Genomic DNA, 63445 nt, shown 5'->3' on the forward strand with positions numbered 1-63445 from the left:
TGCCTGTGCATGCATGTCCTTCTTCACTCCCTAAACACAGCACCTGTGAAAGGGTGCTTTAATTAAAACAAAACAAATTAAAAGGATTGTGAAAGTTTTGTCAATTTTCACATAAACCTGTTAAGGTAAAGTAAAACCTTAACAATTAAAGCAAATTGTTTGCTATACACAATGTCAGATGGTCAATATAAACGTTATAGAAATGTTTTTAAAGATACACTGCTTACAAGAGATGAATTGAAGATGAAGGAATGAATGAATAAATGAATGAATCATTTAATTTTTAAAAATCCCAATAATCCCTTAATAAGGAATATTATTTTTAAAGCTTTGGTGTTTAATACCCTCTTGATATTTATGGCTCTTGCCTAAACAACTTTTATTTATCCCTTATACCAATAACCAGATAAACTGCTTATTAATGGCAGTTAGGGCTGTAACCGACTTGCAGTTCATAGCAGAAACGAAGTCCATGCCTTTCGCCACATGGTGTCGCTGTTTCACTCCGCTTTTAAGGTGCCTCAATTTCCATGCACTCTTTGTTGTTATTTATTTATTGGACGTGCTTCTAATAAAAATTATGAATGTGTATTTTTGTAAAGATTAATTGCAAGAATAACTAGATTTATTATTATTATTATTATTATTATTATTATTATTATTATTATTAAAAGAGCTATACAAATACAATTGGAAAATGTGACAGATTTCAGAAAACAAAATAAAACAACAACAATCACAGCAGTTATTCTAGTCATGCCTTGCATACTATTAAACTAACAACAGAAAATGTTTTTACAGAATGTCCAGAATGTTTTTTTTTTTAGACTGGACTATTGCAATGCACTTGGAGACAATACACCGCCACTGAAGTAACCTGTGGTCAGCTGGTGCTGCTTTTTTTTTTTAGCAGTACCAAACTCATGTGATCCAGCTTGTATTCAGAATTAACCAGTAAATAACTTCTTCTAACCCACTATCACTTAGAGGGCTTTTTCCACTACCTCTTTGCTGCTGTTGATCTTTATAGTGCTGCACATACTGGAAGGCCCTTTCATTGTAATAATGATAACTACTCCTTTATAAACACAGCAGTGTTCACATGGGCCACAGAATCCCTAAGCAGCCATTTCAGTCCTCTGATTACGGCCTGTTTACAGTCTGCAAAATTATTTAATTACATTGAGACCATGGATACACAACACAGAGAAGCAGTATTTATGTCACAACATTGCTTCTCCCGAAGCAACATCTTTCATCTCATCAGTCTTTAATATGTCAGCTATACAGATATGAGTAATGGTATGTGGTTGTATTGTCACTAGTTTGGTCCTTTTTTTCGTCAACTCTGAAAACACTTTAGCCTCTATTCCTACTCTGTCTGTCTAGTGGGTTTACTGTAAACACAAAAACCTCAAGGATCAAAACACAACCATGCTTATTATACATAAGACACTTTAACCAGCCATTATCATCCTGTTTGATATGTTATATATGTACTTTTGATATATTGTAAACTGAAAGCTTGTAAGGAACTGTGTTATCATATTTGGTTTTCTTACATACCTCAAACAGTAAAATCTTTCACAGTCGAATTAACCTACCTAATACACAGAGATGAGTTTTATGAACTAAAAAGTCCTTTAAAGTATTATAGAAAAATTGTTAATATTAAGTCAACCTGCCTGTCTTCATTGCTTTGTCATGAAAGTTTGCAGTGCTTGTGTGTCATTGTGTACATGTAAACTTCAGGGTGCAGCATATTGGGGATCTTATATAGATTAATAAATTACAACTCATCACATCAAGTAGGATGCTTTAGTCATGGAGTGATGGAAGAATAAATATTTCTGTATTTATTGTTAAATAATAACAATTCATTATTATTATTATTATTATTATTATTATTATTATTATTACTATTATTAGATATATATTTTTTACTATTACTATTATTATTCCCGGTGGTTTTAATGTCTACTTTTTGTTATACCTGATACAGGTCTGATATCTAATATTTTAAGCTTTTCCAGACATTTCTGAACTTTAATACAAACTACTTTGATCATGTAAACTTTAATTATGTGTCTTCAATAATTTTAAATTATATAAAAAAATTAGATGGTATAATGTGTAATAGACATTATTATATAGACTATAAAACTGTTAATATTTTACAATGAAAATATTCATCAATTTGCAAACTTGGCAGCATGCTGGCTCAGCGGTTAGCACTGTTGCCTTGCACGTCCAGGGTCTGGGTTTGATTCTATTATTTTATTAAAATGTATAATAAAACTGTTGGAGTATGTAGCTGAATGTATGCCTACTAATATGGAAGAGAAAGCTTTGCAGAATATTAAAGCTATGTGACAAAAATATTCATCAAACAATTTTAAGAGTGCACTGAGATTACTATTAAGAGTGTGGTATTTGTATTGGTGTGGAAATTTAAAAATACCCTTCTACTCATTATTATTATAATTATTATTATTAGCTGTTTTTTTAAACCTCTTGTGAGTGACAGGCAAATCTTACCAACAACCCAATCAGTGTGAACCTTTTTTTCGCCTTCGCCACGCCCACATTTCTGTTTTATTCTCCACGTCACCACATGATGGCGCTGTCTGACCTGCAGTTCGGTTTATATTCTGAGAACAACATATAAAGACTATAATTTATGACGCATTCGCAGGTCATTCTGCTCTAAATGCTCCGTGGTAGTCAGTGTAATCTGTATTGATTGATCTGGTTTCTCGTGCTCATGAGGAGGCGTCTGGCTCTGCGCGCTCAGGTCCAGTGAATAAGAAGCTCCAGGAGAGAGAGAGAGAGAGAGGGGGAGAGGGAGGGGGCGGGGGTTGCAGGCTCTTCGCCGCGCTGCTCTTTTAAATCCCGGTGGCGCTTTAATCTACCGATCACCACGCTGACGTCAACTAAACCTGAGCCTTGGCTTCCTATTGGCTGAAAGTGACGTCAGCTACATTTTTCCCCCTCCTGAACCATGACCTCATCCTTAGTTAATTTCTAGTGCCAAAGTGTACCTTCTGTTTGTGTGTATGTGTATGCGTGTGTTTATTTTATTTATTTTTTTTACCCGAATGGCTAATACATTGTAATTTACAGATTGCTTTTACCTGATGAGTCACTAGTCATAGTCGCCGAGCTGAATACACGGGACGAGAATGAAATGCACTACAGGAGTCGGTCGTGTTGTGTGCGTGTGTATGTTGTTTTTTGTCCGCATGCCCAATGCTGCTCAGTGACACTAGTGTCCACGAGCTGTGTGGATTAGTTAACAAAAACTGCGTGTTAACGGAAAGGGGCTTCAGTGTGCTATGGAGACGAGCTGAAGAGAAAAACGCGCTTTTTGGGGAGACCGGGGACTGTATGGTACGTATAATCCAACGACTGCTCTAATGCGCATGCGGCATTTCGTACAATTAGCTGAGAATGGGCTCGCGCTGTTTCCACTGGGGCTGGTAATATAATGTGCTGTGTGTACTCTGAGAAATGAAAATGGACTGTGAGTCTGTGTGTGTGTGTCATCTTGGTGGTGAGAGCTTTTTCTCTACTGTTGTCGGGTATGTTTATTACCATTTATCAATAGCAGATGTCAAAATCCGCTCTGGCTGCAGTGGGATGCGCACAATCACTCTCTTTTCATCATGTGCTTGCATTTATGCAATGCAGTATAATGTAATATAATGCTATAAATAAATATAAAATTAAGTTTATAATTTATAATGCATTTATATCTAATAATAATAATGCAGTTTATTCACCAGCAATATGCTTCTAAGGTTGCTTTCACATCAGGGACCCGTATTCACTCGACCCCAAAGTCCATTTCATTTCATTAGTGTGAACTCTGTAACTTATCCAGGGACGGCGTACAGATTGGCGGCGCATCAGCTTAGTGGTTAGCATTGTCAACTTGCATCTCCAGAATCTGGGTTCTATTCTTGCCCATGTTCTCCCTGTGCTTGGTGGGTTTCCTCTGGGTACTCTGGATTCCTCCCACAGTCCAAAGACATGCTGATTATGCTAATTGGTATTTCCAAACTGCCCGTAGTGTGTGAACGAGCATGTGAATGTTGATCAGAGGTTCTACCACAGTCGTGCAATAGGGATTAATAATGGTGGTAGTTGCCGTTGGACTACAGAGTTGTTTTTAGATAGATGAATGGATGATGCACAGATCACTGTTCGTGTATACTTGCATACAGTTTACATCTGGTGTGAAAGCTCACTGTTCTGGAACATGGTAGTGGAGTGCTATTTAGAATGTGATTTTATAACCGTTTGATTGTCCTGTTTAAAAATAACCAAGAGAGGAGCTCTGTGGTTTAATAGGAAAATATAGATATGTTTTGTCAAATTGTCAACCATGTAGTTTTTAAGGCATGCGTATATGTCTACTTCTTTGTGTTTATTGGCAGATCAGGAATCAGTCAGGTGCATGCTACCATCTACTATATTGGAGTGTGTAGATATGGAAGGATGCTAGAGTGCAGAGCATCACCAATATAAAAGCTGACTGGAAGTCAAGTACTGTGCAAAGCAAAAGTACTTAATATGAAATGAGTCCTAAGTTGTTTTAGGTGATGTCAGTAGATGTTGAAAATGAGAGTTTGGATAATCTTTCTGATTGTACGAAGGTGCTTGACAAAAGGATCAACCAGTACCTGATTTCTTAGACAATATACAGTACTGTGATTATGCTTAAAGAGAGATCAGTGACAAAAAATATTTTCTAGTCTAGACTTGATGAATGGTGCATAATACAGTTATAGTATGTCAAAATACTATATATATATACGGTCTGCTGAGTGTATGCATACAAAGGGATAGCGTTCACCAGGATTCAGCTGACTACATTCTTAACTGCCTACTACTATTGCCTAATACCTTACTAAAAAAGTGTATCAATAATAAGCCTATGAAGTCTTTATCCAGTTCCTCACCTCAGTGCATGACTTTGAGAAAGCCTTGATCATAAACTCTGTGCCGTTTGCCAATATAGCAATTTTCCTGGGTCACCTGCTTCTATAATCCAATATAATGTTATATAATAGTCATTATGGTGTTTGTGTATCTGGCCTTTTAGACACGAGTGGTTAAATTTGTGGAATGCATAACCATGTTCATGTTCCCACTTGGCCTGTGGGAAGATATTGCCTTCACTGCTTCAGAGGGAAATGTTTTTACTTTAGCTTATATTTCGAAGTGAAAAAAAAAACAAGGTCAAACCTCTTTAGGTCTGTCTAAAGACATAAAAGGATAACCAACAGGGATATTGTCTCAGGTTATAGTGTGTTGTTGCATAGCTGGAATAAAATTGTGTGAACAAGGGATTAGCCTGATATCAGTTGTATGAAATGGCAGAATGTGTTCGTGTAACTGGTTACACAGCATGCAATGTAAAATCTTGCAGTTACAAATTTATGATTTTTTTAATTTGGTGTAATAGGCGTGATGTTTCTGTTTTTGCTTTAATTGACTTGGTTGCATGGTCGCTGTCTGTTTTGGTGCATAGTTTAGTTTCCAGGTTTAGTTTTGACATTCAGAAAGCATGGTGATGCAGTACTTGGAGTCAGCAGTAACAATGTAAGTAAGAAGTGTATAACATTCACATCCTAAGGGACTGGCAATCTGAGTAACTTTATAAGACTTTTATCCATAGGTTGACGACTGATTGATTATTATTTAATTGATGGTTCTCCCTCATGCTACTACAGGGATGATTATTCTGGTTTTCACAAAATGCTCTATCTGTCAGTCTGTCTTTCTGCTCGTATTTCCACTCTAACCTTAGGCTTTGACATACTCAAGTGACTTTAAGGCCGGTTGTTCTAAAAAAAAACATTCAAGTGCATTCATCTTAATATAAGTTTTATACCATGATTTATCACTGCTTTAAATATTAACAGAGACATACATTACTCACTTAGCTTAATGATCATTAAAAACATGTGTATCTAGCATAGGAATTACAAAGGCATAGTAAGTCTAAAAAATAATAGGAACGTTATCACAGTGTTTATATGAATATTTGCTCTTATTCGCAGATGTATGCAATAAGTCATTTCTGAACCAACTGCTAACGTCTTTAACGCAGACTATCTCCAAATGGATTTTTTTTATTGCAAACACTGCAAGCTTGTCTTTGTTTTGGTTTTTGTGTTCAGGGCTAAGGATATGATTAGTGTCTTCTACTATGATCCTTGGCAGAGGCAAAGTCTTCATAAATATTGCTAAATTCCAAATGATCAATAAAACAGCAGCTCAGGGCGCTTTGTTGCTTTTTGTGATGCCAGAGTAAGCTGCACCTTTGCTCCATGCCCAGTCACTGTTTTGAGTTCGCTCTGTTGCCATAGCAATGGGAAATTCTCAACCAATCAGTATCTCAGCATCTGCACCAGCTTTTACGCAAGTCTTTCAGCAGCAGCATTGATGCTATGAACATTAGAAGTTATTTCTTGGCCATCATTCGCAGCTTGCAGATGTGACTCCGATGATGCCAAATTATGAAGTTTGTCTGGTTAAAGATGCAGTCCAGTCCATGAGCTGTGTGTGTGCGAGAAGGCATCTCTCTTCCTGCTCTCTCTCACATCCTGAACTGCAGTGCACAGCCCTGCCTAGAGCCGAGCCCCCCCCTTCACTCTTTTCCCTCCTCACACCGGCTGTGTTGTCAAGCAGAGGCATCGCCATTTGACGCAAGCAACGGCAGCTCCTTCACATCCTGCCAGGCTCTAGCATGTATTAACAGACAGACAAATGCGCTGCAGGTGTGCTCATCTACGCATTGGTCCAATGAACGGAAAGCCAAGCTGTGCCAGAATGGACTATAGGCTGGAGCGAGGATGCGCATCATCCGTGTAATGACAAGAAGAAGACTGGTGCGATTTGCTCTCCTTATGGCTTGCCATTTATACGTAAATATCGCATTGTATCTGAAGAATTGATCTCTGTGTATGTGTATGTGGCTCATTTGTTTGAATCAGACGCAGCAGATGGCTGATCGATGTGAGTGGCGCAGCGTGTGCGTCCATATTGATGCTGTTTTTGTGAGTCTGGTTACTAGGCAGTTCTGTGTGCTGCTGCTGCAGATCGGGAAAGAGGAGACAGGCCTTATAGCATGGCACTTGTTTACAGTAATCTGAAGCAGAACTTACTATGCAGTGCTTTTATGATTAGGATCAAGAGAATAATCATTGAGAGCTATGCACATTTAGAGAAAGGTTTAAAGGTACTGGAACTGATATTAACAAGAAAAAAATTCTTACTCTTTATTTATGAGATTGTTCTATGTCTATCGGCATTTGCTGCTATTAATTAATGCATGTTTTATTTTTTGTTGTTGTTGTGTATGGGCATCTTGGTAGCGGCATAATCTTATATTTGTACATGCTGTCTCTATGCAGCATTGGATTATCAAAGCAATCCTTTCTCTTTTCCACTCTGTCACACTACAGATATTCTTGTTGCAACATCCCATCATACATTCTGCAGATAGAGAGTGAGAGAAAGAGAGCCAGTTTATATTTTGCACGGTCGACTGCAACGATGTTGTTGCTCTGGACATGACGTCCCTCATATTGTTCACAGCGTATTGCTTAGCCAGCAGCTCAGTTGCTTGCTCAAGTGTTTGTTTTTGTCAGACATGCCTGCCTTGTCCTGCTGCTCAACAAGACTCAAAAACACACATTGCTCTAAAGTGTGAAGAAATCAGCAGTAGTTGTTAGTAATTATTTTAGTCCCATTCAGGCTTTCCTGTCTTTGTGTGCGCGTGTGTGCACGCTAGTGTGAAATTTCCGCCTAATGCCAATGAAAGTTTACCTCTTTCCACTTTCTCTCTACCTGTGTTTAAGTCTCTGTTCGGAAGGGAGAGACAGGCAGAGCTAGCCAAAAGCATGTATTTTTCATGACTGGTATGCTAGAGGAGAAATGAGAGCAGCATGGCAGGCAAGTGCTTTTTCTGAGTGAAGGCCACATTGGGTGGCAGGCCGGGCTTCCACTGGGATTTGCAAGGTGGGAAAGTTTGACTTCCTTCAGCAGTACTAAAAATGTGAGATCAGTAAGGTTTAATTAGAAAAAAAAAAAAAAAATATATATATATATATATATATATATATATATATACGTACTTCTATTAAAAGTATCGTTTAACTCCATACAGTTGGGTGGCCTGGCCTTAAGTATTCCTTAAAACCCCAGGAAACATATTTTCTCAGTTATATGAGTTGCATGATGGGTTTACCATGACCTCCAAAAGATGTTTTAATTTTAAGTTGGGTGGGATTATATATTTGATATAGGTCTGCCCATGTGCCATTTACTAATTTACTTCAACCTCAGAAAATAAAACTCTTGTTATCTAGCTTAATGTCAAGTCCAATTACAGAAACTCAATCAATTTTGTAAGTCGCTCTGGATAAGAAGGTCTGCCAAATACCTAAATGTAAATGTAGTTCTTGGACACACATACCCCATCATAAAACTGACCCATATATCTTATATTTGTATTATACTCATAATGACTTTGAGGCAACTTTTTTTTACTGTGTATCTTGGGAATCAGACAGGATAGCTCATATTACACAGCAAGATGTAAGTGCACTTGTGTCCCCCTCTTTCTGGATGGCTCGGTGGAGTAAAGTGGCGTCATGAAGAGTGGGTTCGAGTGCTGGCAAATCCTCCAGGAGAGCCAAACATGATTATACTTGGTGAAGTGATCAGACAGCATGACCGCAGACAAGTGGTGGGTTTGCATACAGGCTACTGCAGCCATTGGGTTAGGACTAGAGAGTTGCTCATTTTACATAGAGCAAATCAACATACAAGTTTTGAGAGTGTGAGCTGTGAGACTCAAAAAGCAAGTAAGTGAATTACCTTAGCAATTTTTAGAAATTAGTCTGATCTGGTTGTGATCTATATAGGATTATTATTATTTTTTTTTTACAAATGAGGCTAATTTTTTAATTATTATTCTAGCGACAGGAAAATTATTTATTACCTAAAATAATCTTTAGAAAATTTTATTTTATTTTTATTTTTAAGAAGCTGCTTTGAGACAATGACCATTGTTAAAAGCGCTATATAAATAAAATTGAATTGAATTATTGTATAAAAAATTATAATTAAAAACCCTGATACACATTTCTGACTATTGTGGCTATCATAATTTTAATATTGTAACCCAGACATAACTAGCTCATAAGTGTCTGTGATGTCAGATGTTTACTGACAAACAATGAGGTCCAGTGGTAAACAAAGTGCTGTCATGTTACAGCTCAGTAAGTGATGGATAACTTAATCTCTGGTGGGTTGATAAATCGATAACATTTTATATTTATCCCAATAGTGTGTGTGTGTGTGTGTGTGTGTGGTTTCTATACAAGGACTGCTGTTGTATTGATGATAAGCATCAATATAGGAGATACGAAATAAGCAGATGCACTTGAAGAAGCTGGTGATCCTGTTAAAATAACAGCAGCCGCACAGCATGCTCATCATAGAGTGTGCCAGCTTTAAAATTCCCTGAGCTTAATTTAGACCACCTCGGCCTGGTTCCTGTTTCATGAGTGAACAAAAGCTATTCTAAATCTGACAGCGAACATCGCACTGACAGCACTACAGAGTAAAATCTCTCACTTGATAAGTACTCTTGTATGGCAGTGCACGCTGCATGATGACAGCATTGTCAACATGGTCTGATGACAAGCAAAATTGTTCCACTCATGCAACCAGTAACCAGCAGGGCACGTAGTGTTGCTTAAGTCTTGTTTCGTTTTACCAATTAAAATTTCGCTCCTCTCTCCTCAGGAAACATGGCAGTCATGAGGTCTGTCTTGAAGCTACTTGGCTGATCTGAGCCCTTCAGCCCATACCTAGTGTGCACCTGTGAAGTCCTTTGGGCAAGTGAGCCCTATTTGAAGTGGCTCCTTCATGGCAGGGGAGAAGAGCCGTCGCAGCGTCATGGACATTAAGCGCCTGGCGAGTCTTCTGCAGCGTGGGGCCGGCCGCCTGCTTGTCATCGACAGCCGCACCTTCTCTGAGTACAATGCTTCGCACGTGCATGGAGCTGTCAATGTCTGCTGTTCTAAACTTGTCAAGAGGAGACTGCAGCAGGACAAGGTTTCCATCACGGAGCTCCTACAACCCAACGGCAAGGTCAAGGTACACTGCAATGCTTCTAATTATGATTTCGGGAAGGGCAGGGTCAAAGGTTTTGTCGAATAGGTTTATTATAAGATTAATTTATTAATTTCTTTTGAAGACTACGCTGAGGGTTTTATTTGATGGGCCGCGCTTTATTTATTTTACATTATTACATTGATTTAGTATTCACATGTGAACAGCCATTAAAGAGCCACCATTGTGACACCCGCTTGCAATGCGGCATGGCCAAGTTCTTATGCACATACAGTATGTGACACTCCCTCTTGTGAGAAGTGTGGCGAATTAAGCTTAATACTCAACAAGCAATTTGCAATGTGAAAGGAGAGGTGATGAAAGGACCAGTCGCCTGCCCAAAAGCTTAATCCACCTAGTACACTATATTTGGAAGGTAGTTTACTGGAAGTTTATTGCTCATCGTTTTTTTGGATGCTTGCACTTTCCGTGACATCTTCATTGAATATATCAAACTAGCATGACTTATTCTTAGGCATGTGGTAAAACTGAAAGAAGTATGTAGGCAACCCCACATGAAGCACATCAAATAGACTGTCCAATATACAGTATAGTTGTGTATACAGTGTAATGAACTTTCTCCACCAAATACAGTATGTGTATGTGTATTGATTAATCATGCAGTTAGTAGTATGATAGAAAAACCTTTACCTCTAGAGATTATTGTGTGTAGTAATGTCCAGTGGTCTCACCCGTAACTATTAACCCTGTATGAGTTAGACCATATAAAGGTGAAGATATAAAATTTCGGTCATAAATTTCGTTTATTTATTTATTTATTTATTTATTTATTTTGCTTCCTCGTGCTGACTGATGTACACAGATACAATACCAAAGATTTCAGAGTCTACTCTCGACTGCATGTTGGATAGACTGCACCAAATTTATTCCTCCTTTATTATTCATTGCTAAATTTTATGAGGGGTGTTACTGTCAAACCAGGACTTTAGATTGTGCAGAATATCAAAAGACAGTTGAGAGGGTCAGGACTGTACAGGGTTGTGGCAATAACTCAAGTTGAGAAAAGTTATCCATAAATTTTTAAGCATCACACTTTCCAGTTGCTGAATGTTAATGGGAACAACTGCAATGAGCTTCGAGCCACCTCGGCTGGCATGGTCATTCATGGACATACAGCTTTCTTTAAAATGTTTGCAAATGTGCAGAAAGAGTCTCATCACTATACTGTTCTACTTTATGGTGATGAATAATGTGCTACTGTGCTGCTGTCTTCTGTAAATGTAAGTCAGCTTCATGACTTCATTCATGAGAAATTTCCCTCAACACAAGTACAGGTTTGACTTGAACAGACCTTGTATAATACCACCTTCTTTTTGTGAGCTGTCATATTTTGAACATAACATGATTTGGATCAGAAATCTGATTTGGTGCATGATTTTATTATGCTGCAATGGCATTTTGTTTGGCATTTGGTTCCCTAAATAGGAAAAACAGTCTTTAGACCAGATCTCATGATAGAACATATAGTACATTAATATGAAAAGTCAACAAAACTGTCAAGTCAAAAAAAAAAAAAGAAATGTCCTTCTTCTGAGTCTTTGGCTTTCTCTCTTGCTCTGAAAATGCACTGGAGTTGTATTATGTCATTCAGTAAAGAGGATAATGCCAGTGATTAAGGCATAGTCTGGATAAAGATGCAGCAAAGCGGGTGTAGCGGGAGAGGCAGGACCGGGTGGACACCAGAGACTCTTTGTTATTGGTTAAGCATGACCTCATCCTCTTTTGTGTAGCCACTGACAAAGCGCAGGCTAGGCACATGCAGTGTGTTTGTACAGTCAGCTCAGCCTCCTGATCAAGCCTTCCCTACACTTAAACACTGCTCAAGACCAGGCCTGGAGCAGTGGCCTTAATGTGAAAGCAAAGCAAGAGAAGGCCACCACTGTAGTTCATTATAAGTGTGCATAAAGGAAGAAGTTGAAAGAGCATTAATGGATGAGCTCTATTCATCTACACACAGATAAAAATGATGGCCCTCTATGTGCAATGCTGGGTCCACTTGGATTTTATCTGTGGCTAGTAGATATTCCTTCATTATTAGGTCATTTCTGGCCCTCTTAGTGATTTGCTACAGCAAAATGGTTCTCAAATTAGCACTAATGGATGTAGATAGCTTTAGTCATCAGTTTGTCCTTCAGACTAATTGAAGAACCACAAGGATGCGTGATAATGTAGACGCATTTTGTAAGAGTGCAAAAAACATCAGAACTATTGTTTTAAAAAAAAAAAAATCACTTTTAATACTATTTTGTGGTGTAACTTAAACTGTTCAGATAGCTAGTTTGTAACTTTTGGGACAATGCATGATTCCAGGACTAGGAAGAGATCACATGTGTTAAAGTTTCTTTAGAAAAGAGATTTTAAGAAACAAATTTCTTTCATACCACCAAGATAGCTTTTTACCCGCAGGGATGTTTCAGCAGAACAAGCCAAGCAGTGCTTCCTGAATACAACATTCCTCATGATTTGTTCCCACAACCTATAAATAAAATGACGAGTAAGAATTTCTGACCAACTGGACCAGGTATTTATGTTCTATATGCTTATTTGGTCTGTACTTTTCTTTTTGCAATTTGTTGCATTATGGTGTTTAAAAGATTACAGTGTGCAACAGGCCTAGCATATAATGATCAGGAGGCTGGTATAAAACACATTAAGCAAACTATTTTGCTATCGCTTGGTTTGGCTAGTTATCATTCATTATATAAGTAGACAATATGCCATGAACGTGTATGGGTTGTATACTGTTGGATAGTGGTAAATATTCTGACTCTCATTTAGCTGATTAGTATTGTCTATATGTTTATTAAATAAAAGTGTTTCTTATTTTGAACTGGGGTGAGTACAGTAGCTAGAACAGGCAAGTAGCTGAGGGCAATAATAAGACTTTATATGCAGTGACAAACGAGGCCATTTCTAGGCTTATGCTAATCCCTGCTGCCAAATGTTCCATTGAGTTGCTATTGACAGATGGTTCAGTTGTTGCCCGTGGTGAGGACAGACTGAAAGAATGGCCTGGAGGAGACAGTGACTACAGCGTATACGGGAAAGGCTTATGGCTAAGGAATGGATACCAGAGAGTAATGAGTAGGAACGTGCATCATTATTGCATGCAAATTAATAACTCTGGGACAAAGAGATATTAATTCTGGCTCTTTTTTAGAAAAAGGCAGTACGTACCTTGCTCTGTTTTCTTTGATACTGTGGTAATTATTATAACCTTCTCCGCCCTATGTCTAAAAGCAAATATGGTTCCAGCCATCAAAAGTGCAAAAAATTGGAATACCAAGACGATGTTGTTCAGCAGAGAATTAGAGAGAGCCGGTATAAGCAAAAATCACAAATTGGATGATTTCACCAATTAAGCGTTTACTGCGTTGGACGTGTGTTTTTTGGGGGCCTGGAGAGAACAACGCAACTGCGCTTGAGTGTGGATCAAAGTGACTGATCCAAGACTGTATACCTTTAAGCAGCATGGTCCTGGCCTGGTTCTAAATTCGATCTGAAAGCGATTCGGCTGAATCGACAGTCACAAACCTGCTAAACTGAACCACAGGGTGCAAACTGAGCCAAGGATCTGAGACATAGTGCTGCAGAAATACCATCTGCTCTGCATATTCGCACTGATAAAATAGATACGAAAAATATATTTAAAGCTTGTTATTTAAGCAAATTCTCTAAACATTATTCAAAAGATTCTGAAAGATTTTTTTATGAACTTGTACTTGAACCTGCCTTTTGAATTGCATGCCTTTCAAACAACTTTTTTTCTATTAGATTTTGGATCATTTATTTCTGTGCCGTGTGAACCAAACCTGATGGTAAATGGACCAAAAATATCCATTTTTACTTTTATTTGGACTCAGCAAATGGACTGTGAAAGCTCCCTTGAAAATAAAAATGAAAAATCTTCATTATACTATTGACAGTGTCTTCCGGACAAAACCCCATTAAATTCCTATTATTTAAAAAATGTACAAAAATCACACCATGACTTGTTTTTATCTGTCACATTGTTGCAGAACTGAAAACTGAAAGCAATGTGAAAATGAGCATAGATTTTATTTTATGTATTATTATTATTATTATTATTATATGTATTACTATTATTATTATTTTATTATTATTATTATTATTATTAACTGACTTAGGTCCTTCAAATTGCACATGTTGGTAGAGTAACTCTTTATCTATACAATTGTAGTACTAACATAGTACCCACCGCTCCAATTCTCTTTGGAAATCCCTTTAGTCACAGTTGATGGTCTCCCACTGCGTTACAGAATGTTTACAGAGATGGCACCATTGACAAGAGCAATGTGCACAGATGGATGGAGAAATTTAAAGAAGAATTAACAGCATTGAAGACAAACCAGTGGGAGACCATGGACATACAAAGAGGATACAAGAGTTGGGTTCAAGTAATGGCTTGTGACTATGTTGAGTAGTACTTTTGTATAAAGAAACACATGTTCTACCAACATGCATAATTTGAATGACCTATATCAGGTAACATCATGCCCACATTTGCATTACTTTCGGTATGGCCCTCATATACAGGATATATGTTTTTTCCTGATTTCTGCAAAAGAGTGACTGGTAAAGACAAGTAAAGTCCTGGTATGATTATTTAAACAATATTTTTGTATATCTTACATAATATGAATTTAATGCAATACTTTTTTTTTTTTTGCAATACTTTTGCCACAGATCATGTATGTATATGTAAATTCCGATATTCAAAATATTCCAAACTGTGCATTTTGTTGTGTGCTGCCCAACCGACAACATGCTGTCACCATCCTTTCACTTGCAGGTATCTTAGTAGTACTGTAGTACTTAAATAAAATGGATTGCATTGCTGTCCTTGTGGTTTTCACAAAGCAAAAACAACCAGCCAGTTGCCACTTTTGCTTACCAGCAGCTACTCATTTCATGTTTTACGTTGTTATCTGTACACGGGTTCTGGATGACTTAAAATCATATTTGTAGATACAACATTCATTGATGTGTTGATGCTCATGTTCTATTTATTTAATTTATCTCCAGTGTTACCAGTGAGCAGTGCGTGTCCCAATGAATGGTACCATTGAGAAGTTTGTTGTACTCCTGCGTCTTGCTGCACAGCTGATGGTCAGGGTTGATAGCAGTGGAATGCCAGAGGCCACAACCTGTGTGATGTGAGCTTGTTTTAGGGGAGACTCTCTGAATAATGCACATTTGGACCTAAGTGTTAAACGAGCAAAAGCCTCCAAATGGCTGAAGCCTCCTCACGTCATGCCGTTTTGACGGCGGTTGCCAGCTGTAATAATTTAAGGGATTAGCAGCGTGTGGAATAGGTAAGATTTATTATGAACAAACAGTGCTAATGTCAATAAGCTGCTCTTTGTAAGGACGCAGCATTAGAGGGTGTGTCATAAGGAAGAAGTGAGCTATTTAATTGCTGGGCATGCCAAATTAAATACAGAGACATCATTATTTGCAAAGCAGTAGTTCTCAGTATGTGAAACACTGGCATTATTCATATTTATTGTGGTTTGATGATAATTTAAGATAAGTTTTATACTTTTTAGATATGCATTTCAGTCAGGGTTTAATTACGACATTTTATATAATTACAAGGTTTACAAGCTTATGTAAACCAGGATCAGGCAGGACGCCAAGCCACACAGGCAGACTGTAATCCCCCAGGTGATGATGTCACACAGTTGATTTAGCTCTCATCCAATTATTATTCAGCCAAAGGGGTGTTGCGTGGAAGTGTGAAGAGACAACAAATAGGCATAGAGTACCGCCTTAAAGTCTTTTATTATCACACCATTATTATTGGAAAACCTGTTCCATTTAATCCACAGATTATATCTTTACTCATTTACATAGTACATAGTTCACAGTGATGAGGGATACGAAGGGTAAACCAGGTTATGTTAACCCAGTACAGTACTTTATTATGCTGGCTGTGTTGTTAAGCCAGGGAGAATTGGAAATCTGGCACCTGTATCTGACCTTGGGCTGATGATTTCACCTGGGGGCGCTCTGCCAGTCTGCAGCTAGTAAATGCTGCTGTGTAAGCACAAAAACACACTCCATTCTAATTTGCTATTCAGAATCACCCTCGCAGTGATCTGTTAGTGAATGTGATTGGCTGTAGGTTCATTGTTACGGCTATGCTGAAGCTGAGGAAACATGAACAGGGGAAACACTCATGCAAAGTGTTTGTTTTTTTTCCTGGCTTACTTATTTGTAATCTCTCTCTTTTCCACCCTGTTTTTTATCATTCATTTGCATTTTCTGTGTTATATAAATGTATTAATATATTGTTATTATTATTATTATTATTCCTCTACACGTCTCTCCTCTCCTCTCTTCTTCCCTGCGCTCTTCTCCTCTGCCTGTCTTATACTGAGTCACTGTACAGCAGCGCTGCTTGACGGTCACGTGATTAAAAACTGCCTGACAACATCGAAGCAGTCGGGTTAGCATGCAGCAACACACAGCCTAGTCCTAGCAATGCACCACACACGTACACACCAAACGCACAAGCGCATGCAGTGAGTATTTGTGCATGCGACAAATATTACGTACTTACCACAATTTCATCCCAGCAATCAGATTTAATAGTCACGCGCTACACCCAGGCTATTGCCTCCTAATTATCATTATGTTCAATATTTGCATTAAAACTTATAATTATATATCATTTTACAAAGTTGCACTGCAGGATGTGGCTATAAATAGGACAGTGAAACAGTACACCTTTGCAGTATAATAAATTAGAACCAACTGTAGAACATGTGACATCATTACGTCATAGTTAAATATTGACTTACATTAATTTGACCCTTTATTATTAATATTGTCAATATTTTATTAATTCACCCAGTCTTATTTGAAACCTCGGCATGCTCACAGAACGCAATCCTGTGGATTGTTAGAGCTGCCATTGGCGTCACTATTGCGACAGCAAATACCAATCAATATTGTACCACAGACGAAGGTTGCTTTACTTCTGTTTTTCTTTCTTCCTTTTTTAGAGTGTGGCACTTCTCTTTAATACCATTTGTATGTGTCCGTGTGTGCAGGTCGATCTGAGCAGGAGACATGAGGTGGTGGTGTACGACCAGAGCACTAAGGACGCTGGACAACTTTCCAAAGATGGCTTTGTCCACATTCTACTGAGCAAGCTGGATGGGACATTCCACAAAGTGTCCCTGCTTACAGGTTATAATGCAGCAATGCAAATTTTTATTTACCAATACATGTGCTGTTTGTATTTACCTGATTGAAAACCGTATAGGGCTACATTACCAACAGAGGGTGCTACTTTCAATGTCTTGTATAGATTCAACTTGTAGACTCTTTGTTTTATTTGTTTGTTTGTTTGTTTGTTTGCTTTTTTGCTCTCAATCATTTATAAATTTTTTAAAAGACATTATCACTTCCCGTAGCTCTCTGCACTTTGGCTGTCCATCTTTACCCTCCCCGCACTGTTCTCTTGCACGCTGCCTTCACACGTTAGTGACTGATTTGAGGCCTTGGTAATTATTCCTAACATGTATTTGATAGAAAGAGGTGCCCTTGCTTTCACCTTTTGAACTTTCTGTGGTTCATCTAGTAACACTAGCATGACATGACAGTTCTGATGTCAGCTCTATCTAAGAATACACACTGACCCAGAGGCCTGCACTTGGTACCTCATGTATGTCGTGTCAAATAAAGTCACTACAGCAAAAAAAAAGTGTGGGGGGGGGGGGGGGGAGGCTTCACAGACAGGCTTCAGACAGCACCTGTGATAGCAATGCATGATTAGAATTATCATACATCATAACCATATTTGTTATGGTGTTATTAGTTTAGACATAATAAACCACCATCACATCAGCACCCATTTGTCTGCAAATGAGTACTTCCAGTCAACAGCAAATTATTGCCACGCCTAGTAAAAATTATTTAAAGGTGGTATAAAGAAATATCTTTAAATAATTAATAAATTACCTTAAACATACCTTAATTAAAATACATTTATTACAATTATCCAGGCATATTTGTTTTAACCATATATAATAGAGTATACAGTATACAATTATTGGCACCCTTTCAGAACACTGTTCACCCTCCTTTTACCGGCACAACAGCATTAATCTTCTAGTATAACAAATATTAAATTGACTTTTTGTTAAATTCAACAATAACTTTAAAATCAGGCTTACAAAAAGTTCATTGATTGATTACATTGATAGGGAATTATTATCTGAGAAAATTGATCACATTATGATATTTGGCATCAAGTAAGTTTCCAGCAAAGTTGTAGCAAGCTGGTAACTAAATTATAACCAAGAGACAAGAGAAATAACTGATCGGTTTCTTGGGCATAGGCATGAACAAGCTTGCTTGCCACACAGAATATTTCTGACAGTCAATACCGTCCAAAGATGGACAGTGCTGAATGATCACTGTTCATTGTATTTTGGCAGTTTCCCACTCTGAGACACTTACCAGTTAATTTTCATGTTTAGTATCAACAAATCATTAGTCTGTGCTGGATTCTGGCCAGCCAGGATTAAAAAAACTAAAAAAAAAACTACCCATGTTCTGCTATAGTTACGTTTGCTGTGAGCAACATGGTAATGCATTCTGTCAAAGTTATGAATTTTTAGATCTACTGACCTGTATGAAACATATCCCATCATAACCATAATAATCAGTTTTCTTCCTAAATCATAATGGCTTTTGCTTTCTCCAAACCCCCCCTGCTCAAAATACTCTATTTCAACATGAATAGTAACCCAAATCTGTCTCCAAGTGCAGATTTGAAGAAATTAAAAAAATTGCAAAGCTGCTCCTACATTAATCTATGATTGTGTGCTCACCCCTGCCCTGTTGTGCTCAGTTTGGGGATTAAGTCTCAGAAATCAGTCAACCATAATGATGCGCCTGCATTTCTTTCGACAAAGCTCCCTTGAAACTTGCCGAGTTTTAATTTGCCATGCTTAATACTCTAAGCCTGCACTTTCTCACTCTCTATCCTGTTTTTATTCCCATGCTGTGTGTCTCTGGTCTACAGTAAGACACAGTACAGCGTGGAATCACACTTATTCCATTCCAATGGCTGCTGTTTCCATGCCAACATAGAACGATAATCTCCAGAAGTGGAAGCCAGCGGGACTGGGCGCCACGGAAGCCTTCGGAAAAAATGAGGTCAATGGAAGTTAATGGGAGACTTGGTTGGCTTACAGATGTGGGCATTTTTGGGGGAGTATGGAATGGAGGGGAGCCCTGTAACCACTTTAAATTGGCTGGGTTTTGTATATGATGGCTTGCTCATGAGGAGGGAAGCCCCTGGCCTGGACTGAACAGCATGTGCCCTGGTTATTGGCTGTTTATCTGCTTCAAAGCCCCCGACCCTCCCAACACTGTTAAAAGCTAGACTCAGTGGGAGCATGCTGATTTCATTAGGGCCATGTTAAGGCCGCACGCATCACGAACACCTCTTGATCATCTTTGATGTGAGCTTGAAAGGAAAGATGATGTAATCCTAGGGAATGGGTTCAGTCCACTTTTTGTGGGCTTGTGTATGCTCTGTATTAATATTATGGAAACAACACGCCTGGTTCTCATAGAGCTGGCAGCCATGTTGTTTTTACCCATTGTCTCTTCCTTCAGACTGGGCTGTGCTTCAACACTCGAGGAATAGGCCATGACTGTTGTAATTCTTGCTGTTATGAAACAAAAGACCTCAAATTCATGATTTATTCCACAAATATGCTACTGCTTTGTTAATTTACAAAGCGCTTACTATGTCTACTGCCCGTACCTAGTTTGGCTAGTACATTGGCCTGTTTCTGAACCACAGCTTCAGACACACACCTGCTGGAATGAACTTACGTCATAGAACACACACGAGTGTGTAAAGACAGCACAGCCTCGCTGCCTTCTTCTGTTGCCAGCACCGTAGTTCACATAGGCCTGTTAGATGATGAATTATCCAGCGTGGAGCTGAGTCTGGGGAGAATCTATCTCTTGCTGAACTGTTCATGATCTTCATTAGTACATTACGATAAAGAGAAGGTGGTGAATAGGCAAAGTGAGGCGCATTCTCTGTTCATATGGAATCATTAATATACAGTGGTGGTCAAATATTATACGAGAACATGTGCCATGTATTATAGTTCTTCCTCTGCACAAAACAGGTGATGTCACTGATTACTTCAAGCCAATCTGACTGAAGAGTTGTGCAAATTAGAATCAGCTGGTTTAGTGATTCTGTTGTGAATTTCTCTACAAGATCTTCATGAAGCAATTGAGCAGCCAGGGATTGAGCAACTGACACCAGAGTACTGCAGATGTCTTTTTGACCATATACTCAGCCGGATCCATCAGGTTTTGAAAAGTAATAGATTGCATAAAAGAACAGATTATTTTTATTGTCTTGATTGTCATTATTAAAAACAACATAAAAATTTTCACTTTAGTCTCAATACTGTTGGCCACCAATGTATATTCAGATTCATATTTGCCTTTCTGTTGTACATGTGTAAAAAAAAAAAAATAGCATTAAAACACAAACCCTCTTACGTGCCAGTGTTGGACACACACTGAATGTGTAGGTGTAATAAGAAAATGGCCAGAGAAGACATTATGGGAGCTAATTAACAACAAGCCTCATCAGAAGCAGTTATCGGGTAAACATAAATTTTTTGAAGGTAAAAAAAATAAAATAATAATAATTCAAAGTAAATTTGGGGCAGCATGGTGGTTTAGCGCTTAGCACTGTCGCCTTGCAACTTCAGGGTCGCAGTTCGATCCCTGCCACGCGTCTGTGTGCATAGAGTGTTCTATGCATGTTCTTTCCGTGCTTGGTTGGTTTCCTCCAGGTGCTCCAGTTTCCTTCCACAGTCCAAAGGCATGCAGATTAGGTAAATTGTTGTTTGTTGTCCAGGGTGTACCCTGCCTCGTCCCCAAGTCTTCTTAAAAAGACTCCAGGCCCTCCGTGACCCTGTACAGCATAAGCAGTTTAGAAGATGAATGAATAAATAAAAAAAATATATACATTTGGTTTAGAATTGCTAATTGCTACACACAATTCATTCACAATACGGCAGATCAGGATAACATGCATGCATGTAATTGCAGTATAATTTGACTTGTGTCCAGTTTACATTTCAGTTTTGACTTGAAGGTGATAAATTGCAGAATAAACACTACCATAATATTTTTTGACAGCATTGACATTTTCCAGTTGTGCTCTTTGGCTACGGTTGAGGCCTTGAAAAGCCCGAGTAGTTGAACTCTCCTCCCAGCCTGGTAATTAGCCATAATAAACCTGAATGTGTATTTGTCCTTGCTTCCTCAAGTGGAATCGACATGTTATTTCCTCTCGAAGATAAAACTGCTGATAAAACTGGTCATTTTTAAAAACCTGCTGCTGTTGGAATGTATCTCCCATGTTGCTCTTTTTTTTCTGTTTGTTTTTACAGCGTAGTATTAATGACCACACACACACACACACACACACACACTGTTTCCATATTCACGCTGTGAACACTGGAGATCACAGTCCTGCACTTTCACACCTTGCTCAGTAGGAATTTAATTAAATCGTGACCTTCAATAGATGTCCCGTGTGTTTATATGTATGTGTGTAGTTCCGTATGTCTTTGTGAATGTAGGTGTCTCTATCCTACAGATGTGCACTGACTGTGTTTAATCTCCTCCAATCCACTGTTAGCATCTGCCTGTGATTTGGTCCCTGGACAGCAGAAGCTGGATTCTTCTTCACTGGCTAATTGTGTTTAAATGTATGTCTCACATGAACTAAGCTTTGGCAATATCATTGTATATGGAGTTGTACGGCTACTGTTTCTGGCCCATATGCCTGCGTTGCCTTCACACAGGGTTTAGATTGTTTCTGTAATACAGAAGTTCCTCATGCTGTCACTCCCATTTAATGGTGAACAGAAGGAAGATGATGACATGGAGAGATGCCTGAAGGTTGAGTCAAGTCGAAATCAGATTTTCAACGGAATCTGATTTTCCGTTTTTCATCTTCATCTCTGTCTTTAGTTGTGTCTGTGTGTGGGTTTTTTTAATGCATTTTTTTTTTTAGTTTAAGTGTGACAAGGTGACTAAGTGCAAATTCTAAAAGACTTTTTAGGCCACAGAATCCTGGGCAGTGTGCAGATTGAGGTGTCACAGCACAGCACAATCAAAAACAAGAACAGGCCCAAACAGGAACCAACAGATCACGCGGTTGTTTATTTCCCACCAACTTGAGAAACAACTAGATCGCTGACAACAACACCAACCCTGAGTTCACACAAGCAAGCGACAAAGCAACAAGCAGCTCCTGTGTAAGTGTGACACAGGGACGGTGGCGAGTGACGGGTGACGGGTGACATTTAGACAGAGGTTTCTCGATTCTATGCAAATTAGGAACGACATTGGAAGAGCGACTATTCCACGTGATTGCTTCCAGAGAACTTATCAGACCAGTCCTACGAAGCTGGTTGTTCATTACCAAAAAATTTAGGTCCTATGTGTTTTTAGCCACCATTCAAATAATAAAATAATATTATAATAAGACAAATAATCTACACATGGACAAAAGAAACATTGCACTATAAATACAAATAATAATGTGCTGGTGTGAAAATTCTACATTTTTATTCATAATTTTGTTAGTCTTGGTACATTAACAACAGAGGTAAGCAACCTTGCATCTACTTAAGTAGTATGTGATTGTCCAGCTGGCATGTCTCGGTATCGAAAGTAAGTAAAACATTCTAATTGTGCAACATTCTGTTTTTACCATGCCCTGTTTAGACAATACAGTTAATACTTTAACTAGGTGCAACATAAGCAGACATCGTCAGACAGTTTGAGTTGCCAGCAATACCATTTTCAGGCTGGTTCCACTGCTGATCCCCCTACTGAAGGTCTGGAAGGCCAAGACAAGACACAATCATTTTATATCATTTGAGAAATCACACAGAAAATGGTGCCACTAGTTCTGCTGGTATTTCAGGGTTGCATACGTTAAGTTGTGGCGACATTTGACTTGCTTGAGGTGCAGGGAGATTGTATCCTGGGCAAATGTTGACTCTATATCATCATCATCATCATCGTCATCATCATGTGAAACTTCTGGTGCTGATGGGGACAGATTTTTATATGAAATTGAACTTTTTGATTTAACAGTAAAACATTACCTAAGGAATTTATATGTGCAACATTTTTCTTTGTCCATGTGTATTCATAATAAAAATGTGTATTTGTACTATAAAAATCTTTATGCTTTTGTGCTTCCTAAAAACATGAGATGCAAACATTGAGAGCTTAAATGACAAACTTATACAGATAAGCATTTCTTTTTCTTATCTCTCTCTTTTCTTTTTTTTTTTTTAATTTTTGTGCTTGTTTGTGTATGGTGTTGCTTGGTTAGTGATGCTGAATCACTATTAGCAGGAAGCACTGCTGCTAGCCCCTGCATACAAGTGCATTCATTTCTGTTGGTGGCCAAGTAGAAAATAAAGGGTTCCACTGTCTGGTGCCAGAGATTCTGGTAATTTTGCAGAAAAAAAAAGAAAAGAAACTTTTTTAGGCATTAATCTGTGTCTTTTAGTTATTTTAGGCCGCCTTGAATAAGTCAGAACTGAATCAGGCATTATTTTAACAATAACGTAATGTTATTTAGTTCAGAGTGAACTGCATTTTCACTCTATATGGTTCCCTGATCCAGTTTGTGCTTCAGAGCTTTGCTCAAGGGCTAGATGGGCTGGATGTTGGAAGGGAAGCTGCAAGACCTCTTCCTGTGTCTACGTAAGCCACTATCCATTTCTGCCCCAGTGCTGTGTGGTCCGTTCAATGATTTCATTGAGAAGGAGCCACTGGTGCCATTAGGGTGGTGAGGTAAGCTCCCGAGAGAAGCTCATGCTGTGTTATTGTGAACACACACACACACACTCACTCTCTCTTTCTCTGCTGAAAACACTGCTCTATTTTTAGTCCAGGCCTCTGTGGTCATCACATCTGGCGCCTGACGGCTAGTTTATGCACCAAAGTGTTCTCAATTGGTTTTCCCTACATGCTTTCACTCATCCTGTCTAAAGGTCTGCAAAGGTCAAAGGGTATATGAGCTTCCAATCGGTTTCTATGCTGAGCTTCTTACCTTCATGCACACATTTACATGTGCACGTTAAAAAGCATTCGAGATGTCTTAGTGGTATCCATGATAGTTAGTGGTATCCATTCCTCGCCCTATATTTGCCCTCCTGTTTTCTAGTTTTTTTGGGTTTTTTTTCTTCGTTTTTTTCTCTGCATGCTCATTGGCCTCAAATTATATGTCTTATGTCAATTCCCAGAAACTAAATAAAGAACTAAATAAATGTCTGAGCAGATGGTGCTGCCAAATTCTTTCAGCATGACGTGAACCCGCCGCACTCCTCTTTTCCACTGCTTTCTTCTGTTACGTTCTAGAGCTTTTCCATTTTTCTCCATTTTGCCAAATTCAGCTCTTCTTTTCCTGTGAGATTGCCTTTTATGAGATTCCAGCAGGTACCGAGCTGCGTACGCATGCACTGGCCACTTCCCACTTTCTAGGGTATATAGAGGGGTGAAATTACTGCGTTTACAGGCCTCTTACTTTACTTTTGCAGAAGGAAACTTGGCTCAGTTTCAGTATAGCAGCAAGCAGTCCTGGCTTCCCTGAAAAATTCATTCACGTCTTGTATAAAAGAGCTTACTTCTTCTGTATTTAAAAGACTTTACACTGGTCATGTTTAGGTTTTATACATGTCTTTATGCAAAAAAAAAAAAAAGGTTACTTGGTTCTCAGTAGACACTTTTTAGGGTGGTTAAAATGTTAATAAGAATATGTATGACTTAAAACTGTAATGAGATCACTTTTTTCTTTTTTTAAAGATAAAGAGGTTACATGTTTTGCAACCTCTTGTTTATCTGTGTCTCCTAAAGCTGCCGTGGTATCACAGTAACATTTTTAGGAAGTCAAACAACTCTTCAAACACTTTGTGAATTCCAGGAAAAGTACAGCAAAACACAGGAATACACACTTGTGCACACATACATGCATTAGCTGACAACGACGCACACTGCACTGTTGATGTAACCCCGCACTCATTTCCTGATAAGAGATCTTTCCATTCCATCCTCTGCTAAATTTGGACTTTCCACTCGGCCCAAGGCCCCTGTGTGAAGAATGCAGACTTTGTCATCATTTAAACTCTTCCCGATAGTATTCCTCCTCCTGTCAGCTCGGACATCCTCCCAGTTGTGTAATGCTCTGGAGATTTGACATCATGGCTCTCTAGTGGTAGCAGCAGCATCTCGCTTTTCTTCCTGCTTGAGCTCAACTTAAAACCAACAAATGTGCCCAGCTCCTTAGGAGAGACCAGCTGAAAAACAAGTGTGCATACATTTTTAGTGAAGTCATAGCATGCACAAATGTATAACATATTTCTCTTGATGACTGGATCATTGGCAGCTTTGTACAATCCTGTCATGTGATCCCTGTTAACAAGTGTGAAAAGTTCACCTCTCAGTGATGTCATCATCACCTTTGTGCTCCAGTTCAGACCCTTCTGTTTGTCTCTAGTGATTCAACTCCTAGGGGCTGCTAGGAACGGATTTCATGTTTTAAATTTTTACCTCTGCTGTCGTCACTGAAAATGAAATTTAATTTTTTGCTAGGTTTAATTGATAACTGTAAGTTGAGTGAAGTAGATCAGAGGCAGAGGTGTTTAAACATTAGGTTTGAACCATTGTTAGGAGGTTTGCTTGTACTTATTTATGACTAGTTACCATGCAGCTGATTATCCAGGTCTTAAATGACAAAGTTTTGTGCAATGATTGCACTATAATAAGTTCAGCAACATCAATATCATATTTCCTACGATTTGGTTACCAGATTCTATGGTAAGAAACAGGATTCAGCAGTATAGAGCAGGCTTTTTTAGGCAGGCATCCTGTTTCATTTTGGAAGACACTAGATAGCCGACCATACTCTGAGCATTACTGCTGAAGAAAGTTTATTTGTTATTTAAGAGGTTATTTGAATACATTTCAGTGGAATTGGTATTGATGTATTTTATGGCAAGTTTATTGATGGAATTAGATAAGATGCTTTAGATTAGGGCAAATTCATGCAACACTACTTATCACATACTGTCTGATATCCCCAAAACACAAAGCACATGTTGCAGTTTTTAATTTAATCACACAACATGTTGTGATTTTCTTTTATTGCACTTCCTATTGTCTCATCTTGCCTTGGAAATGAATTCCTGCCTACTCTTTAGAACTTTGGAGGGAAGACACACACACACACACACAAAACAAAAGTGACTGTTTATTAATCAACAATTAATTAATGTTAATCTAGCACTCCTGTTGTCGAGTCCGTCATCAATACCAATATTAATTTTTTATCAGCCTCCAAAGATCACATGTCACAAGCAATGACAAGGTTCTTTTAGCCTCAACGTTCATTGCTAGCAGCCTTTATGTTTTATTCATAATTTAATGAATTATTTTGAATTAGGAAAAAAGTTACATTTATTATTTGACCATCACTGTCTTTGTCAGAATCCTTCACACAGAATCCTTATAGTCTGTACTGCTGTCTGTTTAAAAAGCTACTGCTAAATGTAGCTTCGTGCAAATAAAACAACCAACTGTGTGTTAAATCTCATAATTAATTCCACTAATTGTTTGATGAGTAATTTACCGGATTCAGAAGAACAGATTCACTCGCCAAATACAAATACAGTAATCTGCTGTCTTTAACAAAATACCTTCAGTGTTGTTAGTATAATGATCAAACATAACAACAGAATTTTTTTTTTTTTTGCGTATAACAAACGGATAAACAGTATTTTGCCCTTAGTGGAGATGTAAGTGGAAAAACAAGACTTTTTTGGGTAGCTCAAGGCTCCATGTTTGGACAGCTTTTATTTTCCTTATATTTGCTTGTTATTATTGAACATGGGGTCAACTTTTATTACAAGACCCAGCTATAGATTTGTTGCATGATTGATTTACTGAGTATTGTTGAAAGCATGGTGGCACAGTGGTGTAGTGTTGTCGCCTTGCAACTTCAGGGTTCGGGTTTGATTCCCGTCTCTGTGTGCAAGTGCATGTTCTCCCCGTGCCATAGACATGCAGATTAGGCTAATTGGTGTTCCCAAATTGCCCATAGTGTGTGAGTGAGTCTATGTGTGTGTGCCCTGCAATGGTTTGGCACCCTGTCCAGGGTGTACCCCGCCTCGTGCCCTAAGTCGCCTGAGATAGGCTCCAGATCCCCCGCGACCCTGAATATAGGGTAAAGCGGTATAGATGATGAGTGAGTGTTGAAAGCATCATTATTTTCTAGAAATAATAGAGGGCAAAATTAACTATTTCTCAGTAAACTAGAAACATTAAAACTGTGTGTTCAGTCTGAACTGCAAAAGGCTGACTGGTATTCATGGTTTTGACCTCAGTTATGAATTTCATATAGACAGCGTTACTAAACAGCGTTTTCTTTGTCTTTAGAAACATTGTGAGCTACAGACCTTACCTCATGCTGCACAATGCCAAGAAGTTGATCTATGTTTTTGTTTTCTTTCATCTGGGTTTTTGTAATGCTCACTGTTCACTGTCTTACCCAAAAATAGCTAAGACAAGTTACAGCCAGTTAAAAAAAAAAAAAAAAACTTGTACTTGGCACCCTATCCAGGGTGTACCCCACCCCATGCCCTAAGTCTCCTGGGATAGGCTCCAGGCCCCCCACATCAAATTACTTTTCTAGGATATTGCCTTTTTACATCTTTTTTTGGGGAAAAAATGGTTTAAATATATAGAACGAGCTACTGTTTTGGGTGTTTCTAAATGAAAATGAGGAACTTTTTTATGACTCACACTTCAGACGTTACTGTATGACACATTGGCGTGCTGATGTGTAACAGTGACTATTAGTCACAGGTACAGCTTGTCTGGGGCTTTACCAGTCAGGGAACTATATGGCGGCTTGTGCTGTGAACACTCATATTTTTTATTTAGAGAGATAGAAAGATAGCTTGAAGCAGTCTGAGCTGAACTGGGAACTTGGATGTTTTTTTAACCCCCCTTTTTTTCCTTTATTTTTTTGAGAACTATCTTAAAATATACGGAAGGGTTAGTAATTCAGTTAAAAATGGCAGCTGCTATAAATAGTCGCTCCATGATTTCAAGGCTTTGGAGATAGACAGATAAGAAGTATAGAGCTAATGTGTGACTAATGGGTCATGTTTTGCGTAAACAGGACAGCCCTTGCTCTAATCATAACACCAATTCTGTTTTTGTTAAACACAAGACATTCTGTCTGCATCCAGATTTAGAAATAAACAATTCATTTTTTATTTTGTTAAATGTCTGTCATAATGTGTAATATTTCAGAAATACATTGCTTTTACCTTCCTATCTTTTTTCTTTCTCTCAACCTCAGTTTTTCACCTCCAAGACTGCTACTATTTCTGTGCTCTTTCATAACAGCTTTTGACTGTTTATCGCATCTGATCTTCGCTCAAGAGACTCAAACTAGGGTTCACTAATTCACAAGGGGTCATTATTTACAAAAGACCAACTCATTAGCTTCACTTTTTACTCTTTATTTACTTTCGTTTCATTCGTTTATTTTTTTTTTATTTAGATTAGAAATATGAAAATATATATATTTTTATGTTAAAATATTTTAAATGGAACCAAGTCAACAAGTAAATTAGTAGAGGAATTTGAGACCAGCCTGTCATTACTATCACAGCAGTGATGGAAATTCTTGAAGAGAAACACAGCTCGTCAATGTGTTTAACATCGCCGGGCATGAAATTAACGAACATTTCACAGTCTGACTTGGAAACATGACAAACGATTGTTTTGACTCTGATGTGCTATCTAGTTGTGTTAAGACTTCAGATTTTAATTACTTACACATATTGACCTAATATAATGTTCACAGTAGTGTGATGTAATGTGATATAATGTAACAGGTAGTCCTTTATGAAAATTCATGATTCCTGTTTCAGTTTGTCTGCACTAAAAGTACCATTATATAAACTGCATGATAAATTTTTATTGTTGTTGGTGTTCCTCCCATGCTGTGTGACTCATCGGGTGATGAGTTCTATCATTTCTATAGCAATGATGGTTTTTATGGGGCAGGGTTGCTAACCCTTCTTATTTCTCATTCAGGCTTTGGGAAAGGCAATGGCAGAGTGATTTTGTATTGGGCATAGTGTTAAGGGCCTTGCCCAAGGGCTCACTGTGGCATCCTGGCGGTGGTAGGGCTCAAACCCCTGCCTTACTGAACAGCAACAATGTGTCTCAAGCACCTGAGCCACCACTGTCCCGACATGATAACCTAAATAAAATGTATGAGAAAAAAATATTTAATAAATCTGAAATGCACCTGGTTCCTCTTCTCTGATCTCATAAAGACAGTCACTTGGATCGTTCCAGACCTTCTTATCTGTAGAAAGCTTACAGTATATAATTATGCCAGGTGGTACTAATGATCTCTTAGTCGAATCCTTATGATACTGGAAAAGTTGAACAACTGGCCATGATGTCTGGGTGGAAGTGATGGCATATTGTTTTTCCCCTGTCAGTCACAAGACACTACCCAATCATGGCGGTTTGTGAGTTAATATGTGTGGAAAGATGGCATCTAGATGTTTCCTCTGTGTGTCTGTGATAAGCATGTTAACCTCCCTGGCTAGTAGCTGTTCAGTGACGGGAGAGATAGTTAGTGGGTGGGAATTGGTGACCAAGTTGGGGAGAAAATGGTGGGAAAAGCTAAGGAAGTAAATTAATAAAAAACACCTGATTTTGGAGCACAGCACTGGTCTTAGCAGTGGGCTGGCATCTGAGCAAGAACAGAGTGACGGGTGGCTAATTAACAAGGAGCTGATAGCAGACGAGGAAGGGGGAGTAATTCTGCTGTCAGCTCCAGTTTGCCTGAGCAGTGTTCTTCAGGTCATTACGATGTAACATGACAGACAGGCCATCTGTCTGAGAGACATTTCAGCATCACTTTTACAGCGTGAGGAAAATCAGGATCAAATTTGAGATCTAGTTTTAAGCGCTCTGAAGTCGAGCAGCTTGGCATTTCAGAAGTTGTCTTTTGTTGTCATGATTTTGGTCTTTGTGTAGTATGTAATCAATTAGAAGCATGTGTTGAAGGTTTGTAAAATGCAATCCTAATGTCAAACATAAGCGGTGACCTCATGCTTTCGCTAATATGAGCGGTATGAGTATTGTTTGCACTGAGAGGGTCTGACTGGCATTTTTAATGATGCAGAGTATCATGTGGAAGATGAGCATGATGATGATGATGAAAGATTTGGCACATAAATAGTGCATTCGTTCAGGCCTGGATTTAATGCTGTTAGCAGGTGGTCGCCTGGACAGCCCCGGGATGTTGATTTTAAACTGCCATTTTTGTTTAAAAAAGGAACTGTGCACCAATGCCCTTTTTTCTTTTAAATCTAATAGCTCTGTCATGCACTGAATCTCTACGTCAGTTTGGAGGAAGAAAAATGATAGCCCTCTGTCTACTACACACACACACAAAGCTCCTGTTTCTCTCTTTCCATGACTTCATCTGGCAGCCCGCTCATGTCTTTGTGTACATAAGGCTGCCAGACGTAAAAGTGTAGTTCCACGGTGTGTTATTGGTTTGAGCTGTAATCCTCTGTGGTGGACCTACTGAAAAATGACAGTATTCTTGCCCCACCAAGATTTAGGTTGTATAGATGACCATTTAAGTGTACGTTTCAATCCAGTAAGTGATGCTCACTTGCAGTGCTTATACCAATGAGGAAAATGTTGGACAAGCCTAATGAGGTTAGAAAGTCAATCCTGAGCGATATGTTGAGAGAAGATTATTTTGCTTTGATAAAAAAGGCGTGCGATCCAAGATGATGAAAATTTTTTTAAACCGTTTGTACTCTACCGGTTATATACAGTATGCTGTTACACACACATTATTTCATGCATATACAGTGATTGATTATAAACCATATCCACATGAGGTAATCCTCATAGATTGGTATATGGGAAATTACTCTGCACATGGAAACACTGTTGACTTTTTAAAAAAATGGCACTTTTTGTAGTATATATACTAAAAACATAGTGGCTGTTGACGTTCAACTTGGCTTGCCGTCAAGATATCAATGGACATTACATTACAATTGTGTAAGCAGCTGCTGGTTCTTATTTCTTGCTCTTGGTATGATATTTCCATGCAACATACATGAGCACAGACACACAGAGAAACAGGTGCACACACCCCTGTACACACCCTGTGAGCCTCATGTTGAGTGATAGGAGCCGCTAGGCCGACATGAGATTCTGCTCCCCCGCTGGAGACTAGCTCACACCTCAGGCATGACAGCTGGGGCCTCCTCTGCCATTACGTCATCCTCCAATCCGCCTGCCAATCACATATGGGATGTGCTCACAACTGGCACACACACTCACACACACACACACATACTAACAAAGACATCTCTAAAGCAGGCAATCACAATGCGTTACCATGCGCCATAACATCCTATTGCAATTACAGCCTCTGAGCCACACACCAACCAGCAAGAGGTCCAGGTTTGCAGCCAAGAATCATTTAATGCTTTTTAAAATGCTGTTGTGGTTCAGTGTGGCTTCCAAACCTCAACACATTATTCTGTTTCTTATAATGCATATAAGTAGTATGAACAAAGAAAAACGCATCGGAGGGCATAATGTTCTACTGATGACTATCCAGGAGGGGCAATAAAGCGTTCCATGGGAAGAATCAGAAAATGCAAATCCGATGCACGTTCATTTAGTACCTCGCATACCGAAGCGATGATAGTCAGTGCTGCGACTGAGGATAATTGAGAGGCGTGTGGGGGGCCGGAAATGATCCAAGGAAGCTTGCGGCATTGTGTCTGCCTCAGCACACTGCCATATGCCTCCATCATTCTTTTATTGGCCAACTTGCAAGGCTGATGTCAGACAACACACAGATTAGCTGCATGTTGCTAATGGTATTGCCTCCTTCGCTCCCTTCCTCGCTCGAATTGAAAGGAAGGTTTCTTGCAGAAGTGCGCTGACGTACGACAGCCGTTCTTGAAAGCGCACTGCACGGATTGCGGCTGTTTCTGCAAATTGGCCACATGGAAAGAATGACTAGCCTCCCTATTTTAAGTGTTTGCCAAGAACAAATGATAGCATCTCTCTGGGCAATTTTTAGTGGCTTGTAATCCATTCCAGTTGCAAATAAGCGTTTATAACTTCGTCCAAGCAGGCTAAGACAACGAAGATCAACCTTAATCAGCATATAAACTAGAGCTCCCACGATGCTAAATTTAACTGGTGGGATAGCAGGGTCTAGCTAATATACTCTAATAGTTTCTTGGAAATGAGAAAGGGTAGCGGAAACAACACTCATTCTGGCCAAAAGAAAATAAGAAAATGTCATTTTTCTGGTGTGAATGAAGTGGATAGGAGCAGGCTGTAGCTTGGGAGTATGTCCCTTAAATCAGTCCAGCCCTAACATCGCATTTTATGCAAGCCAGACGACTAGCACGACTCTGGTGCCATTTAAAAAAAAAAATAAAAAAAAAACTTGACTTCTCTTGTGCTCCAAATTTGAACGTGACTAGCACAGCTTGGTGGTCTGCGACGAGAAGTGAGTTTTTCTTAAAGGGGGCCTCTAAGGTGGCTGCATATTTGCTGGGTGAGTAAGGAATGCGGTTTGCATGCCTCACGCATGAGCCAGGAGAAAGAGAGAGCAACAGAGAGAGAGAGAGAGAGAGAGAGAAGCCTATGCTCATAGCACATGAGCTCATTCACTCTTAGGTCACAGGGAGGAGAGAGAGAGAGGGAGAGAGAGAAGGAGGGGAAAGTCAGTTGATGAGAGAGAGTGAGCGATTGAGAGAGCGAGCGCAGGCTGTACAACAATAGGGAGCTCCACTTTCAGTTGCCACACAGAGGACGGTTGCTGAAGGATCCGCTGTGTGTGTGTCAACACTGAGGACCCGCTGTCAGAAGCCCAGTTCTCTCCAGCTGTTACTTTCTTCTCTTCCATCTACCTGCTAAGTCAGCACACAAAGCTGCTTTCCAACTTTCTTTTTTCTTTTTTTGGTTTTTGCACGGATTTGCCGAGGAGTCTCCTGTTTCCCTTTCATGCCTTGTATGTGCTGAGCTGCTGTACTTTGGTGAGCTCGGTGCGTGGAGGTGTGCATGTCTCTGGAAGTGGTCATAACCTCTCCTGAGGAGTGTTTCTGCTGCCCTGCTCCTCACACCGGCATGAGGCTGAAGATCAGAGTACGCAGGATGAAGGAGGCTCGGGAGTTGCGAGGTGTGTATGGGGCACACAGGAGCACATCGGCTTTGCACCCGCTTGTCCAATCTTCTCAGATGTTTGTTTTCGTTTTTATGTTGTTTCAATATTTATTACTATATATTTTTTTTTTGTTTATATATATATTTTTTGCTTGCTTGCATGCTTTTTTTCATCTTACTTTTATTTTATTTCTACTATTTATTTATTTTTTTATAATAGTGGTTTCTTTTATGTAATGCTTCATTGTCTTCATTTAATGATTTTTAAGGTCTCTTTTTACCTTGCAGTATTTTGTTATATTTTTACTTTTTTTTTTATGTCTTGCTTCGTTTTTCTTTGTGAAAAACTTCCATGCTTCCAAATCGTAAAAATCCTTAATTGCTTTTAATGCTTTGATGAACCGACAGTTCTCCAGGTTTTAATATTACACTGATAAAGTCGTATCCAGTGCGCAGTCTAGTTGGCCTTTAACCAAACAGCCACAGTGGAGAAATTACGTATGCTGATAAACTATCACAAAGTGGATAAGGACACCTCGTGTAGTGTGACTTGCACTGTGACATAGTACAAATGTGTGTCTTTGAACAAACAGCAGCATGTATGCTTATATGACTCACTGTATTTGCATTGTGCTTTGTCAATGAGTGACGGTTAAATGGTTGCTGCTATAAAGTCATTCACTTTTGTTTGATGTATGTTACACATAAGGTGGTTGGATAGCTTTAAGGATGAACAGCCATAGTAGTAATTGAACTAACAGTTAATGATTTGGTTATATGGGGCCTTGGGGCTTTATACTCTCCTAATCTGTGAAGCATGACAGTGAACACCAGAGGCGAGCCCTGCTGCTCTTAATGTTCCTCATTGTGCGGCATGCATGTGTGCTATGATGTCATACAGGCCTCATTGAGATGGAAATTAAATGTGTGTATGTGTGCGTGTGCGCGCATGTGTGTGTGTGTGTGTGTGTGTGTGTGTGTGTGTGTGTGGAGATCGAGAGGGACAGATGGAGGCTGCTTCTTAATGGCGTCATGTCTTCTGCATCTGGAGGCTGAAGAGCCGGGGGTGGGGGTGAGTGTGTGTGTGTGTCTCTGTAAGCTCCATTCAGCTCCATCAATGCTTTTGGATTGGAGCTGGTGAATGGGAGTGTGTGTGAGGAAAGGCCTTTAGAGTTTGCCTGAAAAGATACACACTGAAAGGCTTCTAGTGTTGGAGGTCTTGTGCCGTGGGGTGAGTGGACTGATGTCAGGCACCGGGGTTAATGCACTGTGTGTGTAAATGCTTCCTTTACACACTCTGTTATTTTAACAAAGGATAACATATATTTATGAGATAGGTATTAGCTATAGAACGGAGATTTATTCATATTTATATCTGCTGTTGTATTAAAACATACTTGGAGATTGGACACAATGCTTAGAAAATAATAAATGTTGGAAATTTACCACACAGCAGGATAAAGCAGGATTTGTCTACTACTGTTGCAGTGTTATAGAAACCCCTGCACCTGCCTGTAATCAACACAGTACAGCCCGAAATGCCAAGGACTGATGGGCACTCGAGAGAGAAGTTGGCAAAGGCAGGCAGCGGGTGGAGAGGAAGTGTGTGTGAATGGCTCACAGCTCAGCTGGTCCAGTTCAGGCCCGGTGCTGGCATATATCACTCAACAGCACCCACCCCTGCCTTACACACTATTACATAGTGCATACGCATGACAAAAATGATGTCACTTGTGGTTGTATGGGTGGAATTCAGATAGTGAATTAAGATCATTTTTTTGGGTGGCATGTGTAATGTATTTATCTAATGTGTAATATGTGTATGATGACTTATTCATGGAATTAGCCACTGCAGGACTGCTTGGGATTTTCCAGAATGACTAGTGGTGATGTGGATAAACAAGTTAGGAACATCATCTCGTTCCTGAATGCATTACCGGGGAATTATGATAAGGACATTCAGTGTACATTCAAGCCCTCCCACACACCTGCTGAAAAGGCGAGCCAATTATCCACTTGGATTCCTTTGCATTGACAGTTGTGGTATTTTTTTGTATGTCCCTATGGTAGGGGGAATTCTTAGACCGTGGTACACTAATGCCTTTAACTGCGACTGATAAATTTAATCCAAACAACCTACACGTCACCGTTGGGGTCCCTATAATCTCAAAAAACTCCACCTTTGCTTTCAACTTTATAGAGTCTTTTCCTTTGCTTGGTTTTCGAATAGCTGAAGTGTTTTTGTTGAATATTTTTCAGGTTTTTTTTTTTTCTTTGTCCAGGAACATTTTGCTCTTTAGGTTGCTATATAAAGCTCATCTAGGAATGACTCAAAGCAGGAGATCAGACATGAACTGTAAAAGTGAGGGAGAAGGCCATTGGAGCTCTCTGTCGAAGAGATCCTTCCTGTTTCCTGCTGTTTCCCCATTCTGTGCTCTATGTTCCTGATCTGCATTATGGACTTACACATCCTGCTCTCAGACTGAAGGCTGTTTCTGTGTGTGGGAGGATGAGGAATGTTACATTCCTGCTTTGGAGGAACATCCTACATCCTTGCCTGGCTGTAGCAAATTCTGAGGTGATTGAAGCAGTTATTAGCTCGCTGGCGAGTCTGTGCCAAATGTGAGAGGGATAAATAGCCCAAAGCCCATGCTCATGGGTATTACTGACAAATGTTGACATAGCGACCAGGCCTTGCAAGCGATGATGTCATCGTGCCCTCCTGGCAAGTGAGGTTATGAACAGGAGCGAATGCCTGGGGGGAGGGACCAGACTGAGGACCAGAGGTGAACAGGAGGTTCAACACAAGGTGGGGGTCATGGAAAATTTGGGTAGCAGTCATTCAAGCCCTCAGCGGGGCTTTCAAGAGCAAATCGAGCCGCTAAGGCCCGCCTCATTCTGACATGTGAAACCCCCCCCCTTCTGTTGCGCTGATGTCATTGCCCCAGCAGTTGCCATTAATAGCTGGAAACAGACAGGCTGCCACTCAACGTCTTAAAGGGCCAGGTTTCAAAAACTATGTTTCAGAAACAAAGTCTGGCTGCAGATTAGGGGAGACAGGTGCTCGGCATGGCCGTTAGCTGGAAATGCCCTGGGCTGTTGGCTGCTGTTTGTTGAACTTCGGTTAGTCAGTGGAGTGTGAAGGCTGGATGATGTCATACTCTGCCACTCCATGCTGACTCTTTGTTAAAAACCTGCTTATCAGCTCGGGCTTTATTTGCGTTGACTCATTTTACTTCTCTGTATTTCACTCCCTCCCCCCTTTCTCCCTCCTCCCTTCTCCTCTGTACTATGGCTTTTGCTCTTTGCTCTGTTTCCTGGCTGTGCAGACACAGTGATGTCATGGTTCTCTGGCTGACTGCTGTGCTCCGAGTGTATATGTATGTGCACAAATGTGCTTACACTCCCAGGGTTAACATATCCCAGATTCTCATATACCTCCTCCGAGAATTAGGCTCATGCGTTCCTTTAATCACACAAATGCTTTCTTTTTATCCTTCCATCTAGTGCCAGAATGCATTACCCAAACTTTTATAAAACATATGCATATGTGTACAGCATCTCTGCATATCAGAGGCACTGTAGCTGCAACGCCTTCCGAATCAGGGGCCTCAGTGCATAGCCTACACCTGTAGCTTCCCTCATTCTCCAGGACTGACGTGATTGTTCAGTAGAGGATATTAGGTCATTCAGGAAACGGAGCTGCGAGAGACACAACTGGGACCGCCTGGCTCTTAAAGAGACAGCACCCTTTTATATTCTGCTTCACATGCTTGGAACATTCAAGTGATCAGAGCACATGCTTCATTCTTTCATGTGAAGTGCATGACTTTATTCATAATGTGCTAGTTTTTTTTATATTTCTTTTTTGTCTCCCAGACAATAGATAGTTGTTTTTGGTTTAAATTCAGTATTGCTGACATTACATCGGTCACCTTTTACAGTATTTAGTGGAAGATTCAAAATATTCCAGCATTCTCAGATCCTTTTTTATAGTTTTACATCTTTTTTTCCGTCAGATCACTATGTTCCTGATGTGTATTTTCCCTCTTACTCTCTGTTTCTTGGCAGGTGGCTTTGCAGCATTCTCCTCCTGCTTCCCAGGTCTTTGTGAAGGGAAGCCAGTGGCCACCCTACCCATGAGCCTGTCTCAACCCTGCCTGCCTGTGGCTAATGTAGGCCCCACCCGCATTCTACCCCATCTCTATCTAGGATCCCAGAAGGATGTACTTAACAAGGTGAGACAGAGCCATAGTGTCATGTGGAGTCTGTGGAAGGTTTCATCTATACAGAAAATTGAACAGTCTTCTAGCAGTAACTATCTAAGTTACCTAAATGTCTAACTTCAAGACCAATTGTTCGGCGTCCTGGCTTGTCATTGATTTAAATTTACTTTTTGTAATTTTTAAGATCATATATTTAGAAATACTGACATATTTTTCATTGTTCCATTGTTCCAGGATCTGATGGCCCAGAATGGCATCACGTATGTGCTTAACGCAAGCAACACGTGTCCAAAACCTGAGTTCATCTCGGAGAGCCACTTCATGCGAATTCCTGTCAATGACAACTATTGTGAGAAACTCTTACCCTGGCTGGACAAAACGAATGAGTTCATCGGTAAGGTTCTGCACATAGTTGGGATATCTATGCTAAGGATTTATTGTATCTAGGGTTTGGGTACTCCAAGTAAAACTGATCCTGGATCAGATCTAAAATAAAAAAAACAAACATCTTGTCTAGAATGTTTGGAGCTGGCCTGAAAATTGAGCAGCTTGCCCTGGGGACATAACCAGAAGAACACAATTGTTTTGCACAAGCTTTTCTGCAGATTAGATGTACTTTTCCTTTTGCCTGTCAGTATGGTGTTTGGTTGTCTTTTGTGTTTGTCACTCATGTATGTTTTCCTCCACCTTCTTAGACAAAGCCAAGGTTTCCAACTGCAGAGTCATTGTCCATTGTTTAGCTGGCATCTCTAGGTCTGCCACTATCGCTATTGCTTACATCATGAAGACAATGGGCTTGTCATCGGATGAGGCATACAGGTAAACGACCTCTGATACTCTGCGGCTTAAATTGCAAGTTATTTAAAAGATGGTGTAATATTAGATTTTTCCTTAGTAGGAAGAATGACTCGCATAGAGATATGTAAACAGTAACACCTAGTCACCTTTTGCATTTGACTAAAGGATTGCACTTTATCCATGTACAAATGGGGATGGAAAAGTTTTTCTCTCTCTTGTACCAGGTTTGTTAAAGATCGCAGACCTTCAATTTCACCAAACTTTAACTTCCTGGGCCAGCTGCTTGAGTTTGAAAAGGGTCTCCATCTGCTGAAGGCACTGTCTACAGGTCAGGAGAAGAATGAGCAGCCCAACAAGGCAGAGGATCCAAAACATGAAACCACCTTCAAACCAGACAGAGCTCGTCTAGATGGTGAGTCAGAGATCTCAGAGACAGAGACAAAGATGCCTTCTCCCTCGTCACTCCAGCAGGGCTTCAATGGTCTCAATCTGTCAGCTGAGCGCATCCTGGACACCAACCGCCTCAAGCGCTCCTTTTCGTTGGACATAAAGTCTGTCTACACACCCAACCAGTGTCCCCACCTCATGCCTATTCATGTTGGGGATGTCCCCAAGCTTTGTAAACTTGACAGCCCCAGTCCAGGGTCCTCAAATGGCGTGTGCCAATTGTCTCCATGTTCAGACAGCCCAAGCTCAGCTGATTCGCCAAGCCCGGTGGCTGAGAACTGTGCAAAGGTTCGCTTGCGCAGGAAAAACAAGCACAGTGGAGCAAACTCACCTGTGCAGTCTCTGAACCTAAGCTTTGGTCATTCGCTGTCTGGGCACAAGAGTCCAAGCTTGGATGAGAACCTGAAGTCTGCAATGTTGCTTGGGCTGCCTGTAGCTGGCACTGGCCCCATGTGGACCAAACACAGAGACACTTCACAAGCTACCACACCAGTCACACCAACAGGCGATGCCCCTTGGTTTTATGAGTCACTGACTAGCACGGGGAGTGGGTCGGCATCAGTACATTTTGCTCCACTGGGCTGTAGTGCTCTCCCAGGACCATGTGAGGCTGTCCGGTTACGTCAGAAGGCAGGAGAGGTACGGGAGTCCCGAGCTAGCTGGCATGAGGATACATCTGGCTCTGCTGCTGGAAGTGACAAACAGTTTAAACGACGCAGTTGTCAAATGGAGTTTGAAGACGGAATCTCAGATACACGTTCAAGGGAGGAGCTTGGCAAGATTGGTAAGCAGTCCAGCTTCTCAGGCAGTATGGAAATTATTGAGGTGTCCTGACAGATGCACTGTTCCATGGGACTGACGGGCATGGAGATGGGCAGGTGCCACTTACAGGTGAGGGAGTACTGAGGGACAGAATGGCAATGGCTGACTGATTCCTGACTTTTTTAGGATCGTTTTATTTTAGTGTGTAGGACTGTGAGAAATCGATTTTGGATTTTTATGTTTGTTTCTGAGACTCAAAGCCAGTTGAGCTGGATGCAGGCAGACTTCACGCTGTCTCTGTTTTTTTTTTTTGGTTTTGTTTTGTTTTTTTAAGCCATCACCATCCCAGAACAATTTGGGAGGAATAAGGACAGAACTGTTGTATTTGATTGCAGAATCCAACTCTTAGTGTACATGAAATTTTCGTCTCCAAAAAAAAAAAGCTTTACCAGCCTCACAGTGTATTGAGATTAAAGCATGGCTCAGTGTCCTCTGGTCACACTTGCATCTGGTATTATTCTCACACAGACTCGGTGAACTTACACATCCACAGCGCAAGGGCCTTTGCTGGCACATCTGAAGCCCTGGTATAGACTTGTGCTGAACAGATGAAGGCTTCTTTGTGCATTGCTTTTGTTCCCCCCCAGCTCCTGTATGCCAGTAAATAATCCTGGAGGAGGATGCAGGAACGTTATGAAAAAAAGCATTGTGGAAGTTTTCCTGCAGTGCCTACTGTAATTTTTTTTCTCTGTGTTTGTTCTTTACCTTTTCCCTGATTTCAACCCCCACACACTGTACAACGGGTGGGCACAAAAGGAACTACAACCCACCTTTCTTACACTGAGCATGCTGCCGTTTCTGAGGCTGCTGGTTTCCCTACAGATGAATATTATACACACCATGCATAGCTCTCTTAATGGACGTTTCAAATTTTTGGGGTTCTCTATTGTAGTTTAATTTATTTTATCTGTTCATTCTGGTAATGAGAAATAATATAATGATTGTTGATCCTTTTTTTTTTTGGTGTTGACCTCAGTTTTTGACTTAAAGGTATTTATGAACTCATTCACAAAACTGATGTACAACTGCAAGCAATATATCCTCTTTTCTTCATCTTTTTTTTATTTTCAACTCTTAAGGGAGAGTGAATGTTGAAATGAATCTATCTGGTATTTTTTTAATGCACTTTCTGTTGCGTTAAGAAAGAGACGATGAAGAAAATCTCATCACAAGGGTACCACAAATCTTTTACAAACCCTGATGCATTACACTACACCTGTGCTAGACTTTCACATGCTGGGACTGTTCAAGGATCTGTTCAACTTTTAAGCTCCAAAATAAAAAAAGCCTGTAAGCATGTATAATCTAAACTAATAGGAATATCCATATGAAATCCTGGCTTCCTGAAATGGTTGTTTAAAGAAATTATCTTAAGGAATTGAGCTTTTTATCTATAAGCACATACGTGAAAATGTTGAAAGACTCTGAAGGAGTAACGTTTGTCCCCCTTTTTTTTAATTAATATTTATGTTATTTATTGTGAGCTTGGGCCTGTTTATGGATGGAGTGTGAATGACTAACGACAGTGGACCTTTTGAACCCAAACCATGAAACAGATGACTATTTTTGATTGAGGCCGATCTTGATTTCCTTGTTTCCTTTATTTGCATGGGATATTAAAAGTAACTTAAAAGATTTGTTCCAAATTATGGTAATAGCTCAATTTATTAGCTGTGCCCACCAGTCATATAAATTAATTCAACTCACCTATCTCTATTTTTACGAAGGTTTGTGTTAGGTTAGATGAAGGCAACATTGATGTAGTGTGGTAGAATGATGGCACATGATGCTCCAGTTCAGCTCAGGGGAAGTGCGCACAATTCCCATCTCTGAGCTTTGGATACCTGCACAACTGTCATCCTCTCTCTCTATATTTCTCTTATTATCTCTGTTACTTTGGGTTTTTCTTTCTCGCACTCATTTTTTCTACACCCACATGGCTTTTTTTTCTTTGTAATTAACTCTTATATCTCTTATTTCTTATATGTTCCAAAGGTTTATGGAAATCCCACTGAAAGGGTCTCTCATGTCTGTACATGTGCATGATGTTGCCCCTTTGCTGTGGGGTGATTGGTTATTTATTTATGGATGTATTCTCAGTTAGCTACTCTGTATGGCAAACCCTTGTCCTTGTACTTGTGCTGCTGTTTGTTCTTTTTCTTTCCTTGTGTGACACATACCTGTATTTCCTTTCATTTCATCACCTCTATATTTTTAAACATATTGTTATCATTATTTAAGATATGTAATGAAAAGATGCAGGCTGTCCTTTTGCTGAAACTGTTTAATTGTTGGCAACTTTATTATTATTATTATTATTATTATTATTATTATTATTATTAATGTTGTGTAAATAGCAACGTATCTAGAAGAATAATTGAAATAGGGAACTTTTTTTTTCTTTCAGAAAAAATCCTAATACCTTAGGCTGCTTGACGCAAAATACCTCAGGTTCTATTCAATGGCTTTTTCCTTCCCTGTACCTGTTTTGTGAAGATGAAACAAAAATACAAACATCATAAAATAAGAGCTGGTGTGTGCCTCCTTTATCTATACTTAACTTTACTGTACATCTCAGTAGTGTCTGCTTATATACTGTACCAATTCAAGCTTAATAGGTGTAAAAGTGACTGGAACGTAATAGTCGTTAATCATATTTTTAAAAAAAAATTAATAAGAAGAATTTAATAGATTTGTCTCTACTTTAAATGCGGTACCATTTGTTGCGTTTTTTATTTATTTATTATTTTTTTTAGAAGCAGCCAAGTGGTAAAAATGGAATTATGTGTTCCTTAAAATCCAAACCATAGGACTATGTCTTGCAGTATAGTACACAGGAGTTTTTAGTACTGTACTAGTGGATAAAACTGGCTGCAGTTCCAGATTTCTGTGTTACAATATTTATTCTGCTGGTTTTTACTTTTTTTATCCATTTTCCAAAATTCAAGATTTTCAACTCTCTTAACTGTATGTTAAGAAAAAAAAAGTTGTACAAAAATAATGAAGCATGTGGTGTAGTTTGGATACCTGGATAAGACTTCAAGCAGGTATGTGAAGAGGTAAATCAGGCAGCTGAGGCTTAACTGGCTAACCTCCAACCGTCCCTGGCAAGGTGAGAGCTTAAGCTTCGCCTTCAGATTATTCTTATTAGTATATAGCAAAGCTCATATGTGAACAGGCTTAAAATACAGTGACATAAATAAATGTTTTAAGTGTCAAATACCATCTGTACTTTTGAGTGACATGTTGAATTTAGTTTTAAGTTATTACTGTAGTGGGAAGTGAATGATACTGAATACATGTTACATGATCTGAGACTTTGGAGCAAACGTATACAGTATATGGCACTTATACTGTAATATAGGCGGTAAATATACCCAAACTCCTTATTAATGTTGAATTGCAATTACTTATCGAAATGGTAAATATATGTAAAAATTAAAGCGCATAGGCTCAACTTAAAGAGGGAATACAGTAAGTCCCCAACATATGAACAAGTTCTGTTCCGAAAGTTCAATTTGTTCATAAGTCCAGAAAACATTGTCTAGGTACTAGAATCTTTAAAAATTCATATCTTTTCTCCGAGTGGCGCAGTGATAAAAGTGCTCGCCCTATCATTCGGAGATCGCTGGTTCAATTCCTGGGTGATGCTGTAACCTCTTGCAGCCGAAGGTCTAGAGAGAGCTGATTGGCCGAGCTCTCTCAGAGGGGAGGGATGAGAGGTACTTTATGTTCCCACATTAATTACCGCTCTACAGCCAATCAGGGGCATCAGTGAGCTCACGCAAGTGGAAGGAGCGGACAGCGCTCTCCTCTGAGTGTGTTACGCCGCCCCCAATGGTGCGTGAGCAAGCAGTTTAAAAGGTGCGGTCGGCTGGTGTCACTTGGTTCGGAGGAACTACGTTATCGGTATCGGATATACGTCTTCGGCCCTCCCATCTAAGTGGTAGTAGTAGCCTTAATGTGAGAGCCCTCTAATGACGGGGAGGAATTGGACACGACTAAATTGGGGAGAAAATCTAGAAAAAAAAAAAAAATCCATAACTTAAATGTTTGTATGTAGGGGAATTACTGTATATGTAAACTTTTAAATTTACACATAAAAAGAAAACATCAGCCACAGGTCACACACTGATTGATTGTTACTGATGGTAAATAATTGCCCGAACAAAAGAAATGCAGAAAACCATAAGCAAATTGTTTATAATTTTCAAAATGTCTATTATGTCTATTACTAATTATGACAATACAAACTAGCTTAATTCCAATAGCTGTCACTATATAAACTATTTAGAAACCATATACAGTACATGAATCACCCAAACCTTAAAACCACTGATAGGTGACGGTAAAATGAATTAGCTTGCTACAAGCACTTTTCAAGCAATGAGATGTATTAGGCAACAAGTAAACAGTCAGTTCTGGACACTGATGTGTTGGACGCAGGTAAAATGAGCAAGCATAAGAATCTGATCAACTTTGACAAAGGCCAAATTGACAAATACTTTTAGATCTGTGGTGGTCAGTATCTATCAAAAGTCATCCATGGAAGGAAAACTACTGAACTAGTGAGAAGACCATGGCCAGCCAAGTCTCACTGATGGACAAGGAGACAAGGCTGGCCTGTGTAGTCAGATCCCACAGAAGAGCTACGGTAGTTATTGCTAAAAAGGTTCATGGTTCCAATATAAAGGTGTCAGAACACACAGTGCATCACAATTTGTTGTGTATGGGACCATGTAACTGCAGACCAGTCAGAATGCCCATGCCGACCCGTGTCCACTGACAAAAGTATCTACAATGGACACAATGGCATCAGAACTGGACCCTGGTGCAATGGAAGAAGGTGGCCAGGTCTGATGAATCATGTTTCCTTTTTCATAATGTGGACTGCTGGGAAGATATCAGGAAGAAATGACACCAGCATGCACTATGGGAAGTTAGTACATACCAAACATGGTTAAAGGAAGGACAGCCAATAAACTTTGCAAAAGGTAAGAGGCACAGAATTCTCACTGATAGGCGTGGAGAGCAAAGCTTAGCCCATCTGGATTGATCCCTCAGAAGAACTACTGTAGCACAATTTGTTGTAAATGTTCACGCTGGCTATAACAGAAAGGTTTCAAAACACTCAGTGTTTCACGGCTTGCTGTTTAGGTGGCTACATATCTGCAAATCAGTCAGGGTGCCCATGCTGATCCGTGTCCACCAACAAAAGCACCTACATTAAGCAGAAAAAGATTTGCATTTACATTACTTACAAGGGAAAGACATGGCGCCAAGATACATTATGTGGTGAAAGCAAGCTGACAGAGGCAGTGTAATGCTCTAGACAATTTTCCCCTGGGGAACCTTGGGTTCTAACATCCATTTGGATGTAATTTGAATGTGAAACCTACCTAAACATTGTTACAGACCAAGTACATGGTACCAGTACTCCCTGATGGCATTGACCTCTTTCAGCAGAATAATAGGCACCACAACACTGCAACAAAAAAAACAAAAAGTTCAGGAATGGTTTGACAAAAACAAAAAAGACTTCATGGTGGTCTACAAATTCCACTGATCTCAATCCAATCAAGCACCTGTGGGATGTCCTGGACAGACAAGTCTGATCCATGGTAACCCACCTTGTAGCTTAAAGGACACGTTGGTGCCAGATACAACAGCACACCTTCAGAGGTCATGTGGAGCCCGTGACTTCATGGGTCAGAGCTGTTTCAGTGGCACAAGCAGGACAGACACAACTTACTACTAACAGACTTAAACAGGGCAACAAAGCAATTGTGTTACATCCGACCTCTATGTTCTGTTTCTTATTCTATTACTGCCTCCTAGGTCAAGTGTCTTTGTTGAAAGGAAAAATGAAGTAAATATGTGGCACTTCTACTCTGCCACACACATAAGCAGTACAGTGAGAGCTGGAGGTCAAGGTAATGTCCATTGAAAAGGCCTGCTGTGTGCCCAGGGGCACTCTCAGTCTGGTGGGAAAGTGGAGGAAGAAATTCCCCTCTTCCCACTGTGGAATTCTTTTTCGTTTTCCCTCAGTACTAGGGATCTTTTTATGACTCCTCGCCTTGTTTTAGTTCCTTAAACAATCCATTGTCTTGCTCATCTGGCCTTAGAGCTAGAGAAAACTCCGAATTATTCGTCTTTATTTTACACAAGTATCTGCAAATCTAAAAATAAATTAAAAAAAAACTGTTTCCAGTTCATTTGGCTAGTACAACCAATGTTCGTCCACATTAACCCTCCATACGCAAGTCAAAAATCAAACGTAAACATTTCTTATGCCTTCTTCAAGGAATGGCAACATGCATGTATTTTCTATCATTATTATTATTATTTTATAAAAAGTAACAAGAAAAGGTAATCTAATACTATCTTTCATAAAACTTTTAATGGTAATTGAAGATGAATAGGGTCACTGTACATATATTAATATCTTTAATGTATTTGCTATACTTCTGACGTGCTACCTGAGTACGATTTTGACACAACAGCTTAGTCCATTCACTGGAGGATAATTTTTCCACCACTGTCTACCATCATGTCTAACTTCTATAAGACCTATGTAATGCATTGTATAACCTGGGTAAGGACGATTTTATGCAGAGATAATGATGACTAGTGCTTGTGTAAATCCATGATAACTGACGAGCAGCTGACTATGACTGCATGATGACATGCTGCCGTTGAAACACAAGAGAGTCCTCTGTTTCTCAGCTATTTCAGCACCAAAATCCCCGCTGGCATCAGTCAGGCACTGAGATCATCTTTCTGATGTTTTCTCAGGCTGCTTCTCTTTTTTTCTCACATATTTTACTTGAAATTGTTAATGTTTGTCACTTGATCAAATGACAAACATGACTTTTTGTTTACAGGTGTGTGTGTGTGTGTGTGTGTGTGTGTGTTTCTGTGTTCGGTTGCTGTTTGTCTGTCTGTCTGTCTCAGTATACATACACAACATGGACGACAGGAATATGACAATGATGACCTTGTGGAAGTATTTTTGCTGGTTCCCATGAGAAAAAGGATTTGTTTGTTTGTTTGTTTGTTTGTTTTTAAAACAGAAATGCAGCATTTCTAACAAAAAAAGTAATAAAACAAGGAAAATATAAAGTATTTCTTTTTTGTTACTGAGATTATGATTTCGGTTAAATCTAGGTGTTTTATTTGTAGCAGTTGTTGAGTGTTAATAAAATGGTAATAATTAAGGCAGTGAAAGTGTGTGTGTGTGTGTGTGTGTGTGTGTGTGTGTGTGTGTGTTTCAGAGGACATGATTGTTCCCAGCCGTAGACATGCTGTGTTCCAGGATCATCTTGGTTCCCAGAGTTTATATATGGAAACTTTCAGTGTTGTTACATCAGAGCTACATCTGCTCTTTTTCTTGTTCACTCTTTTCTCAAATTGACTCTATAAACAGTGAATACCTGAAACAATTTATTAATCAAAGAAAAAAAAAACAGAAGCACTTCTTGTGGACACCGTCTTGGCTCAAATCTCATGTAGACCTTTGCAATAATGTTTTACCTAAACAATCTCAATTGCAGTTTCATCAATAAATTTTCTGTTATTAATAACTAAGCAGACTGAATGAAAGTAACATCAGTGGCGATTACACCTCAGTACTTTTTTAACCTTTCTATTTTTAAGTGTAATTTTAATGTATTATGTCGTAAACTGATCAGACTAACTTTATGTTAATCTGCAATAAAAACTAAACGACTGCGCTGTAACTGTACTGATCCTGACCTCTATTGGTTACTCTTAGTCATGCAGAGGGAGAATATAGTGATATAATGTACTGCATAGCAATATTAGCTCAAACATTATGAGCTATCGTTGGGATTATACTATACAGTATACCGAAATTATAGGATAATCTGTGACATACAGTAATTCCATTTAAAATATTTTAAATATATGGATATTTTAATATATAAAAACGATATTACATAAATATTTTGGATGTAGGACCCTTTAAGGCTGCCTTTATGAAAAGTAGCGAAAGGAACTACTCTAAAAAAGAGAAAATCTGTATGTTTGTTTTTTAGCGCAGGCTATTGTGCAAGCTCTAGAAAGACAACAATTAAATTGAATTATAACAGATTCTATTAAGTGGGAAGCAATGTATTTTCACAACTAAAGCTGTTAAAGAGATATTTATGTGTGTTACAAACAGCACATGCAATTAGCTTCCTGAAGTTCATCAAGTGTTTTTAAAAAGATGAGGAAATGCGATTAAATAAAGTAAAAGAGTTGGGGCTTAGGCTTGCTCTGTTCAGGTTAGTAGACTTCATACTCTGGTACAATTTGCTATGAGGCAGGAATTTGAAGGGGCTAGTAAGTGTAGTGTGTAAGATTCCTATATGTTATCTTCTGACGGTGTTTGTTACAGAAATTGGCTAGAAATCTAAAAGGTTTGTGGAGTTGCTGGAACAGACTATATGGTACTGATTAAAACTTTTACAGAGCCACTGTAGGTGACATTTTAAAGACTTGTATTTAGACATGCAATATATCATAAGGCAATATATAGGCAAACTGTATATATAGTGCATTTAAAAACATTAGAATATTGTGAAAAGTTTTTTTCTCTTATTTTATTTCAGAAAGTGAAATTGACTCTAAATGCATGACATGTAGACTGAACTATTTTAAGCCTTTGTTTGTTTTCAATTTCAATGATTACAGATTTCATCTTATGAAAGTATGACCCAGAGAACATGCAAACTCTAGGCACACAGATCCAAGGCAGGAATCCAACCGCAGCCATAGATGTCCAAGGTGACAGTGTCCACCACCAAACCACTGTGTCGCCTAATCCCATATTTGTTCAGGCATAATTTCAACGTTTTAAGTATTAATATAAGATGTTGAAAGTCCACACTTTTGACTTCATTCAATCTTACTGATGCAGCAACGCTTTTTTGAAAGATATCGTATAGAATACAGCACCATCTTGTGGTTAGATTTTTTAGTGGTTTGATTTTTCACTTGCAATTTTACAAGTGACTTAGCAAACGTCTTTGTGGAAAAATGTAAAGAAATAGTGACTAATCAATGTGTTGTTAATCACATATTAGTCACTATTTCTTACCATTTTTATACAAAGAATTTTATGATTTCATAAAATAATTTTCATTGCATGATTTATTATATCTGTAAAGCTGCGTTGTGACAATTCTCATTATTAGAAGCACTGTGAATGCGAATCGAACTGACTTTAATTAAATTAAATAAGATTACATTACCCGTAGCGCGTTAATGCGTTGTGAATGTTGACCAGAGGTCCTACGATGGTTATAAAAATGTTGGACTACAGAGGTTCCTAAATGGACGGATTAAGTTAATAAGAGTGGAGGCTCTTAATTTTTTGCCCCAGACTACACTTTTAAAACATCAGCATCCTCTTCCTGAATTATGAGTATTGATTGCTTCTCTGGATCCTACAGTATTATACAAGAACACGGAGTGAATCTGTTGTCCTTACACTATTGCACTTGACTGAGTCTGAGATTGATGTGCGCATGTGTAAAAAATAAATAAATAAATAAATAAACTGCGCATGCGCGTTGCAAACCCGACAGGGGACGCGGAGCAGCTAGTAAGTGATGGCTAAATGAAGCCTTCATGAAACCTTAAGGCCTTCCAGCCATTAGGTTCACAAAAGGGTTTAATTCTCGAGGCTTCATTTGCACACAAACGCCCCAACTGGTCGAAGAATTTAAGACGAGCAGATGTATTCGTAGTCATTTAATCAGTAATATAATGTACTATTATCCTCTCAAAGTTGTCTTGCCCTATGTTAGGCATGGGAATTATACGTAATTTTGATTAAACTATACATTTTTTCTATTGTAAGCACAAGATAATAGCCCATTTAAACCATCTGTTGTTTTTTCTTCTATTAACATGCTTGTGCGTTTTCGTAAATGGTGTTTATTATCATATTATATAGACAGGTTTCATATGGGAGAGAGGGACAGTGATGTTTTCCAACTGGGACAATGTTACCAAGAAGATGAAATAATAATAATAATAATAATAATAATAATAATAATAACACAAGCTTAGTCGATGAGTTTGACAGGATGTGATTAACTCAGTTTTCAAACTCAGGCAGTGTTACTAAGAAGAGGAAAGAAGAGAATGGCAGTACATGCCATTGCGCAACTGGTTGTTGTGTTTACTGGTTGTTTGTGACACTTTATTCATTTTATTTAGAAACAATACTACCTACGAATTGTGCAGAGATTTTATATCTTTATATATAATTAGTTATTAATTTTATTTATTTTGTTTGCACAGATATTTACAAAACAAGACAGTGAACACAAAGCACAACACAGCAAAAGACTTATAATACTTAAGAAAATATACATCAGCAATAACTTTCAGAGCATCTTAAAAAACCGAGCTTGGGCTTTATATCTGTCTCTACATGGCGGCAAGATACGAACCGCTTCCTGAACCGCCAATCGCAGCGAGGCTTCAACGTCACTCATGACGTCAGACGCCGTAAACAATACAAGCCTCGAAACGCGCTTCACTAAATAGTTCCTGGATTTCTCGACACACGCTTCGAAGCGTCGGCACAGCACGCCCCCTTCACTACAGCTAGTGACAGGGTCGGTGCCGTGGTTACTTCCGGATTCCCTGTGAAGCAGAGGGGCTGAAAATGTTACTGCAGCGGCAGAGGCTCGGGAGTTGCAAACGCTAGCCTACGGGACAGCAGCGTACATCCACACCGGCATCCGAGCAAACACTTCACAGTAGTTTTGTCACTTATGGGTTATCGCTAATCGGGTTTAATGTTCTAACCGGCGTGTCTTTCACTCCGTAAGTCCATGCAGCCTGACTCTTATCTCATCCGCCTTCTGGGATCTGGACTGTCACATCTCTGTATCGGGTTGGTCTTGCTCTGAATTGACACAGGGACATTTTGCGAGTGTTGGACGCAGTGAGGACGAGTGTACACTCGCCCGGTGTGAGGTGTCCTGTAGGATAAAGCGAGACTAAACAGGGGCTCGGCAGGACATCTCTCTCTCCCTCTCTCCCTCTCTCTGCCCTCAGCAGCACCATGGACTGGCTAATGGGGTGAGTTCAGCATTCAGTCCTCAGCACGTCTCACTGTGTTTCCGGAGGCTGGAGATAAGAAGCTCCTTACTGGCAATGATAACGTACACATCACACAAAGTCGCGTAAACTATCAAAACTATATTCTCGCCAAGGTTACTCAACTGTCCTATAGACAAACTGCATGTTTTTTTCCCCTTCTTCTGGGCAGCCTGGAGTCCCATCATCCTGTACCATGCTGACACTGTGTTTAGTACAGTACAGTAGTATACATGACATCCGACTTTAAAGAAAAAGGGCAGTGCAGGTACAGATGGCTAGATAAAAAAGCTGTTTTAGAGTTACTTTTGTATTTGTACAGGTAAATCTTATAAGACTACATCTTATTGTTCTACATTCTCGGATTGGAATACACTACCAGTCAAAAGTTTGGACACGCCTTTTATTTCTGCTGTCTTTTCTGATTTTTATTTCTTTCACAATCCAAAATATGCAACAATTTCCTCGGAACATTTGATATAATAACATGTTTCTGCTAATTATACTCTGTGAAGCCTTCATAACAGCTCTAATAGAAGGTGCTGTTAATTGGTAATTGTTGAGACTGGTAACTCTAAATGAACTTCTTTGCAGCAGAGGTAAGTTTTGGTCTTGCTTTCCTGTGATGGTCTTCATGAGATGGACTTCGTACAGTACTATTCTTACAAGAACTATTCCAGAACTGCTGACCGTCATGTTTTAAAATGACAACAGACTGTTGTGTTGTTACTTACTGTAATTACCTAATGCCATACTTTTTATAGAAAATAAATCCAAACCTGTGTCAAAACTTTTGACTGGTACCGTATTTGTCTAAAAACAAGCGATTTTCACTAATTTCATGAATTCTCAACACTTTCTGACAGTTTATACTGAAGTGTTTTGTAGGAAGTGGAAGTGTGCCATGTCTTATGTTTTAGTATTCTAAAAACATCATTTAAACCTCTGCAAGTAATTAGAATAGTGTGTATAGTTAGTAGTAGTAAGTACATGAATAGTCAAGTGTGCTAAACTTTTTATTTTAATTTTGAACGGCATAACTAGCCTAAACATTGAAAACCATTTTTTTTTTTTTATTTACTGTGGTATATTCACATATCATAACATACCTAAAAAGGTTTTCCACTCTCAGTGTTAACCTGCTTTAACATCTGGCCAAGTGTTTAATTGGTGTGTTTGATCAGAGAAACACTAAACTGTACTGGTTAGGAGTAAATATTCTCTTATGGTCAAAAACATTGTTATTGTACATAAGTTTATTCATGATAAATTATATGGCTCACAAATAATACACACAATACATGAGTCAATGTGTGAAATAGGAAGTCATTAATGCATTGACAATACAGGTGGAAACATATACAATACAGTTGCCATCACATCTGCCTACATTTCATGACTAGAGTCTACCTTATTTTGACTAATGTATTGTATATGCCTTTGCTGTGAAGGGGAAAAAAAGATTGTTAATTAGCAGCATGATGATGCAGTGGGTAACGTTGGCACCACGGTCTTGTTACGAGTCCAACTGTTCTATTCATCTTCTTCCCATGTTCAGAGTGGGTTTCACCCAGATTCTTCAGTCCCTACACATCTATGTAGCTTGTTTATGGTGAACTGTGCTGGACTGAGGTTTCATTCAGGCTTTGTTCCTACTTAGTTTCCCAGAAAATTAATCTTGGCTACAGATAGATAAAGTAAATACACTTGTCATTGGGGTTGCTTGGGGTGGCACCATCATGAACATGATGAACATATATTATGTTTTTTTTTAACATAGCATTGAATTCTCAATGATCTCTGAAAATATTTAACATATTAATAATATGTCTATTAACATTAAGATAATTAAGATGTAAATAAATTAACTGTGTATCAAAGCAATATTGTTTGCACTGCTGACCTCATATGACCCCTTCAAATCGTCTGGCTTTGTCTTATTTACAACAATATTTTGAATGAGCAGAAACTGCAATGCTATCAAGTCATTTTGTTTTAGTGTAACTGTTTCTGGAAATATTATACTGTATTACAGTCAAGAGATCCTGTGATGTTCTGTTAGTCTTATTGTACTACTACAGTACTTTTCAGCGTTGATTTTAATGTCATGATTAGTCTCGCTTCAGAGGTGATTGTATCGCTTCACAGCACCACTACAGAGGTATAAGATTTCAGATCTCTTGATCATCATATGTAGGTCTGGCTATTACTAATGTTTTGCTAATGCAGAGGCACCTTAGAGAAAAGTTGTCTGAGGTTATTCATATAATAGTGCAAGATCAAATTTCATCTATTTGAACAGTGTGTATTGAAATATTCAGCAGTTCAGTTCAGTATATAGATCTTAGTATGTGTCAATGGATTGTTTGTATGTGATCTTAGCAGCTGATGTAATCCTTATTACAAGAAGGTTAAAGTACACAACCAAGTTAACTAAAGTGCATAATCCCAAACATGTGAAATATGACCTGATGGCGCTCAGCCTTTGCCTTTTTTTTATTTTATCTTGTTATCAACCTTATGTACCTAATGTGTGCTGTTTTAATTTTTTTCATTATTGAATTTTCTTGTATCACCGGGGCAGGATGTGGCCACAGTGGCAGTTTGTCGTGTCTATATTTTAGTTTGTGGTATCACACATACCGAGTTTCACAAACATGTCATGCTAGCTGTGTGATCTGCTGTGGAGAAGCCCACACAGGGTGTTACATCACCGGTTAGATACACGGATGAAAAAAGGTCCTTTTCTTCACATGTGTTTCCACCCAGAAGGCAGATGTTTAATCCCCAGCTTTAAAGTAATGGATGTTCATGTCAGACTGGGCTAGAGACTATTGCAAATGTATGCCGTGTCACAGTAATACATTCGAATATTTGTCTTAGAGGCGGTGCAGTGATGACTGCAAGCTCAGCCGAATGAAAAGTCTTGATGTGAGAGAGTGCTTTAAGTGTCAGCAGCACTGTAGTTAACACAGCCATTTTACATTTCATCACCAGAATTCAGTCCAGTAGTGTGGTATGTATGTGCATCTACAAAAAGCCAAATGCTAAAGATATCGATCGTGAATATTGTGACTCCATTTTAATTCAATTGCTTTGTGAGTGAGGCGGAATAACTGTGATTTACTTGTGTTCCTTGTGTGCCAAAATAAATAAGGGTGGAGAAGAAGGCCTTGCACCCATATCCGTATAGGCGCTGATGTGTTTGCGCCTATGTGTGTAAGTTAAGTTATTATGCTGCAACTGCTCACTTTTTGCTAATTAACCAGCAGCAATGAAATTCTGGTGAACTCATCCCACAAATTAAATGTAAACCCATTAGCAAATAATTAGTATTTATTATCACCAATACTGTTTAGGATCAGAGCAGACCTGCTGTGCTTTCTAATCATTCAATGTTTTGTAGGGAGCACAGTACGTTGTAAGGCTGCAGGATAATAATGTTCCAAGACATTTTCTTGCTAAGGAACGTTATGCCACAACAGAAAGCCAGACGGAAAAGGTCGGCTTTCTTCTGCAGGGCTTAGTTGTGTGATTTTACTGCACTGCATGTTTCTTTCCCTGTACCGGATGTTTACCAGAGAGATGGGGGGAGGGAATGTCCGGTCTTCTGTGCAGCCTTTTCAAAGAACAGTGTCATTAACCTTACGTGATAATGGCAAGGTCAGGTATTGTTAAGGATTTTCACAAGTTAATTTCATCATCCAGCTGCAGTAATGGCATACATCTATATTCTAACACCATTACACACTCAGCATATCCTGTGTGCTGCAGCCAGTGGTGCATTTGATAGCATGCATAGTGCAATGTAAATATCTGTTTATTTGCCTTGCACTTGCTATCCACAGAAATAACAAACTAGTAGCTTTGCTTCTGGTTAACTAAATAATCCTATACCTCCTTTGACTAGCTCTTTGTGAGACTGAGATGTATGGTAATCAGTTTGTGAAACTTGTTTATGAAATGTGTGAGCGAGAGTGCTGGGAGGTTCTGGCTTCACGTTTATCACAGCACAGCAATTCAGCACTCCGACGAAAATAAAGAGGTGACGTTAAATCCAGGGGAAGGAAACACTCTCGGGCTGGGTGGAGGAAAGCTATTGTTCTCAAAACCGTACCTTAAGGGCACCATGTCAATTCCTTCAACGGCCATGGCATTTGTCAGGGAAAAACTATGTTCTGTTAAATCAATCTAGATGCTTTTAACTTCAGCCTAACAATACCTGATGTCTTATCTGAATGGAATATTGCTGATGGACAGCCGATTACTAATGTAGCAGTACTCTGCTTTTTTTTCTCCTGAAGGTCTGAAAGCTAATCTGACTCATCGCTTTTTGATGGTCTAGAATTACGTCAGGGCACTGCGACAATGCGAGTGTGTCAAATATAGTGCAGTTTTACTGTGTCAAGTTCAACAAGCTCAACATTTATTCTCAGGCCACATAGTACATAATGTACGTTCTTAAGAACAAGTGCTATATCGGGTACGGATTTCTTTCTAAATTCTTTCTAGTTGGTTTGTTTAAAGAAGAGACACTTTATTACTTTAGAAAAACTCTGTTGTTGGTTTGATATGATTTTCCTGGCCTGCGGTGGGTGCTGGGAACATTTTGGATGGACTGCAGTATTTAACGTTCTACTGCAGCAGTTGTGTCGTCCTGTCCTTGCACTCTGCACATGTTTTCCTTGGCATTGCTGTTTTCATCCAGAGTTTGCTATATCGTACATAACTGCCCTGGAGGGAACTTGCAATGGCAGAAAATCTTTAAAAGACTGAGGTTTGAGTTCTTACACAAAGTCCAGTGTCTTTAGTTTTTGTTCACTGTGACAGCATTTAAAAAAGTGTCAAATAACGGACTATTACGGCCATCTACTACTGTCTAGTGCTGCTGAATATAACAGCTGTTTAAGCCGCAGAGATCAGAGTTCAGTTTGCACTGTAGCTTGACTGCCTAACCACAACGGCCTCTTTAAACTACGAGCAGCTTGAGTGTAAGAGAAGCAGTATAACTGTCATTCGCAAATGGATAAATTAGGTTCTAAAAGCCTGTTTTATTGCAGCGACGGCCCGTGTGGTCTTATTGTTCTTCAGAGTATAAGTTATGAAGCACTGGCAGTCAATATGCCTCCATTCAGTCACTGCAGCTTGGAGTCCTTATTTATGATGAGCTTGTTTTGCTTTAGCTGTTGTAATAATTGGTTACATTTAGTATTGGGAAAGATGGTATATGCAAAAACTCTGCCTAGAGTATTACAGTAGCTGTTAGCATCCCCTTTTTTTATTAAATGTTGACTAGCCAGTTTTGTAGTGTATAAATCTTCAGGCTTAGATTTTGCCCTTGACATAAAATTCTCTGGTTTATCATGCATGCTTATTTTTATTTTTTTATTTTTTTGAAAAAACTATTTAAAGAAATTACTTGTCATTACTTGTCATATTCTAAAGATTGTGGGTGGCAGGTAGCAATGCTGCGTCATAGTTCCAGGGTCTCTGTTGTGAGTTTAAATGGAGCTTAAGTTTTCCTCCCACCTCCCAAAACATCCTGGTAGTGCAAATTGCCCCCTGTGAATGAACATGCATGTGTAAATTGCCCTGTGTTGGACTGGCATACCAGGGTGTGTACCTGCCTCCCACCCAGTGTTTGCATGCTGTTTCCACCTCAGCCCTGATCAGGAAAAAGCTGTAACAGAAGATAAATGAATGAATGACGTAAAGCTTGTATTGATTTCTCTTTTTTTGTCAGACATGGCATACTGTAGCTTGGTAATGAGAACACTTTGGATATGTGATGCTATAATGAACCTCCTGAATGTACTCTGGGAGCTACACCATCAATTACACCTTTAAAGACAGTATGAAATTTGGATGCATTTTATAGCATCCAAGTATACATTATTTATACAGCTTCTCTTATGCAGTGGGAGCCTGGAGCATATCCTAGGGAACTTGAGGTACAAGCGCGCACACACACACACACACACACACACACACACACACACACACACACACACACACACACACACAGATTGGAAATGTCAGTCAGCCTAAATGCATGTCTTTGGACTGTAGGGGGAATCTAGATTACCCAGAGGGAACTCACCAAGCACAGGGAGAACACACAAACTCCACAAGCACTTTAATCCCCCTAACCCTTGAAGTATGAGAACACAGTGTTAACCACTATGTCACCACGCCACCCCATGGCCCTCTATTTTATAAGTATTGTCAACCTTGAAATGATCTATCAGTTAATAAATTAGCTTCTTTCTGGTTATAAATGCTTGAAAAGTAAGAAATTTGAACAGTTTTTATTTCTTCTTAGTTTTGCATTTAATCTATAAATGAGGTTATTTTCTATAAATGAGCTAAAAAGGTTATTGCCTTTCAAGCATCCTTCCAACTGTTTTTTTTTTTATTAGAAAAAAGGGTACGAAGATTCTCTCAAACTGATTAGTTCGTGGTTGCTGCACAATTTCACTTACTGTGAAATAAGTTACTCATGATTTACATAAACATTTTAGCTAATGATATATTTCTAAAATAATGATTTTTAGTTATAGTTATAATAATTTGTGCAAATATACCGAAGAATTTTGGGCAAGACTCATGGCTATATTCTTACAATATATTTTTCACCACTTAAAGTTGCTTTTGGTAAAATAGTTTGGCAAACAACAGTTAACTATAAATACAACAAATACAATGAATAAATTGGCTGTAATTGAAGAGCTTTTTCTTTCCTTAGGATATTCAATTTTGAATGTTAAAAAGCTTTTAGGCTTAAATCTTTTGCCTTGTTATTCATCTAAATTGATCAGCCTCTTGCTGCATTCAGTATAGCTTCTGCCTTCAGTACCATGATTCAGCTTTTTAAAAATGCACCATTGTTTTCTCAGTATGGAAACCTCATGCTGTGAAGTTTGCATGCTCGGCTTGGCTCTAAAGGAGGAACAAGGTCCCCTGATCAGCATTATGCAAGCAAAAAAACAACAACAATGTAATAGAGCAACGAAACATAAATACCGATTCATGTAGAAATCAATATGATTCTGTTCAGGTAAGGGCTTGTCAGCTTTGGGCACACTATATTCCATGGTCTTACTTGATTTTTATGACGCAATAATTTGCATGTTATAACATGAATATAATAACAGTTGATATTGAGATGCATATGCTACTCATGATCTGTAAAGCCTTCATAACGGCTCTAATCTGAGATGCTGTTAATTGGAGATTTTTGAGGGTGATAACTCTAAATGAACTTCTCTGCAGGAGAGGTGAGTTTTGGTCTTGCTTTTCTGGAAAGGTCTTCATGAAAGGTTTCATCATAGTGCTTGATGGGTTTGTAAATGCACTTAATAATACTGTTTTTGCAAGAACTTTTCCAGAACAACTAAGACATTTATGGTTTAAAATAACAACTGACTGTAGTTGGTGTTGTTCTTCTTCTTCCTTTATTACAGGTTAGAAATCTCCAGTAGTATTTTAGAATATAAAAAATAAATTACAAAACAAAACCCATAGAATTAGGGGGTGTATCCAAACTTCTGATTAGTACGACAGCCAGACAGACAGACTATAGAATTTTTTTTATATATTTTTAGAAACTGCCATATCCAAGTTGGAGTCCCAGTTGACCAGGATGCTACCCCAGGACGCTACCTGGGGGCTACCCTAGTTTTTCCTTCACACTCACTCACATATACATTCATATCTAGCATGAATTTTAGAGAATTCAGTCCACTAACTGACTTTCTTTTGCATATTGAAAAAACATGTGTACTGTAGCTCTCAACTAACCTGAGCTTCTCTCAACTCTAGACCCCTGGAGCACTGAAGCACAGACACCACACCAGACTAGTGATCCACACAGTTTAAATTTTTAAACCTCAGACAAATTTTATTTTCACTGCTATAGCCTGAAACTTGCCTTGCTCAGCCTATTAGCTGATTATCAAGTCCATTGAGAGCTGATTCAGGGGAACAAATGAGCTGTGTGTAAATGAACTCCTTCACTGGGGTTGAGCACTATTTCTTTGCACGAGGGCTGAGGACGAAACAGTGGCTTTCATGCTGTCGGATTTCTAATTCAGAATCACAGAGCATCTACAGCCAATTTTTTACTGTGTTTTTAAAGTCTTACTTAGATAATAATTAATACATGTGGTTGGTGTTATATTAAATTTGTTTGCTTTAACACTGCACACAAATAAATGAAACAAAAAGCCATGGTGAAAGTCATTCACTGGTCAAAAATAAAATAATCATATAAAGTCACTGGCAAATAGGATAGATATGAAAAATCCATAGGAATACAAAAATAAATCACCCAGGCCTGGAGAACATGGAGCTAGTTTTAAAGAATGTCTTTTGTTTACATTCTCTATTTTGCTTTTTTTGTTGCACACTAAACCACACCAAGAATAAAAATGCACAGCAGGGTTTGATTCAAGTGGATTAAATGCTACATTTAAAAGCACCCGTCAAAACTAAACCACCACTTGCCATGTTGCCAGGGTGTATCCCCAAAACTAAATTTAGAATTATATGCTTAGCTCTTGGCACTGGGTTCTGCTGCTTAATGTAGGGTTATGTTGTATATCCTGTTTCCTCCTCGTTTACGTGATATTGGTATGATATATAAATCTATGAACTGCAACAGAACCCTATCCACTTCCTTCCCTACTCGCACTGTTTGCAGCCATGCATAAAGCTTTTACACATCCCAGTTCATGTTTGAACCTGATCTGGTGGATGTGTGACTGCATGTTTAGACTAAAGAGTTTAAAAAGGGATTATTAATTATTCCGAAGAATGTCTGCTGGATTTCCTGCTGTCAGCAAACTCTGGGGAGCAACAGAGGCGTTCTGCTGATGTCTGAGGCCAATAGTTCTGTTCTATATTTAAAGACTTTGGGTTTAAAGTTAATGTTCGATGAATGTAATAATGTAATAAGTAACATATGATACAAATAATTGGATTTATTGACTTTCCAGTTTCTATCCTGGGATATTTCATGTAAGTGAGATATATTTAGAGGGGGTCATCAGACTTTTGGTTCTTTTTGGCAGCAAGAACCATGAAACACATAGAGATTTCCTCTCTTGGATCGTAAATTGAGTTCAAGTCATGCTCAGAAACCTATTAAGGAAGAGTGTGTCTAAACAGTAAGGAGTTATTGGTGCTTCAAAGCAGTAATGGCATTTTAAACCTTGCATTTGAATTGAGAGGTTTGGATGGTGTAAGGTCATGTAATAGCATGGTACAATGGTCAAGCCCTGAATTATGATCACTTGCAAATTTCTTTGTTTTTGTTTAGTGATTTATTTTCTACAACATTACTGGGGATTTCAAAACTGAGAAATAACACACATGGAATTGGGTAATTATGTAACAACAACAACAACAACAACAGTCAGTTGTTATTTTAAGACACAGAGATCAGCCTTTCTGGAATAGTTTTAGCAAGAACAGTGCTTTTCGAAAAACGCATTAAAGCGCCATGATGAAACTGGCTATCATGAAGACCATCCCAGAAAAACAAGAGCAAAACTTCAATTAACAGCACAAATTAGAGCCGTTATAAAGGCTTTGCAGATCATAAGAAGCAGATGCATCTTATTTCCTGTTCAAAGAGATTATTGCATATTTTGGATGGCTTCAACATTGCTTAGGAATAATTATCAGGAACAACCCTGAAGATTGAAAGTGATTCCAAACTTTTAAATAATTTTTTTTGGATTTTTTCAATTTTCTCCCCTAATTTAGTCGTAGCCAATTCCTCCCCGTCACTAGGGGGCTCCCACATTAAGGCTACTACTACCACTCAGTCAGGAGGGCCAAGACTATCATGTGTTTCCTCCGAACCGCGTGACGCCAGCTGACCGCATCTTTTTCGAACTGCTTGCTCACGCACCATTAGGGCGGAGTAACACACTCGAAGCAAAGCGCTAGCCGCTCCTTCCGCGTGCGCGAGCTCACAGACGCCCCTGATTGGCTGTAGAGCGGTGATTAATGTGGGAGCACAAGTACCTCTCATCCCTCCTCCCTGAGAGAGCTCGGCCAATCAGCTCTCTCTGTGCCTCCGGCTGTGAGAGGAAAATAGCATCACCCGGGGTTCAAACCTGCGATCTCCGGATGATAGGGCGAGCACTTTACCACTGCGCCACTCGGAGGCCAAACTTTTAAACAGTAGTGTATATATTACACTTTCGGTCACCAGCATGGGTGAAAGTAGGCTGGTCCACAGTACTGGAAAGAGGAAAGAGCAGTTGCCTGCCAAAACCCACTTTCAAAACTAGTCATAGAAGCACTTTTCGCAAGAAAACACATCTGATAACATTGTCACCTTGGTAACTGCGTCTAAGTTGTTCTGAATTGCCTCTGAACCATCCATGATTTGCTCATGGCAAACGTGATGTACAAAGATAACTAGCTTCTAACACAAAACTAAATCCCAAATCTCCCTCTAACCCCTAATAACGGCATGACTTGGTGTGTGGAACAAGGTGTTTGTACACCCTAGTGCTCTAGCTTTCCATTTAACCCTAGAAGTTACCTACAATGCTAAAGTGGAATAAGTGCAAATCTAAGGAGAAACATTTAAAGATTTACAGCACATAGTCATGCTGATATTTAACAGTTAATAATATAGATTTTGTTTATTTATTTTTTACTGTCGATCCTGTTAATATAGTAAGTGAATTCAAAATATAACAAAAAAAGGAATAATAAATGCAGAAGTGATCTTGTGACCAGCTTTTTTTTGTTTACTTTGTCCACTGAACAGGGAATTTGGGCCATTGACAATCCTCTGGTAAGACTAAAAACAACAGCATTATCATTCTACATATCTGTCTTATCACCACCTGTTTGTGGTGAAACCATCCAGCTTGGTTTCCATTCCTGTACCAATGGAGTGTGATCAAAGCCCACAGTGCTTTTTAAGGGCTGCTTTCTTGAACTGAAAGCAAAGCGGTGAAATATGAAGAACTGGTCCCATTTTAGCAACAAATGGTGTCAGCACATCAGCAGACCAGCTTGTGATTAGATAAGATAAACATGCTTTAACATGCTTGCTCTATTCTTCCGTGATTTTTACGATTATTTTGTTTAAAGTGGGTAAAAGTTCTGTTTTTTATTTTTTTTCTGTTCTGTGGTTTGCAGCTTCATATTTTAATTGCAAAGAATTTTCCATCACCTGATTGCAGTGTTTATTTTCATTTACTAACTAAAAGAAAGATAGCTTTACTTCTATAGCATTTTTTCTATTCCCTTATCACTAAAATAAGTATGATTTGTGTGAGACTTGCTTAAACAAGACATCCTGTAAGCTACTTCCTCTAATTCAGAGGAGAAAATATTTACCACAGTTTTATCTTCAGCACATTCTTTTTGTGCCGTTGTGATTGTGCTATGACTTGCAATATATTAAACCGTTTTATAACCGTATTAAACAATTAAACAATGCTAAGAAGTTCTAATTTTTTCTTATTTCTAATTCTTTCTAATAGTTCTAATTGTGATTGTGCTATGACTTGCAATATATTAAACAGTTTTTAAAGAATTAAACAATGCTAAGAAGTTCTAATTTCAGAATTAGCTGCATTTAATTAAATAATATATATTTTTAATCAGGCCAATGCAAAAATGATCAAACAATAAATTGTATTTAATATTAATATAGTGCCGGCATCTCCAAAGCTAGTTTTGATTATAATAATATTATCTTATATAGATACAATTATTATTGTCATTAACTAAAAACTTGGTGTTGGTCTGTCATTTGATATAAAGATGAAAGTGGAATGGACTGATTTTGTGTATAGAAACTACAGTAGAACTATATGCACACCATGGTTTTGGGTCATTGAATCTAATTTAAAACAGAATTAAAGCACATATTGTCAAATGGGATTTTGTGAAGTCATAGATGAAAACAAAGTAAGCTCTTGGCAGATATAAACTGCAAAAAGGTCCCTTAAAAACAAAGCCAGTGAGGGCAATGATACAGCATTTATAATTCTGCACTATTGACTAAAATGCTGTGAGTGAGATCCAGTGGCTAGCATAGAGTCACATGGCGCTTTGAACACCTGCTCCACTGTAACCTTGGAATTACTTCCAATAAATGGCCTCCAAATGAATAGATGTGAAAGTGAAAATAAATTTTAAACTTTAGCAATGAATGCAGGGTGAGGTTATCACGAATAACGAACTTCTTTCTTGTCTTTGTGATTTCCCTGCTTTAACAAAACCAGTGAGGTCAGGTATATTAGAAGAAGGAAAAACACTTTAATACTCCTGAGTAATCCAGCATTGTATGGGAATGAAAGCAGTTGCTCTAATTTCAGAAACCAAGCACTTGTGCAGCCCGTATTGTGCAATTTTTTTTTTTCCCTTGTTCTATTTATTATAAGTACCATCCTGGTAAAAGGATATCTTCTTGTAGGTTTTCT

At 38.9% G+C, this 63445-nt stretch overlaps 1 protein-coding gene across 3 annotated transcripts; it reads left to right on the forward strand.

Annotated features, from left to right (window-relative positions):
• The first annotated feature begins 3043 nt into the window (after window positions 1-3043).
• Window positions 3044-42393, forward strand: dusp8a (dual specificity phosphatase 8a). 3 transcript variants are annotated; one of them, XM_053485524.1, is made up of 7 exons: window positions 3044-3390; window positions 9826-10179; window positions 17295-17433; window positions 37645-37811; window positions 38034-38193; window positions 38495-38618; window positions 38822-42393. In XM_053485524.1, exons 2-7 carry the CDS (start codon window positions 9949-9951, stop codon window positions 39876-39878), a joined length of 1878 nt encoding a protein of 625 aa, XP_053341499.1. In that variant the 5' UTR covers window positions 3044-3390; window positions 9826-9948; the 3' UTR covers window positions 39879-42393. The 3 variants fall into 3 exon arrangements, with proteins under 3 accessions (XP_053341499.1, XP_053341508.1, XP_053341518.1); XM_053485533.1 differs by lacking the exon at window positions 3044-3390 and adding an exon at window positions 6720-6899; XM_053485543.1 differs by lacking the exons at window positions 3044-3390; window positions 9826-10179; window positions 17295-17433 and adding an exon at window positions 32838-33589.
• Window positions 42394-63445: the final 21052 nt, after the last annotated feature.

This window comes from Clarias gariepinus, chromosome 2 (genome assembly GCF_024256425.1).
Source record: "Clarias gariepinus isolate MV-2021 ecotype Netherlands chromosome 2, CGAR_prim_01v2, whole genome shotgun sequence".
In the NCBI taxonomy this organism is placed as follows: Eukaryota; Metazoa; Chordata; class Actinopteri; order Siluriformes; family Clariidae; genus Clarias; species Clarias gariepinus.

Coding starts and splice junctions, on each gene's coding strand:
- dusp8a (XM_053485524.1), top strand. CDS start 9,949: ATGGCAGGGGAGAAGAGCCGTCGCAGCGTCATGGACATTAAGCGCCTG. Junction 17,434..37,644: donor CAAAGTGTCCCTGCTTACAG/GTTATAATGCAG, acceptor GTTTCTTGGCAG/GTGGCTTTGCAGCATTCTCC. Junction 38,619..38,821: donor TCATCGGATGAGGCATACAG/GTAAACGACCTC, acceptor CTCTTGTACCAG/GTTTGTTAAAGATCGCAGAC.